We start from the raw sequence: 72,089 nt of genomic DNA, 5'->3' as shown, positions 1-72,089 counted from the left end.
CGACGCTCTAGCCATATGCGCTCGGAGGGCCGGCCCTCTAAGACATGTTTCCTAGACTGTCTCCGTGGCGACGCTCTAGCCTTTACGCACTCCCTGACAGACCCTGCGAGAGGTTCACTCCTAGAGCGGCTCAGAATAGGGTTTGGGGGGGCTCTTCGGGGGCGGGGCCGGGGCAGGCCTTTCAGACCGGCGCCGCAGACTTCGGGATGAAACGCCATCACAGAACCTATTAACTCCCCGGCGCCCTCCTGTGTCTGCGCTGAGGCATAGCAACACGAACTTAAAATAGATTCATGCTAAACAATAAAAAGTATAAAATATACATTAAATTTACATTAAATATAAAATATAAATTAAAATAAAGAATAAAATATTACTAAAAATGTTATTTACTTACGGGATATTTATGTTATTTACTTAGTGACAGGGAAACTTTATTTTATTTGTGGTTTAGGCATTAGAGGGTGCCATGCTTATTTTATTATTGGCTGAGTTGGTGAACAAAAGGCTTATTTCCCTTATTCTATATTGACTTGGTTTCTGCCACCCTTCTTTCATTTTATTTTCATAGTAGGAGGGGGGAACATTCATTTATTTTATTATTTCCTTAGTTGCTGGCTGCAATTTTTATTTCATTTGATTGACATAATTGGTCATTGCAATATTCATTTGGGTTATTATTGGTTTCTTTGGTGGGTGCAACTTGTCTTTATTATTTACATGGTTGTGGGACATTATTTTCATTTCTTAGTTACTAGTCGTTGGCTAGAACATTTACGTTATTTGCTTTTTTTACAAATTAATAAATAAAGTGCAATGAATTATGAATTATAATAAATTAAAATATTAATTGGACGGATGAAAGACCAACGCGTTTCTGGGGCCACTTTATCGAAGGCGCCGTCATGGGACCCAGCAACTGAATAACTCAAAAAATAAAAGTTGGCCCTCCAACTAATTGAATCCCTTTGTTTCATTCTTCAAAGGATTGCTGCCATATTTATTGCATGGTTTACTTCGTGCTGGTTTCCATTTTTCTTTTGTCATTTCCATACTTGGCAGGACTGCCTTTTTTACTTATCATTTCTATATTTGCTGGGTGCAAATTGACTTAGAAGGCAGGAACAAGACTTTTGCTCTGACTTTGGTTGGAATTATTGGTTATTGGGTTGGGGGATACAACGTTTACCTTATTATTTCCTCGGTTGGATGGTGCAATATACATCTATTTTGTACCCCCCAACTAATGAAATAATGCATTAAGAAGCTCTTCCATCAATTAACTACATAATAAAGAACATAAATGTGGAATCCACCAACAAAGTGAATAATAAATGAAATAAACCTTCGCCCAGCAACTAAATAATAAAATGAACATTGCAAGCACCAACACAGTAAATACCAAAAGAAATACTACATCTACTTAAGAAATAAAGAAAATAGATGTTACACCCACCAACTAAGGAAATAATGAGACGAATCAGAATAAGAATCATTTAATTCAATGATAAATGAAATAAACATTTCTCTATTTGTTGCCTGCCCCAACAAACAAAATCATACATTACAAGAAACATTTCTCCTGTAAATGACTTCCCTAGAGCAGCCTAGAATTGGAGGGACCCCAGAAATCCCATTGAGTCCAAAGCATTTCAACCATCGCTTGCAGATGAATGAAAGACACAGAACGACAATAAAAACAAAGCAATTCATTTCACATCCACTGTGCTTTATTTCTTCCAAAGGTGTTGCGGTAAGTAACCATCATGTATGGAGATATACACACACATAAAGTGCAAAACTGGTCCAGAAGACTCCTATGATCATGCACAGTAAACATCCCTGTTCTCCCAGGCAGCCATACAAAATGAAGGCACTCCATAAGAGACAGTCACTATCTCATGTCCCTTTTAAAAAGTGTACAATAGATGCTACATGTTCTCTTTTCATTGTTAGTTCAGGCTGTTTTTCCACAGGAACCTAAGTTCAAAACACATTTGCTAATAGGGATACATTGGGGAACACATGCCAATAGGGAATCATAGGGAAACGCCTGCCCATAGGGAAACATAGTGAAACATTTGCCCATAAGGAAACATTGGAGAACACCTGCCCATAAGGAAAGATTGGTGAACATTTGCCCATAAGGAAACATTGGGGAATGCCTGCCCATAGGGAAAGATTGGGGAACGCCTGCCCATAGGGAAAGATAGGGGAATGCCTGCCCATAAGGAAACACTGGGGAATGCCTGCCCAAAGGGAAACATTTGGGAACGCCTGCCCATAAGGAAACATTGGGGAACGTCTGCCCATAGGGAAACATAGGGGAACATTTGCCCATAAGGAAACATTGGGGAAGGCCTGCCCATAGGGAAACATTGGTGAACATTTGCCCATAATGAAACATTGGGGAATGCCTGCCCATAAGGAAACACTGGTGAACATTTGCCCATAGGAAACATTGGGAAACATTTGCCCAAACAGAATCATTGGGGAACGCCTGCCCATACGGAAACATTGGGGAACATTTGCCCATAAGCAAACATTAGACAACAATTGCCCATAGGGAAACATTGTGGAAGGCTTGACCATAGGGAAGCACACTGAACGCTCTCAGCATTAATTTGTCCCTTGACAAGTATTGCAGTATTATTCATTTAGCATCCTTGCCCTTCAGCCAAAAAAGTCCTAAAGTTGGGGTTCCCTGCCCTTTGGCTTACAATCTATTGGGGGTTGGGGGGCCATGTCCAGCTGAGACTGTCTCTTCTTCCTTCCTCCCTTCCTTCCTTCGTAGGTGATGGAGCCGGGGCCACCTCTTGCTCCCTCCCTCTGGGCTGGACACTCCCTTCCTCGCCTGCTGCTACTGCTTCTGGGACTGGATGCGACTGACTCTCCCTCTGGACCTCCGAAGGGGCAGCCTTGGCACCTGGGACCTCGATGACGTTGGAAGAAAGAGAGGAATCAGAGGCTGCACAAATGGCCCACCTCCAAACCCAGGGTCCAGGGTGCCAGGAGTGTCCGTGGGGCAGGCAGTGCTAGCTTTTGGGGGCTGCCGCTCTCCTCCTGGGCCTCAGCCGCCGTTCGGGGCTCTCTTTGGGAAAGAAAGGAGAGGGCAGGGACGTCCAGAGGGGTCCCAGGGGCAGCTGCACGGGACAAGTGCTGGTGGTCTCTCATTTCAACCAAAACCCTGACAAAAACTACCATCAAAGACCACTGAGAAGAAGAAACCACACAAGATTTCTTTTTAGCCGCGGCGCTAAACTGCCACGCTAAAAGGCCAACCCAACGACCGCTACGCAAAAAAACTTCCCGAAACTACACTTCGAAAACCTTGCTGTGCAACAACTTCATCTGCTCAGAGACAGACAAAAGACAGGACGCAGCGTTTGTGTTAATGGTGGGGTTCTTTTTAGTGTTTGCATTAGTAGGGATGAGTGTTAGTATCTGAGCAGCAGACCAAATGAGAGCAGCACCACCACTTGTCCCCTGCCCTTCCCAGCTGGGACCCAAAAGGAAAGCCTGAACGATGGCTGGGAAGTGAGGCCCTTGAACGGCAGCCAGGGGCACCAGGAGGTAGCCGGGCGGTGGCTCCGGAGGAAGAGGGGCCACCAAAGTCAGCCAGCAAGGCCTCTGAGGAAAAAAACATACCTGGAAGACATCCTCGAAATCAGCGAGGCCCTACCTGCTTAAAGTCTGCCCTGAACCCAGATCCCTACCAGAAAGGAAGCGCCTTCAGAGGGATCCTCTGCAACTGGGAAACCTGACTAGAAACAAAGATGGACAACAAATGGTCAGTGAACCAAAGCAAAGCTCCTCCGAAGAAATCCTGCCAAGAAAACCCAAGTCCTTTCTGACTTACGGAGGGCCCAAGGCAAACCTATCAGCGGGTTTCCTAAGCCGCTTTCTTCAGAGGGAGGGTTGCCATTGCGATCCTCTGAGGCTGAGACAGTGTCGCCTGCCAAGGATCAGCCCACAGCTTACATGGCTGAGCCGGCATTTGAACCCTGGCCTCCATAGCCATACTCCACCGTCCAAACCACAACTCCACACTGGCTTTTTAAAGTGAACTGCCATAAATTGAATAAGAGATACTCCAGCTATTCTGCTCCTCTTGACAATCATAACACCAGGCTCTCTCCAAACTATACATCCCAGCTTTCCACAGAAGGAACCATGGCAGTGAAAGTGGAATCAATACGCTGACATATGTCTGTGTGTGTGCGCGCACACACATGCACATGCGCTAGGCTTAGGGGCAAAAGACCCCCGTGAATATGGAAAACCCGCAAATAATAAAAACGCCATGTTTTTACCTCAGAAGACGCCTCTCTAGAAATCTCTAGGTCTTCCAGTGCAAATCTGCGCTCACCGTCCAACAGACACTGACCACAAAACTGCACAGAAGGAGTTACAAAGGCCTACTACAGTGTTCTATTAATCTCTAGGTCCTCCAGTGCAACTCTACGGTCAACGTCCGACAGACACTGACCATGGAACTGCGCTGGAGGAGCTACAAAGGCCTAATAGAGTGTCCTCTCTAGGAATCTCTAGCCCCTCCAGGGCAACTCTGTGGCCAATGTCCGACACACACTGACCATGGAACTATGCTGGAGGAGCTACAAAGGCCTAGTACAGTCTCCTCTCTAGGAATCTCTAGCTCCTGCAGTGCAACTCTAGCTAAAGTTGACCTTGGCCACACTGCCCTGCCCTCTTCTCCACTCGCAAATCCCATTGGCCCCGGCGGCTGTGCGTTACGCGGTAACAGCCACTCCGGAAGAAGCGCGGGAAAGCACCGCTGCCTTATCTCCAAGGGCCCAGTCTCTGCCTTCCCTCACGACTGCGCCTGCGCCATTCCCCCCCCCCCCCGACGAAGGAGCCCGCCTTTTTCTTCTTCTGCTCCGCAACAAGCTTCTCATTGGCCGCCCTTCCTGCCTGTCAGGAACTTCTCAAGAGCTCGTCAATAGCGCCTGCCGATTTCCCCTCAGAAAATGGCTACCTTTGGACTACCTGGGGCCTTCCGACAGGGCTGCACCCATGGCACCCCTGCAAATGGCTTTCCTGCATTCCTTCTTAGGACCTATAGTTCTAATAAAGCAGCACGACCAAATGTACTCCTTGCACCATTGCAGCCATTGCTGGGCCACGTTCCACTAAGGGCCACAAGAATAAGGCCAAGGCCCTCTAGACATTTCCATGACTGCTGGGCCTCGTGACCACATTTCCCACCAGTTAAGAAACAGTTTGCCAAAAAGCATTTCAATCACATTCTCATTCCTATTCATCCCGTTCTTGGCTATGCTGGGGGCTGAGCGGAGTTGTAGTCCAAAATTAGGCAGGAACACATAGAATCCTTGACTACGAAGGCAAGCCTCAAACGCGCTTCTGCCATACTGGGATACATAGCACCCTAGAACAAGGAGGGACCGCTCAGTCCTTCTAGTCCAAACTCTTTCTGCCAGGCTGGGATATATAGTACACTGAAATAGGAAATGACCCTTCAAAGGCCATCTAGTATGAACTCCTTCTGATATGCTGGGATACGTAGCACCCTGGGATTTTGAAGGAACCCACAAAGGCCATCTAATAACAATAATAATACTTATTTGGTATCCACTTTTTCAAAAAAGAATCAAATCGCATTCCAACAGTATAAATAAAATGTTAAACAATTAAAAATCACAATTAAAAAACCCCAAAACCCCAACCCTCCAGTCAATCATAAAAACAGTGGTCAACCCATAAAAAGAGATTCAACATAAAAAAAAAATTAAAACTGTCCAATAGGAATACACTATTGTGTATATTTTATATTTCATTTTATATTTTATATATCATATTTTATATTGTTTTAGTATAAATTTTATTTTATAGTTTATATTTTATGTATTATATGTTATATTGTTTTATTCTAAATTTTATTTCATAGTTTGTTGTATAATTATATTTTATATTCTTTTATTCTAAATTTTATTTTATAGTTAACATTTTATATATTATATTTTATATTCCTTTATTCTTAAATTTTATTTTATAGTCAATATTTTATGTTATATTTTATATATGATATTTTATATTGTTTTATTCTAAATTTTATTTTACAGTTAATATTTTATATATTATATTTTATATTGTTTTATTCTACATTTTATTGTATAGTTTATATTTTATATATGATATTTTATGTTGTTTTACTCTAAATTTTGTTTTACAGTTAATATTTTATATATTATATTTTATTTTATATTATTCTAAATTTTATTTTATAATTTATATTTTATACATTATATTTTATATTGTTTTATTCTACATTTTGTTTTATAGTTAATATTTTATATATTATATTTTATATTCTTTTATTGTAAATTTTATTTTATACTTAATATTTTATTTTTTGTTTTATACATTATATTTTTATTGTGTCATTTTAAAATTAATTTTATTTGTAACTTTATTATTATTTATTACTTTATATTATAATATATATTTTATATTACTTTATTTCAATTTTTCTTTATTTGTAACTTTATTTCTAATTAAAAATTTATTTAAAAAATTAAACAAAGAACATAACAATGAAAATTGCTTAAAACCCCACAAGAATCTGACAATTATTTACTTTAGTGTAACTTTGTTTTATTAATTATTATTTCTATTTTACATTTTATTCTATTTATTCTAGTTATTTTATATTTTATTTTCATTATATTTAATCTTATATTTATCTTTTATTTCCCTTCATGGCGTCATCCCTCACAGGAGACACAGGAGGGCGCAAGGGAGCTCCTCGGTCTCAAAGGTCACAGAGTGTCGGACGCCTAGAGCGTCTCCCTGGCGCCGATCTAGGAGATCGTCTCAGAGGGCCTACTATAGAGGCGCGGAGTGCTAAAGCGTTTCCATGGCGACGATCTAGGAGTTCATCTCAGAGGGCCTACCACGGAGTCTCGGACACCTAGAGCGTCTCCGTGGCGACGATCTAGGCGTTCATCTCAGAAAGCCTACCACAGAGTTGCGCACGGCTAGACCGTTTCCATGCCAACGATCTAGGAGTTCGTCTCAGAGGGCCTACCACGGAGTCGGGCACGGCTAGAGCGTCTGCATGGCGACGATCTAGGAAGTCATCTCAGATGGTCTACCACAGAGGCTCGAAGGGGTAGAGCGTCTCCATGGTGACGATCTAGGAATTCGTCTCAGAGGGCCTACCACAGAGTCAGGCAGGGCTACAGCGTCTCCATGCCGATGATCTAGGAGTTCGTCTCAGAGGGCCTACCACAGAGTCAGGCAGGGCTACAGCGTCTCCATGGTGACGATCTGGGAATTCGTCTCAGAGGGCCTACCACAGAGGGGCAGAGAGCTAGAGCGTCTCCATTGCGACAATCTAGGAGTTAGTCCCAGAGGGCTTATCGTAGAGTCACGGACACCTAGAGCGGACACCCCGTCCTCGCCGCAGGCCCACTCCCTTATCTGGACGCTCTAGCCATCTGCGCTCGAAGGGCCGCCCTCTAAGATCAGTTTCCTAGAGAGGCTCCATGACGACGCTCTAGCCTTTCCCCACTCTTTGGCAGGCTCTCTAAGATATTCACTCCTAGAATGTCTCCGTAACGGCTCTCTAGACTTCTGCACTCGCAGGGCCGGCCTTTCCGGACTGCCGCTGCAGCCATTGGATTTAAAGGACCAAGGGGCTCCCGACCGCCCTCCTGTGTCTCCACGGAGGCATGACACCCTGAAGCGAAATGACAGGCGCCTTTTTCAAGGCCAGGGAAATTTCATGCTTATCTTCAAAGCGAACTTACTTAATTTGTATTTTATTTTGTATATAACATAATATAAAATATAAAGTAAATGTTTGAAAATTAAAATAATTTTTTAAAAAGTAAAAAATCGACGAAGAAAAAACAAATACAATTTAAAAATACAACTTAATGTAATTAAAATTATTAAACTATAACATGCATTTGAATTTAATATTGAATGACAAATAACATAAAATGAAAGATAAAATTATTCACAGACAAGGTCCAGGTTACGATTTTAATATCACGTGTTATTTATTATTAGGATTTTAATTTATGCATTATTTTTTTTCATTATTTTTATCCATTTAATTTTATAATTATAAAGGCTGATCCTCTCAGAAGGATTCCTCTTTAATCTCTAGCCCTGCTCTGGTGACAGATGGTCAAAAATGAACAAATAACATAAAATTACAATTGAAAATAAAAATGAAATAATAATTAACAATAAAAGCAATAAAAGATGTTTTTATCAGACCCATTAATGACAGAGGCCTGCATGGGACCAATATGATAAAATAAATGTTGCACCCATGGAGTAACTGAATAAGGAAACAAACGTTGCACCAAACAACTAACTGAATATAAATTAAATACATGTTCTGCCCACCATCAAAGTAAGTAATAATACAAAATTGCACTCACCGACTAAGTAAATAATAAATAAAATAAATGTGGCCTCTAGCAACCGAAGAGTAAATAAAATAAATGTTACACCCATCAAGTAAGTTATAAATACAATAAATAAATTGCACCCACAAACTATGTAGAGAAGTAAAATAAACATGGCACCTACTAACTAGGTAAATAATAGAGATTACAACCACCAACTAAGTAAATAACTTTTATTTTACTATTAACTCCCTGAGTGTCTAGCATTTATTTTATTGCTTAGTTACTGGGTGGGTGCAACATTTATTTTAGTTATTCTTTACTTAGTTGGTGGGCCAACCTTTATTTTATTCTTTACTTAAATTGTTGGTGTCACATTTATTTTAATATTGACTTAGTGGTGGGTTTAATTTTTATTTCATTTATTGCTCCCATAGTTTGAGGAGGTGCCTGTTTTACTTATTATTTCTATAGTCGGTGGGGGCAATATTTATTTCATGTATTATTTACTTAGATGCCATGACCAACATTTAGATTATTGTTTACTAAGTTTGGGAGTGCAACATTTATTTCAGTTATTATTTTTATTTTATTTTGCATTTTGTTTAATTTTTTATTTTGATGTCTGTATTTGCTTTCATACATTATTTATTTTCTACTTATTTATTGAATATTTTATATTATTATTATTATTATTATTATTATTATTATTATTATTATTTATATTTCATATCCTTTTATTTCGAGGTGTCATTCCTCTGTACAGACACCGAGGGGCGCCGGGGAGCTCCTAGGCCCTCTGCGAAGCCCTTTTACTTCCATTGGCTGCCACCCCTTCCCTTAATCCTCCCGGTTCCTCCATTCGACAGAGTGATTTCTCTTCAGGGTGCAATGCCTCAGTGCGGACACAGGAGGGCAATAGATAGCAAGAAACGAGGCGCTGCCTCCCAGTGACGTCACAAACATCAGAGAATTCAAGTAGACCGAGAGAAGGGCCCCGCCCCTTCACCAACGGTGGCGCATGAAGTTAAAGCTCCGCCTTTGGAGCCTTAGGAGTCCAGTTCGATTCCGGTTAGGGCTTTTACAAAAAGAAACCTGCTTAGAAAAGAGGAACTTTAATTGTTTACAAATACTTTTTTTCATTTTATTTTTTAAATTATTTTATTTTATTTTATTTTTTACATTTATTATATTGTTGTATCTTTTAATTTATTGAATGTTTAAATTTTTGTTTAAATTTAATTTAATTTAAATTTCACCTGTTAATTTTTTTAATTAAATATATTTTTATCTTTTATCTAAGTTTTTTAAAAGTGCATAATAAACCATAATAATAAACTAAATAATAATAACATGAAAATAAAAAATCTGAACTAAAAGAAAATAAAACATGCATGATAATACTTCTTTTCAAATTAAACCTTTTTTCATCATTTATTTTATTTAGATTTTAAATCAACTTTCTGTATTCTAGCCTTACATTACATTTAATATCCCTGACCCGTGACCCTCAGTAATTCAATTTATATTTTATATTATGTCATTAGATATTAAATTTTTTAAAAAAATTCAATAATGTTACTTGCATTGTTTTATATATTTTTAAATTTTCTCTTCTATTTTACTGTATTTCTTCCCTTTATAAAACAAATTTTAATTTTTAGATATTTATATTTTACATTTTATATCAGCCTTATAATTATACGATAAAATGAAATAAAAATGAAAAAAATATTTTAAAAAGGGGAAAAATTAAATGACACAACAATATAAATATAAATATACATGTATATATATTATATAATATTTATATATTCATATCATTGATAATATATTATCAAATATTTATATTTTATGTATTATATATATAATATATATATATAATATATAATATATATAATAAATGTAATATTTATATATAATATTTATATATTATGTATATACACACACACACTCCAAGGAAAAGCAGTATAAAAATAAACATTTATTATTGTTATTATTATTTTTGTTGTTGTTGTTGTTGTTGTTATACACATTCAATATAAATTATATTGTAATTTATACAATTAAGTAACTCAGGCCCAAGCCAAGTAACTCAGGCCCAAGCCATGTAGGGCTATTTGGCAGCAAGTGAAGGGCTTCTAATACTGGGGTTATATGATCTGCTCTCGCAGTCCCAGTGACTAATCTGGCTGCAGCATTTGGAACTAATCGAAGCTTCTGAACCTGCTACAAAGGTGGCCCCATGTAGAGCGCATTACAGAAATCCAAGGGAGAGGTTACCAGTGCATGTGCTACTGTTTCAAGGTCCTTTCGGTCCAGGGAGGGACGCCGCTGGCATATCAGCCGAAGCTGGTACCAAGCACTCCAGGCCATCACATCCACTTGAGATGATAACTGTAGGGACGAATCCAGGAGTACTCCCAAACTGCAGACTTTGTCCTTTAGTTCCCTAGGGAAAGTGTGACCCTGTCCAGGACTGGATGGCAAATTTCCCTGCCTGGCCTTGGGGCACCTGTCACGAGTACCTCTGTTTTCTCTGGATTCAGCTTGAGTAATGTTTTCCCTCACCCAGCCCATTACTAACTCCAGACAGGCATCCAGAGGAGAGATGCCATCCTTGGTCACTGCATCAGTGGCTCTGGCTCTGTCTGTCTGGCTGTATCTCACTCTTTCGTGTTCTGGCTCTGGCTCTGGCTCTGTGTGACTCTGCCTCTATCTGGGTCTATCTTTCTCTGGCTATATCCGGCCCTATTTGGCTCTGCCTTTGTCTGGCTCCGGCTCTGTCTACCTCTGCTGGGTTAGGTTTAGGGTTACGGTTTAGGGCTCAGGGTCGGGCTTAGGGCTTAGGGGTTAGTGTCAGGGTTAGGGGTTAGGTTTAGGGGTTAGGGTTAGGGTTAGGGGTTAAAGGTACGGGTAGGGGTGAGAGTGAGGGTTAGAGTTAGGGACCCCCTCCTTTCTTTCCCGCAGGTGCCACGGGACAGTGGGAAAATAGCGGGAGGAGGGGCCGGACAGAGCCAGATAGAGCCAGACAGAGCCAGACAGAGCCAGAGAAAGATAGAGCCAGACAGAGCCAGACACAGCCAGACAGAGCCAAAGAAAGATAGAGCCACATAGAGCCAGACAGAGCCAGACAGAGCCACATGGAGCCAGACAGTCAGACAGAGCCAGATAGAGACAGACAGACAGAATCAGACAGAGCCAGACAGAGCGAGATAGAGCCAGACAGAGCCAGAGAAAGATAGAGCCAGACAGAGCCAGATAGAGCCAGACAGAGCCAGACAGAGCCAGACAGACAGAGCCAGATAGAGCCAGACAAAGCCAGAGAAAGATAGAGCCAGACAGAGCCATTTTGTATTCCAGTGGCCATTTTGTGTCCCAGTGGCCATTTTGTGCTGCTTGTGACGTTGGGGAATAATGTTCCATAACCTTCTCTGAGGCCTCCTCAGTTGAACCGAAAGGCTCCTCTTTCTCTCCCTGAGGCTCCAGAGTGAGAAAGAGGCTAGGCTCCTTGGGCCAAAAGGAAGGCTGTGTGTTCCTTTGTGCCTCTGGTCCACCATTTTGGGGCAAAGGAAGGAAGGAAGGAAGGAAGGAAGGAAGGAAGGAAGGAAGGAAGGGGCCTGTGGGGTCTGAGGAAAGGGAGGCAGGGACTCAGGACCAGTGGGGAGGCTACGATTCTGGGGCTGGGAGAGAGAGGTGGGAAAGAAACCCTCCCTTTGGGCCCTAGCTGGGGAGGGTCCCACCAGTCCTTGCCTCCTCCTTTGGGAAATCAGACCCCCTCATCCCCTGGACTCACTCCTGCCACTCATTCCTAGGGCTGGGACTTAGAGGATTTCATAGGTGTCACTTTCTGCCCTCCATGGCCATTGGCACTGACCTTTTCCCCATTGCCTTGCCTCCCTCAGCCCTGTGGACCTCCTCCTCCTTCGCACTCAGAGCGACCCTTCTCTACGGCTGAGGAGATGGCCTCGGACCCGGGGAAGCTCCGGCCATAAAGGACTGCAGAAGAGCACTTTCTAGGGCTGCAGGAATCAGGGTCTTTGTACTGAAGGTAGGTCTTTATTCCTGGAGCTGAAAGATTATCTTTGTTTAAATGTTTCAGTCCAGGATTGTGTGGAAATTTTGCAGCTGAGACAGTGAGACCATGCTTTGCAGGAATAAAGCCCCAAATTCAGTCTCTGGCAGCATTGTCTTCCAAGAAGATGGAAGTGAGATTTCCAGACCCCAGACACACAGTGCACCAGTGAGTCCTTTGTGTGGGGACTGTGTCTGTATGTGGTGTTTACTAGAATTTTGTGAGGTATTTCTTTCACTGGGTTTATATCATCAATTTACACACATCTTCACTTCCCAAAAATGAGCATAATCCAGGGAGTAATCTCTCTTGCCATCATCTCAATCCTCTGGTGCTCCCCGATCCTGGGGGGAGGGCTAGATCCCATGGAAGGGGGGCAACCAGAGAAGAGAACACTCCTTTCCTGCTCTCCTTGACCGGGACCTCCCTGGGGGATGGGGGCAACGGGTTTGGCCACTGGGAGAATGAGAGGCCACCAGGTCAGAAAGCCTGACCCAACAGAACTGTCTATGCTCCAGTGTTGCTCCAGGTGGAATGAGGCTACAACTGGCTATTCACTGACACAGGTCCTCCCATAGAGTTGTGGAAGCCATCCCGCATGGCCATTCCATGCCTGGTGAGAGTATTGGGTGCAAGCTATTGGAGAAGCATCTAGCTGTGTTTATGTAGCCAGAAGCAAAGTGAAGACAGCTTCCTCTGAGGGCCACTGAGGAGGTCAGGAGGTTACAACTAATGATGCACTCATTTCACATCTAGCTATAGGGACATAACCAGGGCCCTCTCCAATTCCCCATCCCCTAATCCCCCACCACTCTGAGAAGGCATGGAGTATCTTTTGCATAGGGGAGCTGCAGTGCATCTATCTCCAGGGGGCTTTGTTTGGTGCAGAGGGAGGAAGTGGATGTCCACCTCTCCATTGGCCCAAAGGAGGCATAGGTCACCTGTGTATGCAGTTTATCAGATACGAGTTTGTGGTGATTTTTCCTGCCCAAACAGTCACTTTTGCGCAATTAACACTGCGCAATAAAGCGATAACGCGATGTTCTTCCAGACGTCATTCATTTCTATGGGAGCCCGTTGCACAACGCTTCTGTAGTTTTAGCATCATTCCTCCCCTTTTGGGGCATTACGGGAAAAAAGGAAAGTCTGGCATTTGTCTCCCGTTATCCTTTCTAATGCGTTGCAAAATGGTTTGATGTGGTAGGGAGTAACGCAACACGACGCAAAAGTTACTGATTGCAAACTTTCCATGATGCTGAGCTGCTTTTTCACCCCATTCCCTTCCGGTGGCCTTCCTTTTTCTGGGCAACCCCGGGGGAGGGGTTTTTAAGTGTGTGTGTGTGTGTGTGTGTATGTGTGTGTGTGTATATATATATGTGTGTGTGTGTGTGTTCTGAGTGAATATGTGCAGAGATACATTCTTTGTGTGAATTCAAACATGCATATATGTATGTGTGTGTGTTTTGCCTTGATGTGTGATGGACGAATACATATGATGCTATAAATTAAGGGTAATCAAGTCCCCCCTTCTTCTGAAGGAATACATAGGATGCCAGAGAGATGGGAGGGACCTCAAAGGGTCATCCAGTCCAGCCCCTTCTTCTGTCCTGAAGGAATACATGTGATTATAAAAATGTGTGTGTGTTATCAGCTATTGTGGATACTGTGAATATGCAGAGAGATGTTTATTACTATGTGTCTCTGACATATATGTATATCTGTCTTCTCTGCCTGTATTTATAAAGAGGTGTGTGTGTGTGTGTGTCTGAATATATATATATAGATATAGATATAGATGTGTATATGTGTGTGTGTGTATTTATATATATAAATATCAGGTGGGGTGGGAGACTGACTCCTTTCCAGAGTAGAAGAGGAGTGAGGTCCTGAAGAGCCAAGGGCAGGAGAACTTGAGGAGCAATAGCTTAAGGGAACAAGACAGCAACACCCCAAGCCTTAAAGTGAGGCCTTGCACCAGATCCAGAGCTGGTTGTGAATGATTGGGAATGACACCACTGGGTTACGCTTCCATAAGTAACCGTTATAAACAGATGTCTGCTCTGAATGTGTTGGATAATAAAGACTACGTACTTTGTGGAGTGTGGGAGGGAAGGAAATCCCAATAGGAAAGACCTAAAATATCAGAACAATAGCAGTTACAGATTTTAAACCAATGCAAAGTGTGACACAAGTCATGTAGTGGTTTGACCATTGGACTCAGTTCTGGAGACCAGGATTCCAATCTCCTCTCAGCCATGAAACCCATTGAGTGACCTCGGGCAAGTGACACTCTCTCAGCCTCAGGGGAAGGCAATGACAAATCTCCTCTGAACAAATCTTGCCAACAAAACCCCATGATAAGTTCACATTTGGATCACCATGATTTGGAAATGACTTGGAGGCACACAACATACACATAAGCATGACTCCAACAAAATGTAAAGAACCATACTTGTTATGTATTCCCTTTTCATAACAAATGCATTGGTGCATCTAGCTATTAACCACAGATTGTTTTGATTCCAAAGGCTTTTGCAAAGGAAGGCCATTGCTACAGACATTAATGAATCCAGACTTCATGAACTAGAAGGCCACCCAGGTATTCCTTGAGTGATTTAGAAGCGGAGCTTTATGGTCAGAGGGATTCTCTGCCTGTGGGCCTCTTCCCCACATTTCCAGCCCTAACTGGGAGGGAAGGTAGCTGCTACTGCTCACTACCCTGAATATGTGGATGATGGGGAAGCAGTCAGGAACACCCGCCATTTCTTCCTCCCCTTCCTTTTCCCTCTGGATGTTAGCATTCAAAGATGTAGCCATGTTAGTCTGGAGCATTGGTGTGGAAAGACATCTTTGAACCCCTTTGAGACTAAAGAAAGAAGCTGGCAGCCTCAGGGGAAGGTAGTGAGCCAAAGGACAAGCCAAGGGAAGAAGGCCTGCCATCCCCGGCTCATTCACTCTGGTCGGCAGCAGAGGCCGGGACCAAGAGGACGAGGGAACAGGGAGCAGGGGCTGCTCTCCAGGCTGCTTTTGTCCTTGTCCTTGTTTGTGTTGCTGAGAAGGCAAGCAAACATACAAAGGATAAAGCAGGAGCAGTGAGTCTGGGATTAATGGCTGCCCGAAAACACCAACAGTTTTTTGGAAGCTGGAAAGCATAGCTAGGGATAGCTGTGTAAGTTAGCCAGACAGCAAAGGATAATAGCATACCAAATCCACAAAACCTCACTCCAGTCAGTCCTCCATATCCACAGCTTCTTTATCCACAAATTCAAGCATCCGTGGCTTGAAATGATTCAAAAAGAAGATATATATTCCCCAAAGCCCTGATTTTATTATATAAGAGACACCATTTTACTCTGCCATTATACTGTATGGGACTTGAGCATCCACAGATTTTGGTATCCCTGGGCCTGGGGAGGTCCTGGAGCCAAACCCTAGACTGGACACCCAAGGCCTGACTGGACCTTTCTGGACCTGGATCTCCAAGGGAAGCGGCCTCTTTTTGTATGACTGATGTTACTTTCTGGGCTTCAAGACTCTTGGTCTCCAGAGCCCAGATTGCCAGAAGAAAGAGCTTCTGCCTGCAAGGGTTCCCTCCATATGATTTTAACTGAGAACAACAACAACAACAACATCTTGACAAAATGTAGACTTGTGACTCTGTCATTTATTGATTTATTCTGACTTTTTCCTGTGTTATTTTTAACATCTTTGCCTGACTAACAAGTGACTTTGAAAGCCTGCCTCATGCATTTAGTACATTTTGGTTTGGCCAGGAAAGGGATTGGCATTTTGTGGATTCTGGATGTTAGTTGCTATAATCTTTTGGGGGAACAAGACAGTTCTTTCACAACCCTCCGGCCCCCATTTTAAGGTGAAACCTCAATTTAGGTTTCTATTCCTAGACTTGTTTTCTTGACAGTAAGCATCCTTGAACTCAGTTGCATTTGCTTTCATTAGACCAACTGTCTTTTAAAATTCATCTTTAATATTGCTTCAGAGCTTGGGAAGTTACATATTTGAACCAACAAATCTGAAAATCCCTAGACAGCATGTGATTTGACGGGGAGTTGTAATCCCGAAAGTCGCGATTTCAAGTTGTGTCCAGTGGTGTGTTTGTGCCTGGCAGATACACCCCCCTGTTTTCCCGCCATTGCCGGGGACCGTGGGAAAATAGCGGGAGTGGGAGCGGGACACCCCTCTTGCTTTCCCACGGGTGCCGGGGACCGTGGGAAAATAGCGGGAGGGGGAGCGGGACACCTCCCTGCTTTCCCGCGGGTGCCGGGGACCGTGGGAAAATAGCGGGAGGGGGAGCGGGACACACCTCCTGCTTTCCCACGGGTGCTGGGGACCATGGGAAAATAGCGGGAGGGGGAGCGGGACACCCCTCCTGCTTTCCCACGGGTGCCGGGGACCGTGGGAAAATAGCGGGAGGGGGAGCGGGACACCCCCTGCTTTCCCGCGGGTGCCGGGGACCGTGGAAAATAGCGGGAGGGGGAGCGGGAGGGGGGCAAGCAATCCCCATTATTTCCTATGGGCAAGCAATTTCTTATCTTTCCTTGTGTTCAGGTAAATACTATGTTTCCCAAAGGGCAAGCAATCTCCACTGATTCTCTATGGGCAAGCCATCCCCATTATTTCCTATCAGCAAGCAATTTCTTATGTTTCCCTATGGTCAGATAAATACTATGTTTCCCAAAGGGCAAGCAGTCTCCGATGAATCACTATGGGCAAGCAATCTCCATTATTTCCTATGGGCAAGCAATCTCCAATGAATCTCTATGGGCAAGCAATCTCCGATGAATCACTATGGGCAAGCCATCTCCAATGATTCTCTATTGGCAAGGAATCCGCATTATTTCCTATGGGCAAGCAATTTCTTATCTTTCCTTATGGTCAGGTAAATACTATGTTTCCCAAAGGGCAAGCAATCTCCAATGAATCTCTATGGGCAAGCAATCTCCATTATTTCCTATGGGCAAGCAATCTCCAATGAATCTCTATGGGCAAGCAATCCCCATTATTTCCTATGGGCAAGCAATCTCCAATGATTCTCTATGGGCAAGCAATCCCCATTATTTCCTATGGGCAAGCAACCTCCAATGATTATCTATGGGCAAGCAATCTCTATTATTTCCTTTGGGCAAGCAATCTCCAATGAATCTCTATGGGCAAGCAATCTCCATTATTTCCTATGGCCAAGCAATCTCCAATGATTATCTATGGGCAAGCAATCTCCAATGATTCTCTATGGGCAAGCAATCCCCATTATTTCCAATGGGCAAGCAATTTCGTATCTTTCCTTATGGTCAGGTAAATACTATATTTCCCAAACGGCAAGCAATCTCCAATGATTCTCTATGGGCAAGCAATCCCCATTATTTCCTATGGGTAAGCAATTTCTTATGTTTCCCTATGGTCAGGTAAATACTCTGTCTCCCAAAGGGCAAGCAATCTCCAATGAATCTCTATGGGCAAGCAATCTCCAGTATTTCCTATGCATTGGAGATTGCTTGCTCATAGAGATTCATTGGAGATTGCTTGCCCTTTGGGAAACATAGTCTTTACCTGCCCTTAGGGAAAGATAAGAAATTGCTTGCCCATAGGAAATAATGGGGATTGCTTGCCCTTAGAGAATCATTGGAGATTGCTTGCCCATAGAGATTCATTGGACATTGCTTGCCCATAGGAAATAATAGAGATTGCTTGCCCATAGAGAATCATTGGAGATTGCTTGCCCATAGGAAATAATGGAGATTGCTTGCCCATAGGGAATAATGGAGATTGCTTGCCCATAGGAAAACATAGTATTTACCTGCCTTTAGGGAAACATAAAAAATTGTTTGGCCATAAGGAAAAATGAGGATTGCTTGCCCATAGAGATTCATTGCAGATTGCTTGCCCATAGAGAATCATTGGAGATTGCTTGCCCTTTGGGAAACATAGTATTTACCTGACCATAGGGAAACATAAGAAATTGTTTGGCAGTAAGGAAAAATGAGGATTGCTTGCCCATAAAGATTCATTGGTGATTCCTTGCCCATAGGAAATAATGGAGATTGCTTGCCCTTAGAGAATCATTGGAGATTGCTTGCTCTTTGGGAAACATAGTATTTACCTTCCCATAGGGAAACATAAGAAATTGTTTGGCCATAAGCAAAGAATGGAGATTGCTTGCCCATAGAGATTCATTGGAGACTGCTTGCCCATAGGAAATAATGGAGATTGCTTGCCCATAGGAAATGATGGAGATTGCTTGCCCATGGAGATTCATGGGAGATTGCTTGCCCATAGGAAATAATGGAGAATGCTTGCCCATGGAGATTCATGGGAGATTGCTTGCCCATACGAAATAATGGAGATTGCTTGCCCATGGAGATTCATGGGAGATTGCTTGCCCATAGGAAATAATGGAGAATGCTTGCCCATGGAGATTCATTGGAGATTGCTTGCCCATAGGAAATAATGGAAATTTCTTGCCATTAGACATTCATTGGGGATTGCTTGCCCTTAGGGAAACATAGTATTTACCTGCCCATAGGGAAACATAAGAAATTGCTTGCCCTTAGGTAATAATGGAGATTGCTTGCCTATAGAGAATCATTGCAGATTTCTTGCCCTTTGGGAAACATAGTATTTACCTGCCCATTGGGAAACATAAGAAATTGTTTGGCCATAAGGAAAGAATGGAGATTGCTTGCCGATAGGAAATAATGGAGATTGCTTGCCCATAGAGAATCATTGCAGATTGCTTGCCCATAGGAAACAATGGAGTTTGCTTGCCCATAGAGAATCATTGGAGATTGCTTGCCCTTAGGAAAACATAGTATTTACCTGCCATTAGGGAAACATAAGAAATTGTTTGGCCATAAGGAAAAATGAGGATTCCTTGCCCTTAGAGATTCATTGGTGATTCCTTGCCCATAGGAAATAAAGGAGATTGCTTGCCCATAGAGAATCATTGCAGATTGCTTGCCCTTTGGGAAACATAGTATTTACCTGCCCATAGGGAAAGATAAGAAATTGCTTGCCTATAAGGAAAAATGGAGATTGCTTGCCCATAGAGATTCATTAGGGATTGCTTGCCCATAGGAAATAATGGAGATTGGTTGCCCATAGAGAATCATAGGAGATTGCTTGCCCTTAGGAAATAATGGAGATTGCTTGCCCATGGAGAATCATTGGAGATTGCTTGCCCGTAGAGATTCATTGGAGATTGCTTGCCCATAGGAAATAATGGGGATTGCTTGCCCATAGAGATTCATTGGAGATTGCTTGCCCATAGGAAATAATGGAGATTGCTTGCCCATAGAGAATCATTGGAGATTGCTTGCCCTTTGGGAAACATAGTATTTCCCTGACCATAAGGAAAGATCAGAAATTGCTTGCCTATAGGAAATAATGGGGATTGCTTGCCCATAGAGAATCATTGGAGATTGCTTGCCCATAGAGATCCATTGGAGATTGCTTGCCCATAGAGATTCATTGGTGGTTGCTTGCCCATAGGAAATAATGGAGATTGCTTGCCCATAGAGAATCATTGGAGATTGCTTGCCCATAGGAAATAATGGAGATTGCTTGCCCATAGAGATTCATTGGAGATTGCTTGCCCATAGGAAATAATGGAGATTGCTTGCCCATAGAGATTCATTGGAGATTGCTTGCCCATAGGAAATAATGGAGATTGCTTGCCCATAGAGAATCATTGGAGATTGCTTGCCCATAGGAAATAATGGAGATTGCTTGCCCATAGAGATTCATTGGAGATTGCTTGCCCATAGGAAATAATGGAGATTGCTTGCCCATAGAGAATCATTGGAGATTGCTTGCCCATAGGAAATAATGGAGATTGCTTGCCCATAGAGATTCATTGGAGATTGCTTGCCCATAGGAAATAATGGAGATTGCTTGCCCATAGAGATTCATTGGAGATTGCTTGCCCATAGGAAATAATGGAGATTGCTTGCCCATAGAGATTCATTGGAGATTGCTTGCCCGTAGAGATTCATTGGAGATTGCTTGCCCGTAGAGATTCATTGGAGATTGCTTGCCCATAGAGATTCATTGGAGATTACTTGACCATAGAGAATCATTGGAGATTGCTTGCCCATTACAGTGCTACCTCGGGTTACGAAATTAATTCGTTCCGTGGCGCCGTTCGTAACCCGATAAATTTCGCAACCCGAAAAGGCGCTGGAAAGCCGCTAGCCGCGCTTCCGATTTGAATTTCGCGCCGAAATTAATTTCGTAACCCAAAAAATCTTTCGTTACCCGGAACAGTTTTTTTAAATCTAACTTTTTCATACCCCGGAAATTTCGTAACGCGGTCAATTCGTATCCCGGGGTACCACTGTATTTCCTATGGGCAAGTAATCTCCAATGAATCTCTATGGGCAAGCAATCTCCATTATTTCCTATGGGCAAGCAATCTCCAGTGAATCTCTATGGGCAAGTATGCTTTCTCTAAGGGGAAGTATGCTTTCCCTATTGGCAAGAACTATCCTTTGTTTTAGTACGTCCTCAGTCAACTAGCCATGCCCCTTCCAGGATACTGCATTCTCTCCCCTCCAACAATACAAAACGTCCCAAGCTGATAGCCATACTGGCTGCGGTTTTGGGGATTTAAGTTTCTAAGTTGAGTGCCCATCACATGGATGAGTGTGCTAGCCATTAGCTTCTGCATAATAACACTCTCCTTGCTTTTATCTGTCCCTTTTTAAACATCTGTTTTCTTTGTGCCCATTTGCATCTTGTTGTGAGCTATCTTGAGTCCCTGCTCAACAGAGAAAGGCAGAATGTAAATCAAATCAACCAATAAATTTTGGCTAGCCATCACTAATTATTTGAATGAGATGTTTACCCATTTGCCCCAGCCACATTCAGTAGAAGTGCCTATTCCCATCACGGAGGGCATCATGTTATGCAAAACAAGTGTTAGAGATGTAGAATCAGGATAGGGATGGGACAAGAAGAGGTGGCCACCTTTAATGCCTTCCATTCATTCTTTAAAAAAATAAAGTCTCTATTGCCCCCTGCTGGCAAGAAAAAGAGACAGGCTAAAGTAAGAACGCAAAGAGATCTTGCAGCACTTTTGAAACAACTGCATTATCACATGAGAAGAAAAATCCGAAATGGAGTAGAAGAGCAGGGGAATTCTTCACGCCTCTCTGCATGACACTGCAGCACTTCCATTCTGCTTCCCAAGAGAGACGGTCATAAAAGCATTCCTTTTAGATTTTTCCAGCATGACAAGACACACTTTTATGATTGTCTCCATCAGAAAGAAAATGGAAGTGACACAACAGCATGCAGAGAGGCACGGAGAAAGCCACTACTCTGCCAGTCCACTTTGGATTTCGTTTCTCATGCGATAAGGCTCTAACTGTGTGAAAGAAGCTGTAGCATGAGCTTTTATATATCTGGTCTACTTCTCTAGATGCATGGAATTAACTGTTGCCCAGTAAGTACCTTTATAATCAGTTTAAATGAATAGCCATAGAAATGAAGAACTTGTGGGTCTGGTGGTCATTGAGGGACAAAGACAAGAGCAAAGATGTTGCCCAACACAGCTATGTCTCTGAATTCTAGACCAAGATAATAACTTTTTAAACACGCAGTATATATATGTCATTTGTTTGCTGGTTTAAGAGTAAACCTGTTAGGGTAAATGGTCACTATTAAAGTTTTTTGCGTATGCAGAGTGGTACTTAGGTACTCCCATCACCAATGTAACACATCAAAAGTCTATTATAACAATAGCATTTAATAATGAACAAAAAAAGAGGAACAAAATACAAAAAAGGGAGAAGTCCAGAAATGCAAGGACTACAAAACCATATGTACATACATTTAAAAGGTATCTTGGGAACACAATAAAAGCAAACAAACAAATAGAAACAAATAAACAAGAATACCCTTGTCCTTGGTGTTTGGTAGACAGTGTTAAGAGACCAAGCCAAACCAAGTGATATTAGGGAAGGATCATTAGTGAGGTTGTGGTTAATCTCATGTTAGAATGTCACTGCTGGCTTTTGGGGACTGGACTGGTGGCAAAACATCATTAGGAAACGGGAACATTCTTCATTTTCCTTGGAAGGAAACAGCAACGCCTCCAAATCCAATGCCAAGGGCAAGATGCCCTAGAAAATGTGAGGGCTTCAAAAGATGCCCAGAACTGGGGTGTTCACCCATCACCTCTGTTATTTAATGCTACCTATGCAGCTCTGGAACTTGGGAAATGTTATTTTGGACTATGAATTCCAGAATCCCACTGAAACACTCTCAGACTCTGCACAAGTACACAGCTGCAACAAACTCTGCCTCGACTCCACAAAAACTGTTCAGCCAGGCTACCTGGGTTAGAACAGGGTTAACAGTGGCCTTTCCAATGTGTTTGGACAGCAATCCCCAGGAACCCTCACCATTGGCTACGATGGCTAGGGGAATATCTCAAGGATCATAGTTGCCCACCCCTATAGATTAGACCATTCAGACCTCAGGGCATTCAATTCTCAACAATGGCATGATGATTCAAGGCAGAGGGATGCAAGCTGGTGCTTGCGGATGGGGAGCATTGCAGAGTGACCATCCTGATTGTACAGATTTGAAAGCAGTGCCACTAAATCAACCAATGCTTTGCATAAATGACCAAAGTATGCCCTCATGGGAGGACTGGTCATGATGAGATACCATATACAAAGTCCAGTTCTGAATCATATTTTGCCAACTATTTGGGAAGGCAGTTCTAAGGCCAGAAAACCAGGCAAAACACTGGGAGTTACTAGAATTCATCATGAGCAAATGTCCATACCAACAAACCCCAGGCTCTAGATCAGGAATAGGATGTTGGGCCTTCAAAAGCTTTTGGATTTCAACTCCATTAAGCTCCAACCAAAGATAAGGGATTGTGGGAACTGCAGTCCAATGGAATAGAGAGTTCAAAAAATTCCCTCCCTAGCACTAGATGGAGGAGCATATTTGAAACATCTACATCAATTTGCACTGTGAATCCCCTTGTACTAACATGTCTTGTTCAATAGAAAGTGAAGGAGCAGTAGATATAAAAATGTTGTGGTCAGCATCTGACATGTGAATAAGAGGCACCAGTGCTGGCACTGATGTTGTGCTTGTGGTGAAGAAATGAACTTTGGAGACCCAACAAAAGCAACAGCTTGACATCCATTCTTATCTTCAGCCAATCAATCCAGATTTCATAGGAAAGTAGGCAACTCCAAAATTCTGGTGCAAGCTATTTGCTGGACGATTACTGTTCAGAGTGCCTTGAAAATATTGTCTTTGGAAGGAGAAAGAGTGATAAACCTTTTAGATCCTTCTTGGTGAGTCTCTGACCTTGTGTGACATACAGCTGACCATTCCTGGAGCATTAATTTCGTCACAGTGAAAACATTCAGTGTATCAATTCCAGGGGTTACCCTCAGACTAAACATGTGGCAGAAATTCTTTTTAGGATGGATACATGTTAAAAGATGGCTCCTTTGTTCCCTTTCACTTCCTCCTTCCGCTGCTGTCAGCAAACTATCCCATTCATCCCATTAAACCTCAAAAAAACAACGTTCCCAATGAAGCCATTAGTATACATTAGTAATACAACTATTGGCAGTGTGGACAAGGGTCTCCTGGATGGCTACTGAACAATTTGAGGCATCTCACTCCAAGCTTTGGCCTTTTTCTTGGCCAGAGAAAGCCAGGGTGGTTCAGCAGGACTACATGATGAGAGAGGCAGGCTTGGCAGTGTCCTCACTTCTTTTTCCACCTGATGGACTTCCTGAGAGGCTGCTCTGATAGGCCTTACTAAAAAAAGAGAAAAAGAGAGTGGGGAAAAGTAATGTGCTAATCAGAAAAACAGAGATACGCAAATCTCAGAGGATCAAAGCCCCTTTTCATCCTGATGATTTTAAAGCAAGGAGTCATAGAATTATACAATTGCAAGAGACCCGAAGAGCCATAAAGTCTAACCCCCTGACATGTAGGAATACATAGTCAATGCACTTCCAAACAGATGGCCATCCAGCTTCTGTTTAAAAACTTTGAAAGCAGATGCCACAACACTCAGAAGTGTGTTCCAGTGTTGAACAACTCTTACTGGATATGGAACGTCTTTCATCCTGAAGACAACATTCAATTTCAAAGTTTTCAGGGACCTGATTTCAGTGGTAGGTTATGTCAAAGTAAGAAGGATAAAACCACCAGCATAGTTTATCTTGAAGTGCTTACTGCCAGTAACCTAGCCTCAGAAGAGGTACTGTAACAATTTGCAATCAGGAAAACCCCCACAAAATGTGGGAAACCAAAAACAATGGTGTCAAGGAGAAGGAAGAAGCCTGGAGAACCAGGATCAGCCCCCTGAATTTGGCCTCAGAGCCTGAGGTTACCCCACCCTACTTAAAAGTAACACTAGTCCAAATACAAATATAACAGGAGTTTGAAAAGAACAACAAAAACTGTAAGAGAATAAGACATGCAGCCAAAGCTGCATACATTCCATGCATCTCAGAGTCTAAGGATTGTTTCTTTATAGTAGGATATACAGAAAGTATAACATCTAATCAAAGTTTTATTTGCATCAAGCAAAAGGACATTATCACGACTTAGGGGAGTGTGATGGAGTACGCAGTCTTATCATTTCACTGAACGTGTGCATTTTGAAACAATGGGAACCCTGTGCATATTGAAACGCAGCTGTGGATTTCAGCTGAGTTCTCTTCAAGAACTATCCCACCACTTCTCAGAATTAATACCTTTTGTAGTTGATATTGTCATCTTTGGTTGTATTTTACTCTCAAGTGCACACAGATGGTAAGGGCTGCCGCTTTTCAGTAAGTTCTGACCAGTAAGATTCAGCTGCTATGAAATAAAAGAAAAAACATACACTCATTTATGACAGAATTGAAACACCTAAGTATGATCCATTTCCCCCCTTCAAAACAGGACAGGCAGGATCTGTCTAAACAAACAATGGTCTGAGACCCAGTAGGGAACTTCCAACTATTGTGCTTAATCTGAATCACTAGGCTTCCAAGGAATGCACTAGTCCTCCCCTAAACTCTGCCCTTAAACTCCTCAAAACCCTATCCCTTGGAGATTTTACCCTTCCCAACTCTCTCTTCCATTTGGGAACATCAACCGATGAAAAGAATCTGCAAACTCTCACCAATACCACCGCCCTCTTCTCACCTTGGAGAAGCTTTGATAACTTAATCCCTATCCATAGGGAAATCTAGTTTAATGACATCTGTTGTGATTTGATTCTAGTTTAAGAACCAATTTGCTTAGCTGACATTAAACTAGAGTTTTCCATTCCAGGCACAACTAGTAACTCTGGTTTAAATGCACCACATCTGTTAAACTGACATTCAGCAATCGCACTTGCTGAACCAGGGGTAGGCAACCTGCGGCCCGCGGGCCGGATGCAGCCCAGCGAGGCCTTGGGACTGGCCCCAGCCTGGTCCTGCTGCCGATTGCCACCGGGGCCTTTGGCGTCTCGCGCGAGGGGCATGGTGGGGCAATTGTCTATAGAAGCCTCAGAAACACGCATTTATCTTAACATTTTTTAAAAAATCAGCAAATTTTTTCGCGTGTCCTCCATTTTTTATTTAGAAAGTGCCCTCCATTTTGAAAATTTTGTCCTACATTTGTCCCGGTTTATTTATTTATTTAATTTTTTAAAAAATTATTTAATTATTTATTTTTGGGCTTCGGCCCCCCAGTTGTCTGAGGGACAGCAACCCGGCCCCCGGCTCAAAAGGGTTGCCTACCCCTGTGCTAAACTGACAATAGACCAGAGTTTTCTATCCCAGATGTAGCAAGTAACCACTTGTTTTAAACACACCAGAACTTGGGTGGTTCTACCAATATTTGCTATTCCATCCATATCAGGAAAATACTGGTTAATTCAAGCTATGCAGCTAAATTCAACTGCTAGTCCTAACTAAAGCAGCCATGTTACATCAATTGCCAAGTGTACACATCCCATTTATTTAATAGTTCTGTTCCGGTTGGGATTAAAATTTGCATCTGTCACCCTCGTTCACTTCTATCAAATCACAGCTTGGTGTTCCACATGAAATGACATACTGCACTCATAGTAACTGGTCTTTTTCTTCAAGGTAGGAGTAAGATGATGCTTTTGGTAAAATAGCTCTTGGCCAGAGAAGTGCACTGGTAAATTCCACAGAACTCTCAGTGGAGGACAGCCTAAGATTGCACATAAAAGGACTCTGTGATGTCCATCCAAATTCAGCATATTTCAACAGCCTGACTACAGTATGGTTAGTAACAAACCATGTAGGACCAATGGATCCAGAATTTTGCACTAACCATCCTCCATACAAGCCCAGAGATCACATCTACAAAGAAAATGTGGTTTACCACTTTCCTTGACATCCTCACAAGACAAAGGGCTAGTTTACATGTAATGTGATTTGCTGCGGATTTTCACACATTCACATTGTTTAATAGTTTTAAATTTTCTGCTCATATTCACATCTATTTGCACCTATTCTCCCTCCCTCTGCCAAAAATGCACAGACATCCAAATCAGTCCAAAGCAGAGAGACGGCTACATGTTTGATAATCTGTACTTATCCTTGCAGACACTTCTTTTCTCTGGAGTTTTTCCCACACACATCCCTAAGCAGTTTTCCCACCACACACACACCACTGCAAAAGACCTGCAACTCACATTTGGCCAGATCATATTCCAATTGACTGGAAAGAGGAGTATTTTCAGTTAGCAAGTGATGGGGAAAATCACAAGGAACGACTGCTTTTTCAAAATAAACAATGGCAGCCTAAATGTATACATGGTATAGTTTCCTATAAGGTGGATATCCCTGTTCCTACTGCATTCTACAGTTAAGGCAAAATTCCCGGGATATTACTGCAGTATTACGGTGGCTCTACCTTTTCCGGCTGTGAAATACAAGCATGCTTTTTCTCCTCTTGTTCTGCTTTGGTTATGAGGTTCTCATCTGGTTTTTGTCCTTTGGCAAGAGGATGGCCCTGGAAACCTCTCCTCTTTAGCTTTGCCATTGAAATCCATGCTGGTTCTGATGATGGAGTTTCCAAAGGTTCTGCTGGGCTTTGGTCTAGAAGAAAGAGAGGGAAGAGAGGCCAGTCCAGGTTTTCATATTTATCTTGCTCTCAGAGATATCTTATGTATGCCCTGCTCTAATCTATGACCCCATGGATCAGAACTAGAGCATAGATATGTTATTTTAAAGAGGTAAGGCATTAGTAGTTTTTAAAGTTATCTATTTCTATTAGTCATTTCTTCTAAAAATGATTTAACAAAAAGACGTATTAAATTACCCAAAAATTCCAACAAAATTACCTGCTCCAGGAATATTTTGAAGAGTAACGTATACAGTCAGCCCTCTGTATCCATGGATTCTTTATCCACGGATCCAACCAGTCACAGCTTTAAAATATTTTTAAAATATATAAATTCTAAAACGTAAGCCTTGATTTTTGCCATTTTATATAAGGATCACATTTTACTTTGTCATTGCATTTAACAGGACATGTGCATCTGTGAATATTGGTATCCATGGGGTTTCCTAGAACCAACCCCAAGCAGATACCAAGGGCCTACTGTAACACTTAAAAGCCACATTGGTGGGACAAAAGCAAAAAGGAATGAGAAATAGTGGTCCTTCCAATGTGTTGCTTCCAAGCTGTACTATGAACTTCCTTCTCCTGACTACAAGAGTCTTCTATGCCAACATCAGCTCTCCAGTTGAACAGAATGAAGCCACAGATTCTAGGGAAGCCTTAACTGTAACCTTTTTGTTTTTTAAAATTACACTACTGAAGATGTTGAAATAATTTTAACATAATAACAACCACTGCATTTTTATTTTCCCTCTCAGAGAAAAGACATTTTCTGTCATCTCTGACCTTGCCTTCTTAACCATAAGGAGCTTAACAGTTACTCCTTCTCCCCAATGAACTAAAGGACTGTGAAGGGTAGGCTAAGAAGCTCAGACAAGAGAATTATTGATGGCATTCCCCACAGGCAATTCCCAGGACTTTTTAAGTGTGGCTATGAATAGGAGAAGCCATAAATCAACAGAGGTTTGGTTCAGGTATCTCAAACAAGTTTCAATAGAATGACGGTGAAAAGAAGCATGTCTACAACAGATGTTGCTTTTAGAGTTTTACATCTTTGATGCAATGCCACTATGTCTCATATCAGATGGACAAGTGTTGATGTGCTGCAGAACTTGGAAATCTGCTTTTTAAATAACAATTAATTAAAGATATAGTTCCACAGCACAAAAAGCTCATTATGGTATAGTTGCCATTTAAAAGTAACTCACTAGTCCTTCATTTCTCAAAATAATTCTGTAGTTCCTTTCTAGTTAGTTTAAAAGCATCAGAAAGCCACTGGTATGTGGAACAAATTGTTATTATTATTATTATTATCATCATCAACTCATAGTCATCTCAACAACAGTGTACAAGGCACTTGGAACATGTGATGTTACTCTTCCACAATTTAATGAGACTTCATTCCATTTTAAAAAATTAATATTTTAGAATCACGCTGCAAAAGAGAGTGAAATTTTCTCTCATTATGATAACATTGTAATGCAAGTATGGGTTCATCTACAGTGTAAAAATAATGCAATTTGACATCAAGCGCTGTAGCGCCATTTTATGGAATCCTGGGATTTGTAGTTTTGCAAGGTCTTTCACTTTCTCTGACAAAGAGTGTGGGTGCCTCACAAAACTACAAATCCCAGGACTCTGTAGGATGGATCCCTGGCAGTTAAAGTAGTGTCAAACTGCATTATTTTTACAGTGTACATACACCCTTAGGTATAGATACGTCTTCTAAAGAGATGTAATTAATTATGAGATATTAGTTATTTCTAACTAGTTATACCCAAGCTCTATAAACATATAATTAACCAAACATTTCTGAAGCTGTCCTGTTTGTGTAAGAGGAGTACCTGAAGGTTTGTTTATCGGCTGTTTTGTTGTCCCTTCCTCTGGTTTGGCCTTGAGGGGAGTCTTCTCTTCCTGGAAGCCAGATTTTGCAACCATAGCTTTAGTGCTACCTATAATCTTTGTTGGAGTTTCAGAAACTGGTGACTTTGGCTCATCTTTGACAAAGACAGAGGAGGGTCCAGATACTGACGATGGAAACTTCTTTGGTGGCTCCTGTCGCTGCTTTTCTGTTTGGTATTTGAGTAAAGAAGATGTTCTCCTCAGCTTAACCCCAAATGGGCTCTCACGGCCCTGCAATTCCTCCTTGGGCCGCTCAGTTGCAGAATGCGTGTTTCTATCACCCTTATCAAGTCTTTCTGGGCTGCTAAATAAACACCCTGGCAAATCTAAGTCTAACTGAGGTATTCCTTCAAACAGTTCTGGCTTTATGGGAGAAGAAGGAGAGCTTCTAGGGCAAGTGCTGTCCACAGAACTTGAACCTCCCGAGAGAGACCTCTGCCAAGCTGGAGCAATAGTGAACCTGACTGGCTTGGCAGAAATTGATTTTGTCTGTGTCTGGACAATCTCATCTGAAGCTTTGCTTTCTTCCACCACTTCCATGCTTCCTGACTGATCCCCAGCATCATTATCAGGAGGGCTGCTTTTAGAAGCAATCTCAGCAGGTCCTGGGACAGCTGAAGAAAGGTGACCTGATTTTTGAGAAAGGTTTGCTTCCTGCCTTCCTGAGCTATTGCTCAAAGGAGAGCGACAAAGATCTGTCGAGAAAAACAGTTTTTCACATGCTGCAATCTGAAGTGGAAGTTCTTCTATTTTGGCATTGAATATGGCCAACTCTGGGGAAGCAGCTAGCTGCGTGCGGACTTCAAAAAACTGAATTTCCACATTCACAGTCTGTTCTGCTTCTTTGACAGCTGGAATGTTTTCACAGGTTGAAACCATGGCCTTCTCTGTCTCTGAAACCGATGAAGGGAACTGTGCAGAATCAGGCTCAGGGCTAAGAGAACTGTTCCCACTATCTTCAGCGCTAACACAATGCTTTGCATCACTGCCATTTCTAGAGTCTTTTGCTTCTTGATCTACTGGTTGTGGATGGGATGCAGGAATAGGTTCTGCTGGTAGATCATGGTCCATTCCTGTAACATCCCCATGCACAGCAGAAAATGATGAACCACAAAGTCCAGTGCCTTCTGCCTCAGGCTGTAAAGATGCAAAAGATTCAATGACCTCTTCCTCAGAATTGTGTCGATTCAGCCTGAGGTCATCAGTTGCATGCCCACTTCTTTTTACTCCTTCCTCTGCCATACCTTCTTTTGTTAGGTCTTCAGGCTGACTGTCCAAAGGCATATCAGTCTCCTTTTCCACATGGCTCTGGGTCTCCAAATCCAAGACCCAATTCCCATCTGCTCCAGGGCCAGCATTCCAAGAATAACGCAAAGCATCAGTAACTCTGGTCATGGGTAGAATATTAGTAGTCCAACTTCCACTTGACATATTTGCATTCTGGGAGGTTAGGCCTGTACAAGGAAAAAGGAGGAGAAAAACATAATTTCTGACTTCCAAAGCTCACAAATCATTCATTATGTTCCCCACATTCTTTTGGACATGCATGCAAATGCATCCAAACACACATACAAATGTACACTCGCACTGCCATCTTTGAGACTCTGGCCTGTTACAGACTGCCAGAATAAAGCTGCTTCGGGTCTCTTTGGAGGTATGCTATTTAAATGATGCATGGGTCCAGAGGTCGCGCCAAAGCCACACTCCATTCCTAAGCACTGGAGTGCAGCTTTGGTGCAGCTTCCGGATTCTTAGGATGCATGCATCATTTAAACAGCATACCTCCAAAGAGACTCGAAGCAGCTTTATTCTGGCAGTCTGTAACAGGCCTCAATAAGCAAAAAGCTTATTGTAGCATAAGCTTTCATAGACTTGGTTTAGTCTGCAAAAATTTATGCTCCCAGCTTCTTTTTTTCTTTCTCAAAGGTACTACAAGAATCTCTTGCATACCAATATTCCAGACTAACAATAGTTACATCTCTGAATTCAAGACACTGCCATCTTTACCTTTCCAGTCTTTTTCTTGGTTGCCTGCACCTTCAAGTGATTTTGTGTGGCTTGATTTTCCTTCACCAGTTCTGAGAGAGCATTGCTCCTTCTCCAGCGGTTCCATCTGATGTGACAAAGAAAAAGAGTCAGAACAACTTGGTGAAAAGAGAAGTGGCTGCTCTTGGAATTTAATGTAAATAACAAGGACTTTTACCCCATGTCAGTACAGACTGGAAAGGGTGGGGCAATCAACTAAAGTGGCAAAACGATGGACATTGTGAAAGGGGATGCATTGGTACCCCACTGGCCATTCCTCTTTGTCAGAGAGCACAACCTGACTGGCACACTCCTTCCCAAGACAGCCTGCAGCCCTAAGGTTTATTGGCAGATACTGTCCCATTACTAGGATAAACTAAAAATATCCATACTACCCAGTTACATCAGTTTGACACCACACTGGTTGCTGCCACACTGCAGAATTAATGCAGTTTGACACCACTTTAACTCTCATGGCTCCAACCTATGGAGTCACGGTATTTGTAGTTTGTTGTGGCACCAACAAACTTTGTCTTTCTGACAGAGAAGGCTACATATAAAAGTGCAGTGACTAATGTGCTGAATTCCATAATCAGAATGCAAATTAATAATGTGCATAATTATAATAATTTGCATAATATACAAATCAAATGCCCAGATATGAGGGACTGGACTATTGCAATCCTACCTCCATCTGCAGTCTGTAGCGGTACAATCAGCTATGCCTCTTCATTATTCTAGCACCTTGTTCTGCCGCTAGCATAGGTCTGGAATTCTTTTAAAGCAATCCTTCTTTTAACAAGTAGGAAGGTCTATAGGAGAGAATCCCATACCACCATCCTACAAAAGACACCTACCAAAAGACTTGGGGTTTTGTAGGCAAAGGCTTTCTGCTTCCGTGGATTCATTGCCATCTTGTGCCGGGCTGCTGAAGTGTCTAGGCAGCCCAACGGAGTGGCGGGGCTGTTAAAATCAACAGGAAGCGAGTGGCCAGTTGACAAGGCAGGACTCCCAAGAACTGATGGGGAGACTGGGCTAAGTGGCCTGGAGGTGGAGTCTGAGGTGACCTGTAAAATGCAATCAATCAATTATTATGCTTTGTGCTTCCTTTTAAGAATGATAATTAATGTTACTAAAAATAAAAACTAAATCAATCCATTTAGATTAGATAGATTCAGGAACTAAAATATCGTGACATGAACAAGGTATTTTGCAAACAGGTGAGAATCCATCTTGTAACCGACAGGTGAACCAAACAGATCTGAATTATTGCGCTGAAGTAATAGAACCAACCCAATAGGACCACTGTTCTCTCTATTCAATTTTTAATTTAAAAAAAAAACATTCATTTTAAAAAATTACACCTTGCAAACAGCACAAGGAGTGAGGTAACAGCAAGGAGAAAATGCTGTAGGGGATACTGTGCAAACAAAGTAATTTTACTTACAGTGAGAAATATATGAGTCTGACATCTTCATCCCTGAACCCAAATCTGGCTCCCATCTGGTTCTGGATCCGCATTTGGAAGCATCTCTTATTTTGTCAAACTGATTCTGCACTCAAAAGGCTGAACTCTCCTAAGGCTTTGTTACTGGCAACAAGGGCTTTAAGATACAATTGGCTTGTATTTTTGGTCCCATCCTTTAACCCTTTCCATCTCTGGAATACAGCCCTCAAGAAGATAAGACATCAACTTATTTTTAGTTGAATTCAGCCTTTGGAAAGAGGTTTCCCATCCTTGCTATATATAGATTGAGTCAATAAATAACAGTATGCAAAGGGATCTTGTAGCATGTTTGAGACTAAATAAATGAAAGAAGCTGGTAGCATGAGCTTTTGGAGGTTCATTTCAGTAGCAGGAAAAGCAGCTGTTTACCTGGTCATCTTCACTGTCTGTCCCACCTAAACTCAAAGAGCTATGGCGCTGGACAGGGTTGGAAGACTGCGGGATAAAATAAGGGAAAAGGATAAGTCAAGGGAAGCATGACAAACTATTTTCCAGGATGGTATATAATGGGATCATTACAAGAAACCACAAAAGGGAAAAGCAGGGTTGGGTTTATGTAGCAGCTCTCTCACACATACATACACCTTCACAAGTACTGAAAATCATACTGACAATGAAATTGTTCACAGGTATTGACGATACAGTAGCCAGCTTGGTGTAGTAGTTTGAGTGTTGGATTATGACTTTGGAGACCAGGGTTTGAATCCTGGCTTGGCCAGGTAAACCCATTGGGTAATGTTGGGCAAGTCACACTCTATCAGCCTCAGGATGGCAATGGCAAATCCCCTCTGAAGAAACTTGCCAAGAAGACTTGAAGGCACACAACAACAATTGACAATACAGTGGGCATTTGATATCTGCTTGGGTTTGTTCTAGGATCCCCCACGGATACCAAGATCTGTGGATGATCAAGTCCCATTATAAATGCCAAGGGGGGGGGGCTGTTATTGGCATATCTATCACCTCCCAGCACCCCTAAAAAAATTAAATGCCCCTAAGTTGTTTGGGCATGTTTTCTCCCACCCTGGGCCATTGTAGGTCCAGGAGAGGCCTCCATCATGATGCAAAACATTTACTTCCAACTGACTTCATGATGCAAATTTTTTTACTTCCAGTCAAGTTCATGGTGCTTCTCTTCGGTCTAACATTGGACCCAGGAAGGCACAAGGCATGGCAAAAACTCAATTTGGGGCCAATTTTATTTTTAAAAAGTGTTTTAGGGTGATGGCACAACAGGAACAACAGAAGGGTGCAGTTCTAGGTTTTATGGAAGACCAATGCAGTCCCCCAAACCCTGGAAGCTATCCAGATTTATTAGACAATAGTCTCCCTGTTATACTTTAAGGCATTAACAGCAGCCAGGCACACCTCCAACATGCCCAAACCTGGCTGTTGGTGAGAGCCCCACCTTCAAGCTTTCCAATTTGCCACTGTTCAGGCCAGAGAAGGAGAAGACAGACATGCTTTCATCATACTGGGATTTAGCTACTGTTAAGCTTAATTTCTCTCCATCCCTTTTCCCTTATGTGTTGCACCTTATTTAGACTGTAAGCCTGAAGGCAGACATTGTCAAATTATTTATTCTAATCCACTCTCCAAAGAGTGTTTTTAGCCAAAAAGCAGAATAATCAATCAATGAATAAACTAAGGCTGAATTTGCAATAGATGTAAGTGATACACTTGAAGAACTGTAGCCCAGGTTGTTGCCACACTGCAGAATTAATGCGGCTGGACAACACGTTAACTGCTATGGCTCATTGCAATGGAATGCTGGGATTAATAGTTTGTTGTGGCACCAGAGCTCTCTGATAGAGAAGGCTAAATATCTTGCATAACTATAAGTCCCAGAATTCCACAGCATTGAGCCATGGCATTTAAAGCAGTGTGAAACTGCATTAATTCTACAGTGTAGAGTTGCTTCTAGCCATGTGTCAAATGGCTCACTGGATTCCAAGGGTAGAATGGGATCCTGAATATGACAAAAGCATCTGCCTCACTGAAGTAGGCTTTCACTAGATGGCAATACCAGAAAGACCATCTCCTCTAAACTTGTCTATCCTTTATGATATGTTATAAGGACTCTGGTTCATTGTTGTAGTGTGTCTTCATGTTGTTTCCTACATGGTGACCTAAGGTGAACCTATCACAGGGGTTTCTTGGCAAGATTTGTTCAGAGGGGGTTTGCCATTGCCTTTTTCTGAGGCTGAGAGACTGTGACTTGCCCAAGTCACCCACCAGTAGGTTTACATGGCTGAGTGGGGATTTGAACAAGATGGCATTGTAGCTCTCAACAAGAACATGGCCACTATTACTAATCACAGATTGAGTTACTCTCTTATTATTGATCACATAAAAAAGCGAGTGTACATACTTTATTTGTAGAGCAGGTCAGGATGTCATGAAGGGTGGAGATTTCTGGAGGGCTTCTGGGTAACCCATCATCTTCTGAAATGGCACCCGCGTCTTCTGGTTTTTTGCAAGTTATGACAAGAGGGGGTGAGCCAAGCCGGATGTTCTCCTGTAACCGAAGCTAGTTTGGAGGGAGGTAAGGAAGGAAAGGACAGGTTGCTTACCTGTAACGGTATTTCTTCGAGTGGTCATCTGCGAATACATACAAATGGGTTTCACTGCGCCTGCGCAGTGCTGTTCGGAAACTTCTGGAATCACTAGGCAAAGTTCACTTGGTGCAACATATAGAAACTTTTTGGCGGTAACTCCGCCCACCCGTTATAAGGCCCCTGCCTTCCCACTCTTTCCCCAGTTCCGCAATTTTTCCGCCAAGCAGGCGATGGAAAGAGCCAATAAGAGCAGGACACTGAGGGGATGGACGGGTGGGATTTGTATGTATTCGCAGATGACCACTCGAAGAAATACTGTTACAGGTAAGCAACCTGTCCTTCTTCTTCGTGGTCTCTGCGAATCATACAAATGGGTTTAGACTGACAAGCTTAGGTATGCGGCGGAGGGAGTGTCCTGAAACCAAAGCTATGGTAACCAAGGTATATTATTGACACAATAAAAACTTTGAACCATAAAAGAGTCAGTCTCTGTTTGTGCACAAACACCTCAACACAGCCATAACATTGCAGAACCTGAGAAGGGAACGTAAGGTCATGCAAGACCAATCCCATGGCAATTTGTGCAAACCAACATTCAACAGGAATGTAAAAACAGTGGCATAATTTACATAACTTGTGAACAAACATCATCAGTGGTGCAACCAATGCAACCCTGAGACCAACACAGCCCTCCCGAAAGCTGCGTCTAGGATGGCCCTGGTGTCCAGCCTGTAATGCCTTATGAAAGTCAGAGGCTGGGACCAGACAGCAGTCTTGCAAACATCCTCTAAGGCAGTCCCCGACAGGGATGCTGAGGATTGTGACACTGCACTTGTGGAGTGGGACCGAGCCCTGCCAGGGAGAGGTTACCCAACAGTTCATAGCAGAGGTGGATGGTACCAGCCACCCATTGGAAAAAACTCTGCGCGGACACAGGCAACCTCTTCATTGGTTCCGAGTAGCACAGAGAGGGTCTCTCGGACTGACTGGAGGCAGCGGTTATGTCCAAGTGAAAAACCAGCGCCCTCCTGGCATGAAGAGAGTGCAGGCTTTGCTCTGCGTCCGAAGTCAGGCTGGACGCCGGAGTAGGCAACACAATGTTCTGGCCCATGTGGGAAGCAGGCAGTACTTTGGGCAAGAAAGTAATGTCTGACCGGAGGACTACCTACTCCTTGTAAACCTAAGGAAGGGCTGGTCTCTCCGCAAGGCACAGAGGGCGGAGGTGATGACCCCAAGGAAGGCAGTCTTCCAAGTTAACAATCTCAAGTCCGTCGTGGCCATTGGTTCAAAATGCTTGGATTGACGAGCGGACAGCACTGCCTCCAGGCTTCAAGCTGGTAGCAGTACCGACCCAAGGGGGTGCAGGTTGGCACATCTCCTAAGAGGGTGCAGGTTGGCACATCTCCTAAGGAACCTCTACAAGGAAGAGGCTAAGCCTCCTCCACTTAATGGCATAGGACCGCTGGGTGGATGGTTTCTGCATAGGCAGGGTCACAGTCCTCACCGCATCAGGCAGTGAGGCTAGGGCTGGATTCTCCAGGCCACCAGCGGCAGGCTCTCGATGTCCGGGTGGAGGATCTGGCCGTCCTGAATCGACAGCAGGTCTGGAGGGAAGTCGAGGCGGAGGGAGCATCTCTTGGAGGTGGAGAAGAGACGCGAACCAGGGCTGCCACGGTTACCACGGAGTGATCAGGATCACATCCGATTGGTCCGTTGTCATCTTGGACACCACCCTGATGATGAGAGGGAAGGGAGGAAAGGCGTAGAGCAGCTCTCCTGTCCAAAGGAAGGCGAACGCGTCTCCGAGGGATCCGTCTATTCGCCTCCCGGAGCAGAACTGGGGACAGTGGCTGTTCCATTCGGTTGCGAAGAGATCGACTTGGGGGGTCCCCCACCGGTCGAACAGGTCGCTGACCATCTCCGGATGGAGCCTCTACTCATGGCACCGGAGGAGATCTGCTTAGGCGATCCGCCAGGTCGTTGTCCTCTCCCGGCAGGTGAATTGCGTAGAGGAGCGTCCGTCTCTGGATGAACCAGCTCCAGACGCGCAGAATGAACTCGAGCAGGGTCCTGGATCTGGAGTCTCCCTGCTTGTTGATGTAATACATCACAGTGGTGCCGTCCGTTCTCAGGAGGACCACCTTGTTCGCAACAGCGGATTTGAATGCCCTCAACGCCTTGTCGGCTTCCAGCATCTCCAACGTGTTGATGTGGAAACGTTTGTCCTGGGCGGACCACTTGTCCTTGACAACGAGGTCGAGCAGGTGGGCGCCCCAGCCTTCCAGGGAAACATCTGTTGTCAAAGTCAGTTGAGGCTGGGGTTGCTGGAAGGGCATTTTGATGGAGACGTTGAAGCAAGCCAACAACCATCTCAGAGAAGCGGCCATTGGCCTCAGTACCGTGAGATACCTGGTCGGGGAGTCCTCCATCAGTCTGAAGACTGAGGGGACCGAGAGGAAACCAGCCTGAAGGGGTCAGAGGCGAAGCCTCGCCCACGGCGTCACGAACGTTGTCAACGCCATGTGGCCTAGGGCTACCTGGACGTGTCACCTTTCTGTGGGAGAAGCAAGGCTCAGTGAAGCTGCCAAAAAAGGGTCCGGAGGGGGAAAAGCAGAGCATCCTTCGGAGTCGGGGATGGCCCCGATGAACTTAGCCTGCCTGGCTGGTGTGCAGGGGCTTTTCCTCGCAGGCAATCAGGCCGAGGGGCGCCCAGGGTGCAAGGCGAATGAGACTGTCTCATGGTACTCCCGCTGTGAGTCGGCAGCAACAACAGTCACCGAGGTATGAAAGACTCTGTAACCCCTCTGATGGAGGTATACCACCACTGGAGCCATGCACTTCGTGAGGGCCCTCGGGGCAGTGGCTAGGCCGAAGGGAAGTACGTTGTAGTGGTACGCGGTGAAGCCGACGGCGAAGGCGAGGGATCTCCGGTGGGACTCTCGACTTCCGACGTGGAAGTGGGCTTCCCCCAGGTCGAACATCGCGAACCACCGGCCCTGGTGGAGTAGAGGCAGAATAGAGGCCAAGGTTACCATCAGCCTCAAGATGTCCAAGAACCGGAGGGGAGGGAGACGAAGCGCGGAGGAACCCCTCGGGTTCTCTTCTTCCCCCGGTCGATATCCTGATGGCGGGACTTCCGATACCGGGGGGGGGGGGGGTTGTGACAGCCAGAGGAGGAGGAAGACTGAGAGGGGTAACGCCACCTCTGGGAGTCCTGCTGCTGAGACTGTCGGTCTTGCTGGAAAGACCGATGCGACCGACCTTAGGGCTGCCATGGTCGCTGTCTCTTCTGGCCGGACGAGATGGAGGCCGACGACATCCCGTGGTTTTTGGCCGCCGCCTTCATCCTGAAATTGCGATTCAGGTGCTCGTTGGTCTCAGCGTGACAGAGACCAGAGCCGTCAAGTGGCATGTCCTCAATAGCTGTCCTGACGTTGGTGTTCAGGTCAGATCAACGCAGCCATGCATGTCGGCGCAGAGCCATCGATGCCGCCATGGCCCGTCCAGCGCAGTCAGCCACATTTGTGGAGGCAGTGATGAGCTAGCTCCCGATGGAGCGGGCCTCATCTATGATCTCCACCAGGCGCCTCTAGATATCATTCGGGACGTCAGGGATGAATGGCAAAATCCTCTCCATCGAGGTCTGGATGTAAGCCCCCATGTAGGCGTTGCCGGAGGCGTCGTCTGTTCGGGGATGAAGGTCTGCTGTGTCCCTTCTACTATCGCCGAATTTTGTTTGGGGTGGCCGGTCAACCAGAAACCGCTGGATGGAGAGATCTGGTACAGGGATTCAATCCTGCGGGACGATCTCACCAAGGAGGCCGGCACCTCTCAGGGCCGCCTGACGAAGGTCTCCAGGGACGGCAGCAGCGGAATGGATGGCGGGGATGGTACACGGCCGTGCACCCTGTGTTCGACTGGGTCGTGAGCCTTCTCCTCGGGGAAGGAAAGCCCAATGTCCAGGGACCTTGGCATCTTGATGATGTGCTCGTTGAAAGAGCGGCCATTATCGGTGGGAGAAGAAGGCCCGGGGTGGTGCAACCTCTGAGGAGAAGCCTGGATGGAGGCCTCATCGTCTGATGGGTCCTCCGAAGATGACAAGATTTCTGGCTCAGAGACGGTGTCTGATGCCAGTGGGAGATCCGGCACCCGGACTCGCGTGGGGGACGCGTCAGAAGCTGAAAAGCTGCCGATTCCACAGCGGGCCACTACAGCTCGGATGTTGAAGCCCTCGCATGCAACACCGGGCGCTTCTCTCTCTCAGGGGCCATAAGACGGAGATTCAGCCTCGTGAATCTTCTGAAGAATCCTCATCAGACGGTTCATCCTCGCCTGAGTGAAGAGTCAGGGGGAAGGACTCCCTCCATGGAGGTCTGGCCGTCTCCGCATTGACGCAGACAAATTCCACAGTCGAAGGCAGCGGGGAGTCGAGCGTGGAAACCACATACGATGCCGACGACTCCTTCGGGCGAGAAGAAACCGGAGTCGGAGTCCTTTTGGATGGAGAGCGCGTTTTGTGCGAAGTGCGCTCCTCGCCCTTGGAGGACGCCACCGACTCACCTGGTACCGGGTGGATTTGGGCCTCTTGGGCATGGAGTCGTCCAAAGCCCCCTCGGAGTGCCTCTTCTTAGAGGATCCCGGCGTCTCGCCCCGCTCCTCGGGGAGGGGGGAAGGGATTGCCCAGCAGGTCTGACAGGACAACGCTCCCTGAAGGCTGAGGCTTGGTCGCCTTGCCCCCGTCCTCCGGTGCGGCGTTCATTGATGGCACCCAGGGTGCCCCCGTCTTGGGCGGCTTGGAGGCGTGTCGGGACGCCTTCGACGATGCCTTCAACGACGCCTTGGAGGATGGGACCGGCATAGCCAGGGCCTCCGCATCCGCTCGTTCCTTCGAGCACGAACCCTCCGGGGATGCCTTCCTCCCGGACTTAGCCTTGGACTCGGAACCCTCAGTCCCCGATGTTATGTGAGGGCGCTTGGAGGGTTTGTTGGTGGCGCTGGGTTTGAATGAACCATGGGCCACGTCTGCTCGATCCTTTGAGAGCGAGCCCTCCGAGGACGCCTTTGTCCCGGACTCCGTCTTGGGCTCGGAACCCTCAGTCCCCGACGTTATGTGGGGGCGCTTGGAGGGTTTGTTGGTGGCACTGGGTTTGAATGAACCACGGGCCACATCCGCTCAATCCTTCGAGCGCGAGCCCTCCGGGGATGCCTTCCTCCCGGACTCCGTCTTGGGCTCGGAACCCTCAGTCCCCGACGTTATGTGGGGGCGCTTGGAGGGTTTGTTGGTGGCACTGGGTTTGAATGAACCACGGGCCACATCCGCTCGATCCTTCGAGCGCGAGCCCTCCGGGGATGCCTTCCTCCCGGACTCCGTCTTGGGCTCAGAACCCTCAGTCCCCGACGTTATGTGGGGGCGCTTGGAGGGTTTGTTGGTGGCACTGGGTTTGAATGAACCACGGGCCACATCTGCTCGATCCTTCGAGCGCGAGCCCTCCAGGGATGCCCTCCTCCCGGACTCCGTCTTGGGCTCGAAACCTTCAGTCTCCGACGTTTTGTGGGGGCGCTCGGAGGGTTTGTTGGTGGCACTGGGTCTGAATGAACCACTGGCCACATCGGCGGTGGTGGACGATTCAGCCACTGGTGGGCAGACACCATGCTGGACACGCTGGCCTGGGAAGAAGCAGCAGGCGGCGTAGCCGAGGGAGCCGACGATGAAGAGAGGGGCCCCCCTCATGGGTCTTGCCCTGGTCGATGGCCAAAGTCAGCCAGGACTCACAATTCTAGAGTGGACAAGTCTTCGGATCGTGGTCCTTTCCCGGATGGGCACTTTGTCTCCGCAACGTCACACTTTGAAAGGTGCTGGAGACCTTCTTCTGAAGAAACAAAAGCGGAGGGAAAGTCCAAAATCGAGGTCAACAAGCTGAGAGTCCGAAGTTATCAGGGGCGGGAGACAACGAATGGTCAAAAACACAGTGATTCCAATCAAGCTAAAGAGCGAGTGAAGTTCCCTGAAGCAGCTAGCGCGGCGGAAAAAAGGAACTGGGGAAAGAGCGGGAAGGCAGGGGCCTTATAACGGGTGGGCGGAGTTACCGCCAAAAAGTTTCTATATGTTGCAAAGTGAACTTTGCCCAGTGATTCCAGAAGTTTCTGAACAGCACTGCGCAGGCGCAGTGAAACCCATTTGTATGATTCGCAGAGACCACGAAGAAGAAGAACAAAATACCTGGGTTTTGAAAGCATTCTTTTTAACTTGAGGAGAAGCAGCTGCCTCAGGAAGAACAGATCTGTTCAAGTTGCTTCTGTCTCGACGTGAAGAGTCAAATAATTTTAGCAAATTGAAAACTGAAGGCAAACAAAATTCCTACCAAAAAAAATCTACAGTTGGGCAATACTTTTATTGGGACTAGCCAAAATGCACCCAAAAGTGAGTACAGTCAGCCCTCTGTATCCACAGACTCTGCATCCACAGATTCAAGCATTCAACCTTGGTTTTGCTATTTTATACAAGGGTTGCTATTTTACAACACCACTGTACATAATAGGACTTGAGCATCTATGGATTTTGGTATTCATTGTGGGTCCTGGAATCAAACCTCAGAGCCCACTGTATGCTTTTCACTTCAACCAAACACTTCCAATCTGATTTCTTCACCTCTTGGCAACTGCACTGCAAAGCAAGCAATCTAAATGTGAACACAAGTCAGACGAGCTCCTTGTTTAGCAGAAAGAATGGGGATCTTTCCAGTATTTCTGAGTGCCTCTGTGCTGAATTCAGAATAGCTTACTTCACCCCTGAACTGCTATCCTTGTGCTTTCAAATCAGCAGAGTGCAGCCTCTGCCAGGAACATGATACAAAGCAATCAGGGAAATCTGGGCATGTGTCCTGACAGGAAGGAGGCAGCTCAGCAGAAGGCAGTGGCCTTGACAGATAGCAACAGAAAAAACAAAATGGTTATTAAGAGCTGGCCAACAGATCTGTCAGTTCTCCTGCCTCACAAACAGGACATGTCAAGGACCTCTGGTGGGGCAGAATCAATGTGTAAGGCAGCAGAACATGAACATCATCCCAGAACAAACGCCAACAGTGAGTCAACCAGGTGCCCCAAAAGATGAAATGATGAACCATGGGGTCCACACTTTCTCCTCTTAAACAATGAATCAATACGGCAGCCAAGAATGTGCACCCCAAATGCATGCACAATACAAGTGCCTTTACTAGTACATTTTAACATTTCCAAATACAGGATGAGTCTCTCTTATCCGAATCCCAAAATCCAAAATTGTCCACATGGGTGGCAGGGATAGTGACACTTTTGCTTGCTGATGGTTTCAGTTTCATACACCAAATTGTTAAAAAATATATTGTGTTTAAAATTACCTTCAGTCTATGAGTAGAAGGTATACACAAATATAAGTGAATTTTATGTTGAGACTTGGGTCCCATTTCCAAGACATCTCATTATCTATATGCAAATATTCCAAAAATCCAAAAATCTGAAATCCAAAACATTTCTGGTCCCAAGCATTTTGGATGAGGGAGAACCAACCTGTAGTAAAGGCACATATTTCAAACCTGAGTCTCGTTAGCAGAGTTCAACATTTTCTGCAGGCATGAGACTCCAAAAGCTTTCTCCTCTTGGAAAAATTTGGATGATATGCCACATGGCACCACCTTGCTAATGGATTCAAACAGGTCTGAGAATACTTATTATACCAGAAAACACTCTCAGAGTCTCTGGCATGAGGAGCCTTGTTTACCCATTTGAGATTTAACATCATATTGTGGACAGCAGCTGTTGGAAGTGTTCAGCCTTGTTTCTCTATTGGGTTGAATAAAATCAAAGCCTGCCTTATCAGCACAGTGCTCAAAACACATGTCAGAAGAAGTTCCTGTCATCCTGCTTAACTTTGGCTGGCCTGCCAAACAGAGCACAATGGTCTTTGGGGCAAATCTCAGCTGATAGTTTGAGTCCAAAAACTGTCTTATATATTTTATCAAAGATGAACGGCTAAATCTTGAAAGATTTAAAGTGGGCTGTAGGGAGCAACTGTGTTCCTGCAGATTATTGGGCTGCAGTTCCCATAAGCCTTGCCAATGGGGAGGAAAGTGGGACCTCCAATCCTGCAGCATCTGGATGACCACAGTTGCCAACCCCCAAGTTAGGAGATACACAAGTTAATACATGAGATGAGAACTTTACTGTCTCTTCAACTACAGGAGTGCAATAGGAAATTATTGATCCCACTTAAGTACAACAATACCAAATGCCACCTAAAGACTAAAATGTATAATGATTCTATCCGTGTACTAAGATGGATAGTACATCACAGGCCCTTCAGATGATGTTGGACTACAAATACCATTGGCTCTGGTCAGCATAGCCACAGGTGAGGGATTAAGCGAGTTATAGTCCAAGAACATTTGGACACTTGGATGGCACACTTGGATGGATGGATAGATGATAAATGGTCTCTATTTGGTCAGGAATATATACTTTTCCTTTTCTTTTCTTTTCCAGATGCTGATTTCAGACTAGGAATATACATTTTTACTTATTTTTGTTCAATTATTTTAAAAGTTTCCTCTCTGCTAGGCAAGTTTACAAGACTTTTTACACATTTCTGGAAGCCTTTGTATACTTTGAGATTTCTCTAACAAAAACCCACTTTAGTTTTTATGAAGAATAAAGCTTCTATTTTATATGAAATGTTGTTTTTGTGCAAAAAATCTAATTCTCTTCATAAAACACTACTTTTTGTGCAAATGATTTTATTGGTTAAAAACCCCAATAATTCTGAAATGTAAAAAACCTTGCAGCAATTGAGCATGTTCTATGGGGTGTCTCAATGTTTCAAGTTACCCTTTCTACTTCAAACAATCTGTGTTTATCTATGTGCACAATCCATGATTATCTTTAAAATCTTACATATTCCCCATCCTCTTTCACCTCTTTCTTTCCTTTCCTTTCCTTTCCTTTCTCTTTCCTTTTGGATTTACAATAAAAATCTCAGAATTAAAACAATAGCTGTGTAAAATGCTTTTCAAATGAAAAGCTATGAGTCACAGCAGAAGGGAAAGTCTTCTTACCTGCAAGGCTTTCACATTCCCTGGAAGGTTTCCTTCTGAGCATGTTTTGTCTGCTACATCTGGTAATGATTCAAAAATGAAGACACTGTCATGCGATAAGGCTTTGTTTCCCATGCTCCCTTTGGATCTGAAAGGCAAGGAAGGGGAAGGATCTTTTGGGATGTTTCTGTAATGCCGTATTTTTCTAAAGTCCTGTGGTTTCTCGAAGGGCTTTGCAGACATTTCTGTACAATAATGTTCACATAAAGTAACAAGAGGCATGACCTAGCAGCTAGCAAGTCTCTGGTTTTCTCCCAGCTGTTGACAACACTATGCAGCTTTTCACAACTGATATCTGGGTTTGCTTGGTTTTCCTCTTTCCTCTTCATACATCTGGAGACTTAAGTTTACAATATTACTGTGAGGAGGGCCAGTCTGATCTGTCTACTAAGGAGATGAGGCCTAGGTTAAGCCTAGGCTAAGCAAAAACAATTTGCAAAACCAACTTGCCCAGCAAGTTCAATGCTAAAATGAGATCAGAACTGTTCAGTTGTCCAAGTATTATTACCTTGATGCATTGTTTCAGAGGTCCCCTCCTCCTGCTTCCACTGAGCAAAATGGGACCTCCAGACAGCATCTATCTAACAAACTGAGATACTGACTTCTTTGTTGTTGCTGTGTGCCTTCAATGCATTTCCGACTTACGGAGACCCTAAGGCAAACCTGTCATGGAGTTTTCTTGGCAAGATTTATTCAGAGGAGGTTTGCCATTGCCTTCTCTTAAGGCTGAAGTCTTGTCCAAGGTCTCCCTGTGGGTTTCATGGCCAAGCAGGGAATCAAACGCTGGTCTCCAGAGTCATAATCCAATGCTCAAACTACTATGCCATGTGCTGTGTTGATTTGACCACCTCCCTTTTTCTCCCTACTAACTCAGAAGAAAGTTACTTTGGAGTGCCATCTGCACTTCCCACCCGTTTCTATATAATAGAGATGGGACCTAAGTCTAAACGTTAAATTCATTTATGTTTCATATACACCTTATACAAAGAGCCTAAAGGTAAATTTATACACACTATTTCAAGATTTTAAATAATTTTGTGCATGAAACAAAGTTTGTGTACACTGAACCATTCGAAAGCAAAAGTATCACCATCTCAGCCATCCATGTGGATAATTTTGGACTTGGAAGTATTTCCGATTTTGGAATTCCGGATAAGGGAGCCTCAACCTATATTTGTCTGCAATACAGCAGCAGTTTAGATCATGACAGTAATAAGATTTTGGCTAAATATATATATATATATGCCTCAGTATCCCTGCTAATTAGTTCTGTCTGGGCAAATTTCAGACAACAGGCAGTCAAATCCCATATCTAAGCACTTCTGTGAGTTTAAACAGTCCAGGGGAGGTTTTGACCGCACTAGCTGTTTTGAGGCATGCTGGGAATGGAAGAAAGGAAATTCCTGACATTCCAGCAATGGTTGCACTGGGATTTGTTTGTGCACCAACTTGAATGAAATGTATTGCTTGGAGTGCGACAATTCCTGTTTTTAACCTGTCAGCACAAGATAGCTGTGCAGTCTTACCCTGGCTCAGTTGGCAAATGGAGAATACTGGAGTTGAGGTTAGGGGCACTGAGGTCGCTGCTGGATTGGCTCGGCTTCAGTTTGGCCTCTCCCAGGGGAGATGGTACCTCTCTGCTTTTCTTCTTCTTGGCAAAGAAGTTCTTAAAACTCTGAAATTTGGATTTTTTCTTTCCTGTACAAAGAAAAAGGAAAAAGAGGGGAGGGGAAGAAAATGGCATCATTTAAAAGTTGGTTGTCGTTGTTGCCTTCAAGTCACTTCTGACTTATGGTGACCTTAGAGCAAACCACCTATCACAGGGTTAGCTTCACACGTTACTTCCGAGGGGATTTGCCATTGCCACCTCTGAGAGAGTATCCACCGAGTGGATTTTCATGGCCAAGCCAGAATTCGAACCCAATTTTCCCAGTGTCCTAGTCCAATACTCAAACCACTATGCCTTGTTGGCTCTCTGTAAAAGTTGATACTGGCATACGTTCTTCCTGAGCAACAGTTCTCTCCATATGTAAACCAAGTCTATGAAAATCTACATCCTCTTTCACATAGCCTCAAAAGTGCTACAAGATCCCTTTGCATCCTGATATTTCAGACTAACACAGCTATGCCTCTAAAATGAACATCAAGAAAAGAAAACTAACAAATACAGATGATTTACATAACTATAAAGTGGATGGAATGGTTAAAGTTTTTCTATAATTTGGCTTAAAATGAAAATGGAGTCTGTAGTCATGAAATCAGAAGAAGAGTAGGACTTAGAAGGGCAGCCATGAAGGAACTAGATAAATTCCTCAAGTGTAAAGATACCAAATATAATTCGATACCAAAGTCAGAATCATCCAGGCTTTAGTATTTATGATTTATGTATATGGTTATGAAATCTGAATGGTGAAGGATGTTGACAGGAAGTGAATCAACTTATCTGAAATGTGATGCTGGATAAGAGGTCTATGGACTGCCAATGGACTGACTAGGCTTCTTTTCTGCTGTCCTCTTGCCAGAAGACAAAGACTGGGCTGTGTTTGAAGGAGCGTTTAAGCAGAGAGGGCTTCTTTTGTTGCTTCTTCTACTGATGTGTTTTAACTGCCGTTTAATTCTTTTTAATAGTTTTTTATTTTATTATAGAAATGTGGGGATATAAATCCAATAAATAAATAATAAACTATTTTGATCAAAAGGATACCCGCACTCAAATTTCTCTAGCAGAGTGGTAGGCAACATACTACTAACATGTGACCCTCCAGATGCTGCTGAATTGAAATCCCCATCAGGCCTTTAAAGGACAGCCAATGTTGCACATCTGGAGGGTTTACCCATACCTTCCAGGACATGGCCCCTCCACTACTTTGATGCAGACCTCTGGGATGCTTTGGTGCATACATGTTTGTCCATGCTGACTGGAGGATGTTGGAAGTTGTCTTTCAAAGAAAGTAAAAATTTCAAGTTCTGGGAAGATGTCATGAGACTAGCAAAGCAAGGCCCAATCCACGTCTTATTCTTTGGCTAAACAGGGACAGTTGATGTAATAAATCCAGACAGCTGGAGAATTTCTTTGAAAACAAAGCATCATTTCAATGGGTAATTGTCTCCTCCATCCACTCCCCTTGCTATTTATTTTGCAAGCAACACTTTCAGTTTACTCATGCCAACGTGAATGGAAGGGGCAAGACAGTGCCATCATCAGCTGCTGCTGAGTGGGTCAGATAGTAGCTACTTTGAGAAACAAACAATGAGCCAAGAGCTACTATCTGTCCTCTCTCTGCCTTGCTCTGTGGACGCAAGACGTCAGCCACAAGGGCTACACTCAGCGTGGCTAAAATCACATCTTTGGACACAATGACCCTCTTTATTCTAGAGACTGTGAGAAAGAAATGCAGATAAATGTGACACCTTTTGCTGCATCAGCTTCTATGCATTTCCAACTGTATGCACTGTGGAGTTTCTCAAAACTCCAAACAGCTTTCTAATGCATGAATACAATGTGTTGCAAATGCATATGGATGTGTTGTGTTTTTTGCAGAACCGGAGGAAATTCCTTTTGGGGGGAATTACAATTCCCAGAATTCCAGGGGCTGCGATCCCTATGCTTTTCCAAACCTTGTTTATATTAATGCTTATTCTATTCCATATTTTGGCCATAGTCCTCCATAGTCACATTCTATAAAGATAATGTAAGGACCACTCTCAATGTTAGTATTCTCCCCATGTTTGATGCATAGATGGCATCTATTTTTAAAGATTAGGGAAAGTTTTCTTTTAAAATCACATTGAGGATACACATTTTTCTAAAATGAATGAAGATCATATATATATAGTAGAAGCAAAAGGTATACAAATTGTTTAGAGGGAGTTGTAACCACTGTTTGAGGAAGGGGAAAGTCATTATGGTTTATGTTTAGCTCTTAGATTTGTTAAGTTTTGTAATGGCATTTTTTTTGTATTGTTTGTAGTATGTATGTCGTTTTGGATTTATATATAAAACCAGGTCATGCATTGTTTTTGTTTGTTTTTGCTTGTGTTTACTCAAAATGATTTATTAAAATAATGTTTAGTTTTCGATGGCAAATTCAGACCCTGCTACTTGGAGAGAACTTAGGCAAACAGCCAGTCAGTAGTTGTTTTACGTCTTCTTTTCCTTGTTCTATTGCTGCTGTTGTACTACTATTTCAGGGGCTTTGTTTTTATATTGGAAATAGCTTTGCAGATCCTTGCAAGTGGAAAGGTCAGATAGATATACTAATGAAATAAATAAATACAGATACAATAAACCAAGAGAAGAGGAGATAAAGGAGCCCTTTGACAAAGTGCCAGGCATTTGATTCAGGTTATACAGGAGAAGACAGACAACTGAATAACCTGCAGTCAACCAAGTGTATGCCTGCTGGGATGGGGGACAGTCAGGTTAATCCTAGGGGGTCCTAGGGATCAGTCCCTAGGGCTGGCTTATCTTAAAAACAGTTGTTAAAATAATAATATATTCACTTACTTGAAAATTCCTCCCCCACATCTTCACCCTCCAGTGGCTCTATGAGATCCATTGGTCTGGCCGCCATAATGCAGTTGCTGAAAATTCAGAATAAAGAAGAAGGTGATAATACTGCAATACTGCAATACTGCAATAGATGTAACACAATCTATAATACCAATGAGATACAGAGAGCATTTCATGCCCAACAAAGAATCCAGATGCACTTCCACAGAACCACAGTGTGAACCAGAGTGCACAAACTAAGCAGAGATTTCATGACTGGATTTGCGCAGGAGCCAGTTTTCCGCTCACTTTTCAATAACACGCCATTCTCTGGCCAAAACTAACAAACAGCTTTGCTCCTCAAGAGGGAACATCCCACTTCCCAGGAAGCTTGGGTCAATCTTTGCGTAAGGGAAAAGCACCTATTAAATGCTTAGAATTAAAAACCAATTGCAAGAACCCCACTGGGCCAACTGGGTCAGGAGTGGGCAAAGTGTTTTTGTGTCCCTTGATCCATTCAGACTCCTTCTTAATGCCTTTCTCAAAAGGGTGAATTGCTTTCATGCTGGAAGCCACCAGGAACAGCAGCGGTTCATTTTTTAAATGAGGTGGGATACAAATAAATAATAATAATAATAATAATAATAATAATAATAATTATTATTATTATTATTTAGTCCATCTATATATCACATTTCTCCTAGAGTGGGACCTAAAGCAGCTCTCTGCAAAAATATTGTAGGGCTTCTGCACTGTTTTCTTTTTTAAAAAACAAACACCCATCTTTCAAAACCGCCAGTATAGATCTCCTTACGTCTTTCTCGAGGGGGAGATTTTCAGCAGTCTGATATGGCCCATGAAGGGTCCTGGGTTTTTTAGGCTTTGGGGCTCAGTTGTTGTTCTTAGCTGCCCTTAAGTCAACCTCGACTGGTGGTGACCCTGTGGATGAAACATCTCCAAGCCTCCCTGTCCTCCATTGCTCTGCTTAAGTCTTATAGATTCAGGCCCATGACCTCCTTAATTGTGTCTATCCATCTGGCATGTGGTCTTCCTCTCTTTCTGGTGCCCTCCACTTCTTAGCATTATTGTCTTTTCCAATGAGCCATGCCTTCTCATGACAGAGGATGCCATGTATGACAGTTAGTCACCTTGGCTTCCAGGGAGAGTTCAGGCTTGATCTGTTCAAGGACCCATTTGTTTGTCTTTTTGGCTGTCCATGGTAGCCTCAGCACTTGTCTCCAGTGCCACAACCCACTGCAGTCCCCTGATCCTGAACTATATAGCCAAGTTTTACATTTAAAATTTCAAAGCTCTTGTGTATGCTCAGGGATCCACAAAATTACATGCTGGAAAATATGGTCCCTGGCAGATAATGTGGCCGCTAGTATAACATCAAGCCAATCTAAGTTTTTGTAGTTTAGGGCATGTAGTGTGTTGAAGGGAGGTTTCTAGCCATCAGGACTATTTAAGAGTATAACAAGAGCCTTGTGGCATCTCTGCAACATAAGAAGAGCCATACTGGACCAGAACAAAGGCCTCTCTTGTACAAAATTCTGTTCGTGCAACAGCCAATCAGTTACCTATAGGACAACTGGCATAATGCCCAACCAAGATACAGAACACAAACTATATAAAAATAGTGGAAGCAAGAAAAGGGGGGAAGGTTTTGCTTGTGCGTCAAGATAGCTTAGCCTTTCAAATCCCAGCAGCCTTTAGACATTTTGGACCTAATTCTCCTGGCCACTAGCCATGCAGGATGTTGTATTCTCAAAACATCAAGTTGGGGAAAGCTGGTCTCCAATAAACAAAAAAATTCTGCATGAACTATTTTGAAGTATTCTGCTGTACATATATAGTGGGCCCTTGGTATTCGCCTCCAGGTTTGATTGCAGGACTTCCCATGGATACCAAAATCAAGTCCCATTAAATATAGCAAAGCATAATAAAATGGTATCCCCCTTATATAAAATGGCAAAATTAAGGTACATATGCTTTTTGGAATTTACATTTCAAAAAATATTTTCAATGCATGGATGCTTGAACCCATGGATAAGGAATGTGTGGATACAGAGGGCCAGCTGTAATTATAAAAAGCTGTTTGGGAATTTTGAAGCTGTATTAGAGTTAGTCCTCTGTATCCACAGATTCTGCATCCATGGATTCAACCATCCACAGCTTGAAACTATTTTTTTTTTAAATTCAAAAAGCAAACCTTGATTCTACCTTTTTTTTTTTTAATAAGGGACATCATTTTACTACATCACTGTATACAATGGAACTTGAGCATCAACAGATTTTGGCATTCATGGGGGGTCCTGAACCAAACCCCAGCAAATACTGAGGGCTCACTGTATTAAGATCCTTTGATTCCTGAATTCCGCTGGATCCAATGAAACCAAGAACCAGATCTAACAATTCAGAGAAACCAAAGGATGGCTGGATGTAGCATTAGCTGCAAAATACCTTTCAGTAGCATAAGTTTATTTAAATTGGTATGCTTTATTAGAGGCGTTCATTTGAGCGTCCCAAAGTCGCAGCTTAGCAGTGTAACCACTGGACCAACTTTCTGGTATGTCCATACCAAAGAATTCACACTCAGTCCTCACCCTGTTTTCATTACACAGTTGACAAAGCAGTCCTACAAAACATCAACTCCAAACTTAAAAATTAACCATTATGTTTTCAGTCAAAGACTAGTCTACCAACCAAGCAATTTCCATTTGCATGTCAAACTGTTTAGCGCACGAAGATGACTTAATTCCAAGCATATCCCAAAGGTTACACAAATGGAAGGCTTTGTTTTCTCAAGAAATCAGTTACAATCATTTATCAACAGTCCAAATTGCTCCACAGTTATCAAAAGTGGGAAATTGTTTTCAGCTTTTAGGTCGTATTGAATTTGGGAAAAGTTTCTAGGGGCTGTATTCCAGTGGTGGGTAGATCCAAACGCTAAAAAGACCAAAATGATAGCTCATTTTGTCTTAAAGCTCATATTGCCAGTAACTAAACCTTTGGAGCGGTTTTCAAGCTTTTAGTATTAAAGAAGGGAAACTGCAAATTCTTAGAAACCGCCCAACATTTGTGTCATCAAGAAGGGGCCATGAGATTAGGACCTGAGAAAGCTGAATTTGGCCCGAGAGTCTGAGATTGCCTGCACTATCCTTTTAATAACCTTTACAACTAGCTTGCAGGGTAGAGCCAGTTATTATTATCCCCATATTATCCCCACAATAAGACTGAGGGTGAAGACGTCATACTGAGTTAGCGGCAGAAAAACAAAGACTGCAGAATCCAATCATTCAGCCCAGATTTTCATTTAATCACAAGACTAGTTATTGTGGGTAACAAGAAATTATATTTACGTATGCAAGTTAGCTGGCAGAGGGATTGAACACCCATGGCAGAACCAGAGGGTGCTGCCACACTGCATAATTAATGCAGTTTGACACTGCTTCAACTGTCATGGCTTCATCCTATGAAATCATGGGATTTGTAGTTTGTTTTGACATAGGGTTGCCATAGTGCCGGACCTCGAAACCGGGAAAAATGTAGGACAAAATTTTCAAATGTAGGACACACAAAAAGTGTGTCCTACATTTGAAAATTCTGTCCTACATTTTACTGCGATCGCAGCGGAGGCCAAGCGGCAAGGGAAAGCCTCCACTTAAGGAGGCTTTCCCTCCCCGCCTGGGCCCCGCCACGATCGGAGGCCAGGATCGGGGCCTCGCCTCGTTCCTGGGACCCTCAGGGCCCAGGAAGGAGGGGAGGAGGCCGGCGGCGATCGCCCCGGCCTCGGCTCCTTCTTGGCCCCCGCGGAGGCCAGGAAGGAGGCGAGGAGGCCGGCGGCGATCGCCCCGATCCTCGCCTCCTTCTTGGCCCCCGCGGAGGCCAGGAAGGAGGCGAGGAGGCCGGCGGCGATCGCCCCGATCCTCGCCTCCTTCTTGGCCCCCGCGGGGACCAGGAAGGAGGCGAGGAGGCCGGCGGCGATCGCCCCGGCCTCGCCTCCTTCTTGGCCCCCGCGGAGGCCAGGAAGGAGGCGAGGAGGGCGGCGGCGATCGCCCCGATCCTCGCCTCCTTCTTGGCCCCCGCGGAGGCCAGGAAGGAGGCGAGGAGGCCGGCGGCGATCGCCCCGATCCTCGCCTCCTTCTTGGCCCCCGCAGGGACCAGGAAGGAGGCGAGGAGGCCGGCGGCGATCGCCCCGATCCTCGCCTCCTTCTTGGCCCCCGCAGGGACCAGTAAGGAGGCGAGGAGGCCGGCGGCGATCGCCCCGGCCTCGCCTCCTTCTTGGCCCCCGCGGAGGCCAGGAAGGAGGCGAGGAGGCCGGCGGCGATCGCCCCGATCCTCGCCTCCTTCTTGGCCCCCGCAGGGACCAGGAAGGAGGCGAGGAGGCCGGCGGCGATCGCCCCGGCCTCGCCTCCTTCTTGGCCCCCGCGGAGGCCAGGAAGGAGGCGAGGAGGCCGGCGGCGATCGCCCCGATCCTCGCCTCCTTCTTGGCCCCCGCGGAGGCCAGGAAGGAGGCGAGGAGGCCGGCGGCGATCGCCCCGATCCTCGCCTCCTTCTTGGCCCCCGCGGAGGCCAGGAAGGAGGCGAGGAGGCCGGCGGCGATCGCCCCGATCCTCGCCTCCTTCTTGGCCCCCGCGGAGGCCAGGAAGGAGGCGAGGAGGCCGGCGGCGATCGCCCCGATCCTCGCCTCCTTCTTGGCCCCCGCGGAGGCCAGGAAGGAGGCGAGGAGGCCGGCGGCGATCGCCCCGATCCTCGCCTCCTTCTTGGCCCCCGCGGAGGCCAGGAAGGAGGCGAGGAGGCCGGCGGCGATCGCCCCGATCCTCACCTCCTTCTTGGCCCCCGCAGGGACCAGGAAGGAGGCGAGGAGGCCGGCGGCGATCGCCCCGATCCTCGCCTCCTTCTTGGCCCCCGCAGGGACCAGGAAGGAGGCGAGGAGGCCGGCGGCGATCGCCCCGGCCTCGCCTCCTTCTTGGCCCCCGCGGAGGCCAGGAAGGAGGCGAGGAGGCCGGCGGCGATCGCCCCGATCCTCGCCTCCTTCTTGGCCCCCGCAGGGACCAGGAAGGAGGCGAGGAGGCCGGCGGCGATCGCCCCGGCCTCGCCTCCTTCTTGGCCCCCGCGGAGGCCAGGAAGGAGGCGAGGAGGCCGGCGGCGATCGCCCCGATCCTCGCCTCCTTCTTGGCCCCCGCAGGGACCAGGAAGGAGGGAGGAGGCTGCAGGGAGGCGGGGAGGTTGGCGCGGCTGCGCCCAAGAGGCGCCGCCTCCCTGCAGCCTCCTCCGCCTCAGGCCTCGCTGCCCTCCTTTTCCGTCCCGATTCCCAGGCCTCAGAAAGGCCTTGGAGCCGCGGCGGCAGCGGAGGTGGCCGCGGTGGGCGGGGCCGTCCCGGTTTGGGCGCCAAACCGGACCGGGACCGGGATGGCACCGCCCAAACCGGGATTGTCCCGCCGGGGGGCGGGATATGGCAACCCTATTTTGACACCACAGCTCTCTGACAGAGAAAGCCAAATATCTCACAAAACTACAAATCCCATCATTCCATAACACTGAGCCATGGCAGTCAAACTGCATTAATTCCACAGTGTAGAAGCATCCTAACTGACTGCCTAAGGACCAACGCCGCTGGCTTCAAGAAGAAAGATGGGGCTCCCCTCTGCTAGTGCTCAGCAGACTAGAAGAAGTGTTTGCAAGCTACTACATTTTATTGACAAGACTGGATTAGCCACCGCACAGCTGTCTTGTACCCAACCCCCCTCCCACTTTTTTTGTGCAAACAATGCCAAAACAAGGCTTTGTGTACTCTGTCTATGATTCAAAACTATAGGTCACATTCTGTGCTGTGATAAGACTGGGATGGGAAGTTTGCTGTTAAGCATCCCAACTAATAATAACTAAGCACTGCAGAAATAATGCAGTTTGACACAGCTTTAACTGCCATGGCTCCATCCTATGGAATCCGGGGATCTGTAGTTTGCTGTAGCCCCAGAGCGCTCTGACAGAGAATGCTAAATGCCTCACAAATTTACCAATCCCAGAATTCCCTAGCAGTGAGCCGTGGCAGTTAAAATGATGACAAACTGCCTTAATTCTGCAGTGCAGATTAGACCTAAGAATGGTCTTAAGGAAGTCTGGTTTAGTTAACCATAGTGGGCACTCGCTAACAGAGAGATTCGGGGAAGGGGCATCCGGATCTACCCAGTTCCACCCACATTAACTGAGCCAGTGGGAATGGGGCCCAGGTAAGACTTCATTTCAATACAAACACTATCCTGAGATCATCATGAAACTGGGTCTTTTGCTAGCAATGCTTTTCACCAAGCCTATGAGACAGGACAATTCTGCTTGCATTTTATTCAGATGATTTGTTTTAGAAGAATAAAATATTTCTGTCTTCAACTCTGGCTGGAAATACAACAACACAGCTTTTCGGATGAGAACTAGGTGAGATTTGAGTCCACATTCAGCAAACTTTTGAGGAAGTGCCTTGTAGCCCTTAGCACAAGTAAAACAAAATCTAATAGAAAGCAGCTGGCCATGTAAGGGGAGGAAATGCTTCTCATACAATTACAGGGGCTTAACTGGAAAAGCCAAAGGGAATGAAAGACAGGGCAAATTTCTCCAGCAAAAAGAAATGAAAATAAATGGTTTGGCACATAGCAGTGCAAGCTTGGGGAAACAAATGCCTCTTTGAGCCACTGAATTTCAAGCTACACTAAGCCCACATGGTTCACTTTTTCTGCCCAATTATATATCATCATTTGTTCAGTCCAAGTTGGTGGACAAGCCATATCATATGATCCTAGGAGGAGAGTGGCTTTTGTATTGATATGAATCAATACAAAAAATACAGGCCATACTGTTTGTATTGATATTGTATTGTCCAAGCCATGGCGTTCCCCATCATCATGTATGGATATGGGAGCTGGGCAGAGAAGCAAACAGATAAGAAAAGAATCAACTCATTTGAGATGCTGGAGAAGAGTACTGAGGATACCATGGACAGCCAAAAAGACAACAGGTCCTAGAACAGATCAAACCAGAAATCCCCCTGGAAGTCAAGATGACAAAAGTGAGCATGTCGTATTTTGGACACAACATGAGAAGGCATGACTCACTCCAAATACAATAATGCTTGGAAAGGGTAGAAAGAAATGCCAGATGGATAGACTCTGGGAGATCACGGGCATGAATCTAGAACAACTGAGCATAAACAGAGCATGTATTACCATCTACCTGTGTTCTGGTCTGAAGACAAGAAGTGTTTGAAGTTTGCAGTTGAGTGAATGGTCTGCCCCAGAATGAATTGTAAAGAATTACATTACACCAATGCTATTAAAAGTGGTGGCATCCAGCAGACCAATATTAATCTGAGATTCATCACTGCAAGATCCCAGGAAAAAATAAACATTCATAGTCAGTGGCATAAATATGGTGTTGGCCCCTGGTACATTGGGGAAATGCTGGCCTGTTCAGATCAGATAGTTTGAGAAGCACTGCACTACACCACTTCTTTCACAGGGAACACAGTATCTCATACATCTGGTGCTGCATCCAGTTTGCAAACCTTAACTTTTTGGAGTGTCACTCCCAGAATTCCCCAACCACCATAGCTATACCAGCCAGGGGATTCTGGGTGCTAACAGTCACAAATAAGCAAACATATTCCACACTGGTTAGATCAGAGTTGAATCAAATAGGGGTTTCAAATCATCAAGAAAGGGGGCTTGGGCTCCCTGCAAGAATTAACTGTCTGTGATTGAATTGGCAGGTTTTTTAAAAAGCCTCCAAAATAGCTGGAGCCTGGAGGGGAAAAGTAGGGAGCAGTTTAGAGAGATTAAATTCCCCTATTCCCCCACCACCATCCTTTGCATACTGAATTCCAACTGGATTCAATGCAGATGTTTCATGGTCAAAGAATTCCACAGAGATGGCCTTCTCTTGAAGTAAGCTTCCAGAAAGTTTGTTTTACCATAAACACTGGCTCCAAAGCCAAAATAAAAAGAACAACCCCATCAGACTCTTCCTCTTCCCCTAAACCACCCTGCAATCCTTAGGCTGTTAGAGCATCAATGAACAACAAAGGTTGTGGTTTTAGATGCTACCTTCCCAAAAATCTCTCTCCAAGCAACTACTAACTACAGTAGTAGCAATGTAGGCTACATATATCTCTCAGTGAGTGCTGAAGGAGTATCTATACTACTGGGGCAAACGTTCCCCAAGGCAGTTTACAGGATTTGTTGTTGCTGTGTGCCTTCAAGTCGTTTCAGACTTATGGCAACCATAAGGCGATACTATCATGGCATTTTCTTGGCCATTTTCTTCAGAGGGGGTTTGCCATTGCCTTCCCCTGAGGCTGAGAAAGTTGAATCTAGTGGATCTCATGTTTTGGGGTTTTTTTTTTGAAACAACTGTTTTCTTTTAATTAAAAGACAGAAAATTAGATACGTATAGGTAAAACAGATTAATAATAAGTAGCAATTCTAAACTGATTCTTATTAAAATGCCTGATTTAATTAAAATTTCCCCCAATTATTATTAACAAATGAAATCTCCCCATACTTAATTAATTATATAATCTATATTTTCATGAAGCAAATATATACCAAAAGGTAATTACATCAACTTCAGTTAGTATACTGATTATTGACATTTAACTAAAAGTAACTAAATTGACTATTCCATTGATCACAGCATTTACCTCCTTTGTTACTAAGTACGTCCAACAGTAAGGAACTATGGGAGCCGCAATCCAAAACATTAGGGTCAAAAGTTTTGCACTCCTGGTCTCCTTTGATTGTTGGAATCTCTTTAGGATCTCAAGGAAAGAACTGTATTGATGCAGCCCAGTAAGGGCAGAACCCCGCTGGTGCACAATGCTACTGGTTGTATTTTTCCCAGTTCATGCAGCAGAAGTGAGGGAAGCTGTTAGCTCCAGGCAGCCTGTGCCTCCAAAGCTAAGCCTTTTCCCACTGCCCACTGCCACCTATGCCAGTATAGTTATGTTAACTCAGTGCACCCATAGATTTCTGCCCTCCCTGTCCACTCACACCAGCATTGTCTCTTATGACTGGCAGGTGCTCTCCTGGATCTCAGAAGAAGCCTTTCTTCTTACCTGCAACTTCATCCTGAGAACAGAATACTGACCATAGTCTCAGCATCCTCATCAAACTACAACTTCCAGGATTTTGGAGTAGAAGAAGAGGTATTCAAGGGGCACTGGAATCACTTAGGGGTGTGGTGGGTATGGACCGCACAAGTAAAACCCTTAGGAGTTTATCACGGAAAAATCGTGTAATTACACAAAACGATTTCACACGACGTTGCACAAAACCCGCCATCAAAATGGTCACAAATAAGCATTAATGTGCATCTTTTTACTTTCAGGATTTCAGTGACAACGCATTTCCAATACCACTTTCTTTGCGCAATTGCGTGTGATAATCATTCGCACAATTACCATTTTCGCTTTACTTGCTGGATGCTTTAAGTGCGCTTTAATCTCTCTTTAATGCCAAAATTAGGCCTAGTGTGATAAACTCCTAAGAGAGAGTGACGCCACTGCTCCCCAAACATCTTCCTTTTTAGCAGAAATGGGAGGTGGCATTCACCTGCATCCCTTTAAAATGCTGAAGAGATGGTAATGGATAGCATTGCATGGTTTTTCACTCCCAGCTGGAAAATGTATAATGCTGTCTAGAATAACAAAAGATATTAATTGATATTTTAAATTTAGGATCAGATGGAAGCAATCTGTATCCACCAGAACAGTAACAATATTTTTAGTATTTGGCAGTATTTGCCAACCATTCAAATCAGAATAAATGTATAAATTCACCATCATAATCTCATGGTCTCTTGTGGAATGATTTGGCAGGATAATGGCTATATTTATTCCAAGGGAAGGCATCAATTTTACACTTTGGATTAGGTTCCTTAAAGCCTATGTAGTTTATGAGTGACACAGTATATATGGTTTGCTATTTTATTGTTGCTTGTTAGAGTGTTTATTGTCCAAACACTCTAGTCCGAATATAAAATTAAAAGTAATAATGATATCTCCTGTGTCTGCGTTTAACAACTAATGTCACTAAAATTGAATGATTGAGTGCTCATGATCATATTAGTACCCTTTGGTATCCTTTTCATCATATGATAGCAATATGGAAGAACCCATGATTAGCCAAATTAAATTTAAGTCATACTATTAATATGAGGTTATGTCAGAGGAAAGAATTAGGATAGAGAGAGTTAAATACTGTTACAGGACATTCGAAGGGATTTTTTCTCAGCATTCACACATCAAATGTTTTGTCTTAACTTCTGACATGCTATATTGGTCTTTGAAAATTGGCAGTTTGCGTCGGGAGAATCAGCAAAGCCTGAGTAGCTAAATCATGCCACAATCGTAATGATATGCTCTATGTTTACTCTGTGCCGATAGAAGATACGGCAAAAAGAACAGTAAAAATTACCATGAGGTTCTACTGCTTTCCAGAAAAGATTTTTAAATCTGCCACAGTGGTATCACACCACAATAAAAATCAGAGTACCTTTTTGCTGGTGAAGGAACAGGGTGAACATTTCAACAGGAAGGAGGAAGGTTTGCAAAATGAAAAGCACTCTGCAGCCCCCAAAACTGGATGCACTGTTCCTTTGTATACAACACTGATCTAATGCAGGGGTGGATAATGTGTAGCAATCCAGGTATCATTGGATTGCACCTCCCATCATTCCTGACCATTGGGCAAGGCTAATGAGAAGTACAGGATATTTTGCAGTATAGTATGTCATGCAACACAATTGCATCTGGATGACTACCAACTTCCCACTCCAGGTTTAGCCTTACTTATTTGGGCACTTGCTGCCACACTCCAGAATTAATGCAGTTTGACACCACTTTAACTATAATGGCTCCATCTGATGGAATCCCAGGATTTGTAGTTTGTTGCAGGACCAGAGCTCTCTGACAGAGAAGGGTAGATATCTCATAAAGCTACAGATCCCAGAATTCCATAACACTGAGCCATGGCACTTAAAGCTGTGTCAAACTGCATTAATTCTGCAGTGTAGATGCAGCCTAAGCATGCCACACCCCAACCCTAATAATATGAGGAGAGTAACTTTAAAATTCCTTAGCATAGCCACATATTCTTCTACTCATTTCTCCCCTGGACAACCTTCCATAGCAACCCAGCACAGGACCCCAGGTGGGCCACCACAGGGCAAGAGCGCCCATATTTTAAGGTATTACAATATCTCTCATATTTTAAAATATTTTTCAAGCCTCGGACGGTGGAATATATGGATAAAGGAATCTGTGGATATGGAGGGCCCACTCTACTTCTAGGGGCCTGTTCCCACTACAATTTACAGCGAATCGCTGATTGGGTTATGTCCCACTTGAAACCGGTTCCGATTCTTATTCAAACTAATTCTGTTGCAATAAAGTGGAGCAAACTCAAAAAACTGACAGTACTCATGCTATCAGGATAAATAAATGTTAGGCAGGTCAGCCTGTAAATAATACAAATATATGTTTTCTCTTAAGTTCCTAACAGCTGGATGTTTTGTACAAGGAAAAATTACAGATCAGCAGACCCTGTCTGCTGACTTAACAGTATAAACTATTTACAGAAGACAAGAGGGTTTGTTTTTGCTTTTGTTTTTGCAGGCAACACAGAGTACAATGTTTAAAGAGGGAGGTTAAGTGTTAGCTGCTAACATCCTTTCACTTGGAAAGGAAGTAAAGAAATGAGATAGGCAGCTAAGGCACTTACTTGTTGCTCTTGAGGCAACTGTAGAATCCTGCCATGGTTGCTTATCTCCCGTTGGTGTGCAAATATTTGGCGGCTGTTCACATCTGTGCAAGGATGGCTGCTTTCATCAGGGCCGAGCACTTTGTGGTCCCGTGCACCAACGCATGTGTAGGAAAGCCAGCATGCCGATGCGATTGCTAGCCAGATAAAGTGCCGCATCTCAGGGCCCACAGGCTTTGTTGTTGAACTCATTCCAAAGAAGGCTGTGCTTGTTCCAAACATGGAAATGCACAGTTAACTCTGGCTTTTCCTGACTCTCTCCAGCTCTACGAAACCAAAGCATCTCATGTCCCAAGTACCATCCATGCAGTTTTCTTCCTTCCCCCAGATAAAGTACTGCATTTTGGCTTTTGAATAGTTATAGAAGAAAATGATCTTCTTCCTTCCCCAAAGGGGTTACAGTTACAATGATTGTTAAAAGATACAGACAGGAAAAGAAAGTGGCTAAGACTCAGCGGTCACGGTGCATCAGTGATGATGAAGACATTAAAACAACAAATATTCCTCTTGTGACATCTTAGGCTGCATCCACATTGCAGAAATAATTCAGGTTGACACCATTTTAACTGGTTCCATGCTACGGGATTCTGGGAGTTGGAGTTTTGGGAGACATATAGCCTTCTCTGTCGGAGACCTCAAGTGCCACAACAAACTGCAATTCCCAGAACTCCATAGCACTGAGCCATGGCAGTTAAAGTAGTGTCGATGGATCGTTCCTTTAAGTATGGATACAGCTTTAAAAGACTAATAGATTACTTTAGTTTGAGGCTTTGTGGGCTGTGGTCCAGATCATCAGATTCATTGCTCTCTTCCAATTGTATTTAAATTATAATTTAGGATTGCTTTTAAACTGTTTTTAAAGAGTATTTTAATGTGTTTTAAGGGTGCGTTTACACTGTAGAAATAATGCAGTTTGACACCACTTTAACAGCCATGGCTCTAGCCTACAAAATCCTGGGATCTGTAGTTTGGTGAGGCGCCAGCACTCTTTGGCAGAGAAGGCTGAAGACCAGGATTCCATAGGATGGAGCTACAGCACTTAAAGTGGAGTCAAACTGCATTAGTTCTTCAGTGTAGATGCACCATAGAATGTTTTATATTTGTAGCATTTTAATTGCTTTCAGTTGTTCATCACCTTGTGAACTGGATGTAATAAGGAAATATTATAAATAAGTAAAGTATTACATAGATTTCTTTTTATTCTTGGGGAAACAACAATGAATAAGTTGCTTGCTTTGTCTACTACAGCCAGGGTACATATATAACAATAGTCTCCTATCTCAGAGTTTTCCCCTGCTAATAACTCCCTCTTTTTATTTGGGTGTTGCCTTTCAGTTGGCTTTCTTCGCCTGATCGGGGCCACGGCAACCACACACCACGGCCCTAATCCAGTGCTTTGCTGGCACTAAAAAGAATGGCAAAATGCCACTCCTTTTAGTGCCCTTGCCACTACGGTGACGGTTTTTCAGCACTCTTTTGGTGCAGTGTGTCTAAATGCTACGCCAACGGAGTGCTGTAATGCCCCCGCCATGCGGTTTGGCGCATAGCGTGACATTGGTGTCAGAGCGTGTGGCATCAAAACACCACACCGCCCCCATGCCAGCACTTCAGGCCAGTCTGCTCAGCCCCTATCTGCTCCAATCAGCTGGTTCACAAAGGGAGATAAAATCACAGAATCATAGAGTTGGAAGAGACCACAAGGGCCATCCAGTCCAACACCCTGCCATGCAAGATCAACCCCCTATCCTTCAAATATCCTAGACCCAAGCCATGCAGATAACCATAGAAAAATGGTCATATTTCTTTCTTTAACTTGCTTGCTAATGGACAGCTGAGGCCATCAGTTTTTGACAGCTCACTAGAGAGATCCTTGTGAAGCACTGATAGCTGGCGGTTACTGAGTTAAGATACATCCCATATATCCGTACTCCAGAAATAATCCAGTTTGACACCACTTCAATGGTCATGGCTCAATGCTATGGAATACTGGGAACCATAGTTTTGTTCAGACGTTTAGTCTTCTCTGTCCAAGAGCTCTGGTGCCACAACAAAGAACTATTCCCAGAATTCCACAGCATTGAGCCATGGCAGTTAACGTGGTGTCAAACTAGATTATTTCTGTAGTGCGGATGTATCCAATCTCAGGATCCACTTGAGCAAGCAGGAGCTCTTAATGCTTGCATTATAACATGCACAGAGCTGTCTTACCTACAGCAAACTGGTAATAATGTGAAAGGAGCTTCTCTGAACCCATCTACTGGAAGTAAAGCCAACACTTATTCCCCTTCCTTAACCCGCACACCAAGCACCCAAAACCAGAGAGCGAAATCAAAACTGAAACTTTGAAATTCAACAGCAATCCAAAATAAATTCACAACCATAGCCCTTATTTAATAGCTTACTCTATGAAAGCTTTAGAAGTCAGTTCCAGAGCGAAATCTGTCTGGCATTCAAATGGAATAAATCTGCAGAAGCAACAGAATACCAAATGCTGAAGAGGGTTAATATGGGAAGCCTCAGCAAAAAAAGAGATGCTGAAATTCAGAAAGAGGCAAAAATGCAAAGAGAAAAAGCAAAAAAGAGAAGTTTAAAATACAGTGGCTGGGCCAAACCATTTTTCCCTGCTGAGTTGAGCTGACAAAACAAAAAATATTGATTGTCCAGGCTGATGCAGTACAAATTAAAGCCAGAGAGGGATGCTCTCCCTTCCTGGGTCTAGCTAGCTTTGCATTTTGGCCTGGGACTGGAGGAACAATGGAAGACCTACCTAATGAAATCCATGTTCCTTCTTTTCAACTATATCAGTATGCCCCAAATGGTAACAGCTCCCGCTTCTTTATATTCTGAATTTGCACAGGCTTCGTGAGATGTGTCCTATCCTACAATTATGGCTGCTTTATGGGCTGGGTCCTTCTTTCTGCTCCACGTGGACTGCTGAAGTTGCAGAGCTCAAGTTTTGGACCCAACACCCTCAACCAATATGGTCAGTGAAACTGTATCCCATTCTTCAGCTGACCAGCCATTGCACTGATTTATTTGGCATAAAATTATGTTATTTGTGAGTGTTCCCCAAGGAAGAAAATATAATCAAAATGGTTGTCCTACTTCCTTTTAAGGAAAAAAGATCTGGAGACTTACAGTACTTTTGGAATATCTGTTTACTGTGCAAATATACACACTGAGCAGTAGAAAGACTCACGGCATAAAAAGCCCTGAACATCGGTTTCTCCAAAAATAAAGAACATCTGCTTAGACCCATCCTCATAGAATATCATGGAAGAAACCCCAAGGGCCATCCAGTCCAACCCTCTGCCATGCAGGAACTCACAATCAAAGCATCCTCAACAGATGGCCATCCAGACTCTGTTTAAAGACCTCAAAAGGAGACTCCACTACTCTCCGAGGAAGTGTGCTCCACTGTTGAACAGCTCTTACCTTCAGCAAGTTCCTCCTAATGTTGAGCTGGAATCTCTGTCCCTGCAGCTTGCATCCATTGCTCCATTGTGACCTATTCTGTGGAGCAGCAGAAAACAAGCTTGCTTCCTCCTCAATATGACATCCCTTCAAATACTTAAACAGGGCTATCATATCACCTGCTAACCATCTCTTCTCATATCCAGCTCCCTAAGTTGTTCCTCATAGGGCACGGTTTCCAGACCCTTCACCATTTTAGTCGCCCTCCTTTGGACACATGGCTCCAGTTTCTCAATGTCCTTTTTGATGTGGGGCCCAGAAATTGACACAGTATTTCAGGTGATGTCTGACCAAAGCAGAATAGAGTGGCACTATTACTTCCCTTGATCTAGAGACACTATACTTCTATTGATGCAGCGAAGAATCACACTGATCTTTTTAGCTGTCATATCACACTGTTAGAAAGTTCCCAAAAGTAAAAACTAGTGGGTTTGGGTGGCTTTCTGTTTGGGTTAATGTCGCATTATTTCTCCTGCACACAAACATCTGAAAATCTACCCACTTTTATGGGTTTTGTCCACTTTTTGTCCAGGTTAACCCCTGATGTTGTTTGAAAATCTACCTATTTTTTGCAAGTTTTTTCTAGTTTAAGTTTCTGCACAGGATCCATGCCATGTGATAAACAAACAAAAGAAAATAATCTCTTCAATGAATACATTTACATGACAATATTATTTGTTTTAAATGATACAGAAGGCAAAATTGTGCTGATCATGGATGCTTCTGCTGCTGCTTCGCATGTGTCCTGGGAAGAGCTGCTTTACACAAAAGCCAAACCAAGTAAATCACCGCAGATGTTAAACTATTGATATACTGTCCTCTTGCATCTGGAATGAGTGACACATTTAAACTGGCAACCTGCCCAGCCAAAGCTTCTCGAAGGGGTGGGGAAAGGTGTTTATAAAAATGACAATCCAAGCAACTACATGCCAAAAAGAGTATCAATAGTAATCATAAAACCTCTGAGGCGGAGTTGCTTTTATACTATACCAGTCTGAGAGGAAAAAGAGGAGGCAAGCTCAGACAAAGCCCAGGATGATCAAGAGAGGGTAAAGATAAATGCCAGCAAGGAGAATATCTAGGTGGAAAGCTATATTCAGATCTGTACATGTGAATGGCACACCAAGATTCTCACACAGCTAGTTGTGTTTGCTCAACTAGACATTGACATGGTAAACAAAAAGAGGAGCATCTCACTCGTCTTATAAGTACTGTATAAGTTACAGATTAGATCATTTTTGCCAAATAAAGAAAAGAATCAAAATATCCTAACACGACTGGCTAGTACATTCTCCTAATCTTACTCACAGATCGGATGAGATTTGTAGTTCTTGGTGTACATGAGAATAACTAGGAGCCAGGACTTCATTGTCCAGCTGCCAGTTCTCCTTGGTCTGTTTTGGGAAAGCCAGAGGCAAAAGCCTCATGGTGTTTTTTATAACCTCTGCTCAGAATCATCTTAAAGGTCCGCACTTCTGCTGAAATGCCCATCCCAATTGCTATCTCGTCACCTATGTTATGCTGAGCCCCATTAAAATGCAACCGTAGTGGTCTGAACATTGAATTATGACCTAGAGACCAGCATTCAAAATCCTGAGCATAAAAACCCACTGGGTGACCTTGGGCAAGTCCCAATCTCTCAGCCTCAGAGGACAGTAATGGCAAACCCCCTCTGAAGAAACTTGCCAAGGAAATCCTATGATAGATTCGCCTTAGGGTCAGCATAAATCAAAAATGACTTGGAGGCACCCAGCAACAACAACAATAATTTCATTCCACATTTAACTCTTTGTTATCTGGGAAGAAGGTACAGGCTCAAAAGAGTTCAAGCCATATATACATGTATGGGGATCAGACCTCAGGCAGATAGGATTCATACTTCCGTTTTGTGCCGGCTTTGCCTGTGCATCACTTGACACCCACATTATGTAACTAAGAAGCTAACCACATGGTCATCACAGCCGCTGTATGAGAAAGACAAAGATTAACCACAGGCCATGGACTGTGGCAGCGGGATTTGGATGAAGAGGGAGATCAGACCCTATTAAAAGCATATATAACACATACACATCTGAAGGGTCCTAGTAGAAATCAAGTTTAATTCTCACCTGAGGGCAGAAATACTAATGTAAATTAACTTTTGTAAGGCCATGAAGCCCACCTTGAGTAAGTCACACTCTCTCATCCTCAGGGGAAGGCAATGGCAAATCTCTGGACAAGAAAACTCCATTATAGGGTTGCCTTGAGATTGCCATAAGTCAGAAACGACTTGAAGGCACACACACCCCACACAAAATAATCACAATTGTAATGAAACCTACAATACCCATGTAGAAATGGCATTGAAAGCCTTCACAACAATACAGTTCTACATGTGTCATCTCAGAAATCAGTCCCACCGATTTCAATGCGGCTAACACTCAGGCAAGTGGGGATAGGATTGCAGACAATGTGATGCACTGGTTAGTGTTGGGCTAAGGTTAGGGTTCAAATTCTGTCTCAACCATGACGCTTACCCTGGGTAAACTTGAGCCAGTTACTATTTCCCAGTTTAACCTACCTTGCAGAGTTGTTGTCAGGTTAAAAACAAGGAAAGGAGCACTGTCTCACCTTTGGTTCCTTAATATACCAAATAAGTAAAAGTAGTCTACTGACACACTGTCATAAAATCTGGTAATAAAGCATCTCTCTGCCTTCCCATCTCCTTCTCCTGAAACACTCCCAGCTACAGGTATGGAAACCACAATGCTCTTTAAACATCACATAAGAAGGTTTAGAAGGTGGATGAGATATAGGACACTGATGCTACTGCATTCAGTGTAACCAGAATACAGAGGATTTGCAATGAGAAACCTGTGCCTTGGCACCAATTGTGCTTATGAACAAAGAACAATTATTTCCCAGCACAACACGCAAACAATCAAATTGATGCACAAGAGAAAGGAGTGGGGGGGGGGGAGAGAAAACTAGAAAGCATATGGTGGCATGCTTGGGTGTATAACTGACCGGAGATGTTAATCCCTCCGCCTCCCCATATTCTTAAAATAGACAGATGGAGCCTTTTGACATCTTGAGCACTGACATTCCCCAGCTTGCATTAGTAGAGCCTGCCTCAAAGATTAAATCCCATAAGGCTGGGAGGGGGTGCATATCCCCCCTCCCCAGAGCAAGAGATTTCAGCCTCTTAAGAAAAGCACTTTGTCTTCCTTGCCCTGATGATGCCATTGTCTGGCTTTTCTCTAAATTGGGGTCTCCAAAGAAATAAATATTTCACTGGGATGCTTGGTCAGCAACTAGATTTCCTGAACAAGGTGCCAGGCCAAACACCTCCCCATCAACACACATACACATCCCCCAGATTTCCACCTGCCAAGGAGCCCTTCTCCATCTTGGCAAGGCGTATTGACTCCTTCCACACCCTTCTTTTGTCCTTAAACTGGCAGCGCCAGCTAGCATTCCTCTGGTGGGCAGGTCTGGCCCACAGGCCTCCAGCTGCTGACTCCTGCTTTAAAGGGATTAGATCTCCCTCTCTTTCAAAGGGAGGCTGTTGCTGATGGCACAATATTATATGTGTGTGTGTGTGCGTGCACATGCGCATAGCACAACACATAAAACACATGCCTAAGGTGCTTCAGAATCATTTGACAATGCCAACCCTCCATATCCATTCAAAGGGCCCACAACCTTGTCCTTCTGGAATTCTTAGTTCATAATTTAATATTTTAAATTCACTTTTATGACATTCTTCCCTGTCTTTTTCCTTTAAAAAAATGCTCAAGGTGGCTAATGAACATCACAAAAACAATATGTAGAGAGATCTTGTCACACCTTTGAGACTAACTGGAAGGAAATCCAAAAATGCTGCAAGATCTCTTTATGTTCTGATTTAAAAGACTAACACAGCTATATCTTTGAATCACTAAAACAATGTTGTCACTGTCAAGTCAAAGGCTTTCAGGGCTGGCATCCATAGTTTTCTGTGGGTTTTTTGGGCTATATGGACATGTTCTGGAAGAGTTTATTCCTGACGTTTCACCAGCACCTGTGGCTGGCATCTTCTGAAGATGCCAGCCACAGATGCTGCCGAAAAGTCAGGAACAAATTCTTCCAGAACATGGCCACGTAGCCCAAAAACCCTCAGAAAACTAATGTTGTTGTTGTTGTTGTGTGCCTTCAAGTCATTTCCGACTTCTGGTGACCCCAATCATGGGGTTTCCTTGGCAAGATTCATTCAGAGGGGGTTTGGCATTGCCATCTTCTGAGGGTGAGAGAGTGTGCTTTGCCCAAGTTCATCCAGTGGGTTTACATGGTCAAGCCGGAATTCAAACCCTGATCTCTAGAGTCCTAGTCCAATGCTCAAACCACTTCACCATGCTTGCAACAATACAGGAATTAAAATGACCACGAGAGTAGTCTGTGCACCGACTGAAGGAGAACCACCACCTCCCTTCTGAAAGCCTTTCTCCTTGGATTGTAATCCCCTGGAAGAAAGATCTACAGGTGCACGCCTACACATCCATGCTCAGATGTAAGGACGGCATTCCTGATCTGCAAATTCTCAGGGTCCAGCTTCAAACCCTGGGATCTGGAAAGGAGGAAAAGAAAGGGAAGCTCAGAAGCATGTGCAAAGTATGCTCCAACCACAGCAAACTCTTGATTTCAACAACTCCAAGGTGCATGTGCACTGGAGAAATAATGCCGTTTGACACCACTTTGACAGCCATGGCTCCATCCTAGAGACTCCTGAGATTTGTAGTTTGGCAAACCACCTCTTGGGCAGACCTTGTGAAACTAGAAATTCCAGGGTTCCATAGAATGGAGTGACAGCACTAAAAATGGTGTCAACCTGCATTATTTTTACAGTGTAGGTGCACCTGGGGTTTCTAGGAGGTTAAGGTGGGTACTTTGGAGCAGGGATTTGACTGCTCTACACCTCCCAGTCTAGAAACTAGGATCACAGTCCACAGACTTTTTAGACTTAAAATATACATTTTAAATTACACATTTTAATTTTTAAAGAAACTGAAATTTTCTTTAAAACATTATATTTTCCCAAATGTTTACTTCAACCCCATCAAACAACAAGGATGTTTGTAACCATGCAGCGTATCCCATGTAAATGCATTGATCCCAATAGGCTACTGTAATTTAAAAGTACCCTTTTAAATTTTTCTAGCTGTTTTACGTCGCCGCTCTTGTCATGGCATCCAACGATAAGAGCGAAATGAGGACTGAGTCCCATTTGCACAGCAAAACTTGACTATAAGGGGGCATCCGCACTGGAGAAATAATCTGGTTCGACCCCACTTGAACTGCCCCGGTGTTTGAACAGCTAAAGTTGCAAGTTGGGGCTTGGAAGGGGAAGGAGGACATCCTTCTGGACAGAGCTTTAAAATACCTTGTTCACACTGCAGAGATTAAGCAGCTCGGCACCAGTTTAACTGCTCTGGCGCAATGCTATGGAAATCTGGGATCTGGAGTTTTGTGAGACATTGAGCCTTCCTCATGAGGCAGCTCTGATGGCCCAACAAACTACACTTTCCAGATTTCCATAGCCTTGAGCCAAGGCAGTTAATGTGGGGTCAAACTGGGTTATTTCTGCAGTGCAGATGCAACCCAGGGCAACCCAGACATGAGAGGAGATCAATGGAGTTTTGACACCATGGGTCCAAAACACACTATAGAAATAATCCAGTTTGAGACCGCTTTAACAGCCTTGGCTCAGTGATAGGGAATCCTAGGAACTAGAGCCAGGGCAGTTAAAGCTATGTCAAACCGGATTAATTCTGCAGTGTGCTTTGAACCAGGCTACCACCCCTCCATGGATTTCTTCCCATCCCACATACAGTAGCCTTGGGTTGCATCTGCAGTCAGAACTAACCTGGTTTGACTCCACTTTCACTCACTTCACCCTGAGCTATGGAATTCTGGGAAGTGTCATTTGGTTGGATACTAGACAGGGAAGGCTAATTGTCTCACCAAACTACAAATCCCAGAACTCCCTCGCATTGAGCCAGGGCAGTTCAAGCAGTCTCAAAGGGGACTGTTTCTGCAATGTGTTTTGGTAAAAGCACTGAAACAAATGCCAGTACGTGCCCAGCCCACAGGGAAAGATAGGGAAATACTTGCCCATAGGGAAGCATAGGGAAATATAGAATACTTACCCTATCTTTCCCTATGGGCAAGTCCTGTCATTTCTTTTGGACCCACCAGGAGTGTGATGCCACCCCAGGGATGCCATGGAGGGTCTCAGGTCCCGATCCCCCTCCCTTTGGGGGCTCAGAAATCCCACCCAGGCACCCCTCTTCCCTCTCCCAGCCCCCTTACCCTTCCCGGTGCCTCCTCCTCCTGCAGCCGGTTCTCCTTCTCAGCCAGGCAGCCTCTGCTCCGCTGCAGCCTGGCTCCTCCCCGGGAGGAGCTCCAGCAGCAGCCCAGCCTCGGCGGTTCCTATCCTTTGTCCGCCTCTGGTCCCTTGCTCCAGCAGCAGCAGCAGCAGCAGCAGCAGCAGCCTCGGTGGCGCAGGGGCCTCGGCCCTGGACTGGGACCCCTGGATCAGGGGAGCCCCCCCAACTGGGGCAAGGCACACTCTCTCAGCCTCACAGCATGGCCCTGGCAAGCCCCAGGCTGGAGGGACACTGCAGGAATCCCACAGTGCCCACTCCCATCCTCCACAAGGTGATGGGAGTTGTGGTCCAAGAACATCTGGAAGACATTGGCATGGAGAGAGATCTTGTAGCACCTTTGAGACTCACCAAAAGAAAGTTGGCAGCAGCTTTCCTAGACTCCTGTCTACTTCCTCAGATGCACTTATCATCATCATCACCATGATGATGATGATTATTAAAAGATATAGCCGTGCCATCATCATCATCATCATCATCATCATCATCATTCAAAGCTATAGCTGTGTTTCTCTGTGGAATCAGTATGATTGTAGAGTGATATTGTAAGCATCTTTGAGACTCACTGAAAGGAAGGAATTGCAAGCATGAGCTTTCCTAGACTTCAGTCTGCTTCCTGAGATGCTTATTATTATTATCATCATCATCATCATCATCATCATCATCATTAACACTACTACTACTATTATTATTATTATTCAAAAATGTGGCTGTGTTAGTCTGTAGAATCAGTACATAGAGAGGTCTTGTAATAATGAGTTTTATTTATATACCGCTGTTCCAAAGATCATAGCGGTGAACAGCAAGTCAGCTAATTTGCCCCCAACAGCCTGGGTCCTCATTTTAGCTCCCTCCAACTCGCAACCTTCTGGTTTCAAGTAAATGGCTGCAGTACAGGCATTGAACCACTGCGCCACCAGGGCTCCATAGCACTTTTGTAGCACTTTTGTAGCAGACTCAAAGGAAGAAGTTGGCAGCAGGAGCAAACTAAAGTCTACTTCCTCAGATGTTTTTTCAGATTTATTTCTTTCTTTTAGTTCTTTCTTTCTTTCTTTCTTTCTTTCTTTCAGTACGAAGAGACATCTTGCAGCACCTTTTGGGACTCACTGAAAGGAAGAAGTTGGCAGCAGGAGCTTTCCTAGACTTCAGTCTACTTCCTCAGATGTTAGGGGTGAAAGACCCCCAT

The 72,089-nt window shown here is 44.1% G+C and overlaps 1 protein-coding gene across 6 annotated transcripts; it reads right to left on the bottom strand.

Moving 5' to 3' along the window:
* Nucleotides 1–22,221: 22,221 nt before the first annotated feature.
* On the bottom strand, nucleotides 22,222–70,899 carry LOC149308954 (uncharacterized). Of its 6 annotated transcripts, none has more exons than XM_089536780.1 (12): nucleotides 70,830–70,899; nucleotides 49,231–49,307; nucleotides 46,250–46,421; nucleotides 44,685–44,811; nucleotides 35,412–35,570; nucleotides 33,410–33,475; nucleotides 32,391–32,600; nucleotides 31,516–31,621; nucleotides 29,451–30,962; nucleotides 27,397–27,581; nucleotides 25,233–25,338; nucleotides 22,222–24,285 (listed from the first exon to the last, which is right to left on the bottom strand). In XM_089536780.1, exons 2-12 carry the CDS (start codon nucleotides 49,295–49,297, stop codon nucleotides 24,119–24,121), a joined length of 2,877 nt encoding a protein of 958 aa, XP_089392906.1. In that variant the 5' UTR covers nucleotides 49,298–49,307; nucleotides 70,830–70,899; the 3' UTR covers nucleotides 22,222–24,118. The 6 variants fall into 6 exon arrangements, with proteins under 6 accessions (XP_089392906.1, XP_089392902.1, XP_089392901.1 ...); XM_089536776.1 differs by lacking the exon at nucleotides 70,830–70,899 and adding an exon at nucleotides 65,811–66,207 and having other exon boundaries at nucleotides 25,233–25,335; XM_089536775.1 differs by lacking the exon at nucleotides 70,830–70,899 and adding an exon at nucleotides 65,811–66,206.
* Between the last annotated feature and the right edge of the window lie 1,190 nt (nucleotides 70,900–72,089).

The sequence above is a fragment of the Sceloporus occidentalis genome, unplaced genomic scaffold (assembly GCF_023333645.1).
Source record: "Sceloporus occidentalis isolate IW3139 unplaced genomic scaffold, rSceOcc1.0.p SCAF_8, whole genome shotgun sequence".
NCBI classification, from domain to species: Eukaryota; Metazoa; Chordata; class Lepidosauria; order Squamata; family Phrynosomatidae; genus Sceloporus; species Sceloporus occidentalis.
Note: the sequence above shows the minus strand (reverse complement) of the source record. Positions and strands in the feature narration are given on the sequence as shown.

Excerpts from the sequence above, each read along its gene's own strand:
- LOC149308954 (XM_089536775.1), bottom strand. The coding sequence starts at position 65,929 with ATGAGGCTTTTGCCTCTGGCTTTCCCAAAACAGACCAAGGAGAACTGG. Across the intron at positions 44,812-46,249 it reads CATTTGCCAACTGAGCCAGG|ATCCAAAGGGAGCATGGGAA; the intron begins GTAAGACTGCAC and ends CTTGCCTTTCAG. Across the intron at positions 24,286-25,232 it reads GACAATATCAACTACAAAAG|TAAGGCCTATCAGAGCAGCC; the intron begins GTATTAATTCTG and ends CTCTTTTTTTAG.